The following is a 72,089-nucleotide window of genomic DNA, read 5'->3' as shown; positions in this document are numbered from 1 at the left end:
TTTAAAAAAGTATATAATCAAGACTAAATTATAATTTGCATGACAAGTTAATAATGGCTCAAAAGGACAGCAGTAAATGCACCCCAAGTATGCACTCCAAGGAAATCATTAGACACTAAATAGTTATGACTTGCCACATATTACGCAACTTAGGCTACTGTGAACATCACATTCAGAGATATATGTACATATATTTAAATACATATTTATAATATATAAATGCACATATATATTTGAAATTACAGGGCAAAGATGAAAGAAGACACTGAAATATTCACAAAAATTTTTATACTCTGAAGCTACTTGTACTCAAGATTTCAAAACCTGTACTTCCAGAAAAACTAGTGGAGCAAATATAGTACAGTAATTCAATCATAATAGAGGACCACTATACATACTTGTGAAATAGTATATTTTCTGGTTACACTAAGGTTGCAAAGTATTCCTAAAAAGAAACATTTCACAGGGAAAAATTTTGTTATTAGTAATTTTCTTTTAATTTATAGGTAACCAAGAAATTTAGGATGCTTAGCCAGCACTGTTCCATAGATCAGTAATCTGTGGAAATATCGATCACCCTAATCTACATGCAGTACTAATAAGATGTAAAGAAGCTAAGATTGTTTTGTGCTGCTGACCTGTTGTAGGAAGAAAATGGGGAAAAGATGATAAAAACTCTGTACAGGGAAATTTTGTTTATTGGCAGTAAGAAGCACACACTTAAATATTGGTATTCTCATCACTTACTAATATTATACATGTATTTTAAATAATTATAATTACACAAATTATCATTAGTATTTTATATTACTTGTACCTTATAAAAATAAAATTATCACTTGTGTCTTAAGTATTATTTCATAAAATTGGTCTGAAATCTCCTGAAATCTCAAAGTACGTAATAGTTTTTCTTTGTCTCCATAGCATATGCTTCTCCCCACTAGGTGGCTCTATTATGAAAGTTTCCCCCTTAATTTTTAAATTATGAATATTTATAGTTCTTTTCAGTGTATCGCACTAAAAAGCAACTAAACAAATAAATACGCAGTATCTATTTTAGTGTAATGAATATTAGCTAACTGTTCTGTGGCAACTATTTCAAATTAGAGAACCAACCTTTTACCCTGACAGATGCTTTAGGATAATTTGAGCTACATGTTACACAAAAGTCAATTCATAGTGGCCCAAACAAAAAGGATACGTATTGGCCTACATAACAGGCAGTCCAGAGTTGAATAATCTGTCTCTTCTACTGTGTCATTAAGGACCAACTCTTTTGGTGTCTCCATTCTGCCATCAAATCTTTAACCTAAGGCAGCTTCCGACCTTGTGGTTTTAAGATGGTTACCAGCACCAATCAAAGCCACATGTTTCCTTGTCCATGACCAGCTCAAGAGAAAGAAAACACCCCTGGCCCAACAGCACAACGAAGTTCCATTTTATCAGACTAATGAGGCCACTTAGGTTACATGCCCTCTCTAAACCAAGCACTGTCACCAGGGGAAAGCAATGCGCTGGCTGACGTATTCATGCCTGAGTTCCTGAACACTGACAAGAAGAGCAGGATTTTCATGATTCCTTTGGACCTCTCAAGTCTCTACTCTTGGATTTCGACAGTTTGGTAAATTACATGGCAGCTACGCTGTATGTGAGGGATGCACAGATGTCAGGAGCTTGACCACAATCTCAGCTCCTTCACTGAATAAATATACTATCCAGCCTGAATTACCTAATGTTCATACCCGTTATTTACCATCTCAATTCTTTGTCAGTATCTTTTAAGATATGTTTTTGTTTAGAAAAGAACTTTTCTTTGAAGAGTTTTCTTCTCAATAAAAAGCTGCCTTCAACTTCAGACCATAGTCTTTCATAACAAGATATATAAAATATACACCTGAGTTCATCAATGGACGTGAAGAAAATATATAGCTTTCAAAGTAGCAAATATATAACTCTACTCTACACATATATCATGTATTTACCTGTATAAAAGTGCTTTCCCAATAATTTAGGTGTTAAATTAACTACCCTTTCTAGTTAAACTTTCTTTTATTTTATTTTATTTTTTTTTGAGGAAGATTAGCCCTGAGCTAACATCTGCTGCCAATCCTCCTCTTTTCACCGAGTAAGACTGGCCCTGAGCTAACATCCATGCCCATCTTCCTCCACTTTATATATGGGACGCCGACCACAGCATGGTGTGCCAAGCGGTGCCATGTCCTCACCTGGGATCTGAACCGGGGAACCTGTGGCTGCCAAAGCGGAACGTGCAAACTTAACTGCTGTGCCACCGGGCCAGTCCCCTAGTTAAACTTTCTTATACATCACTCTAGACTGTATCAAACAAGGTTAATCTTTAAGAGTATATATGAAGATAATAAAGAGCCTATTTGGGGTAAACACGATTTTGAGAGGCATGATATAGTGTTTGAAGTCCAGTTGGTTCAGATATTTGCACATACTGGGCACTGGTCGTACTTTTTAATTTCCTTTTTATTTCTCCATTCCATCTACAATTTCTTCATGTAATATTTTTCTCAGAAATAGTTAACTAAAAATTTCTAAACCAAATATTTACTTATCACACAGTCATGATTACACTTAGAGCAGATTCATAGACTAATTTTATTTGTCCCAGTTGTTTTAGGTTTATTTTGTTATGTAAATTTAAGAGCAAGATGATGTTAATGTTTAGCACTTCACAATAGAGAAAAAAGCTACACAGATTATTTGAGAGGAGAAGACCTACACTACGAGTAAATGATTTATTCATCCCTGTATTACCAAAGAACTCCCCTACTCTCATTTCCTAATCGTCAGTGAGAATCATCTCCAATTTTTCACCTCTTTTTTCCTTTTTGGTAATTTATTTTGTATCTTTAATTTAAATGCTTTTACATCTGCTTCTTGACTTTTTGTTAATGTTATAGACATTATCTATTTATCTCCCAAAATGATTAAATTGAGAATTTGGCATTTTCCATCTCTTCTGATTCTCTTGACTCTAAGATGCGTGGGAGCTTCAGAAGCAGTAAGGAAATTCTCCATGTCATTCTGCTGAAGTCTAGATCTTTCATTTGTGCTTCACAAAGAGAACATATGGCTTTGTGGCCATTCAGCATGAAGTACTCTATTAGGGATTTATTCTTAAATGTGGCTGAGTAGCCCAATGCTGGCAGTCGGGTGGCTTCTCAGAGGTCCATGGTCTGGTCTGCTAAGACTGTTAGAGAAATTTGTCTAGGGCCATTCAACCATTATGCCTGTAGTACCTGGACTTTTACATTCAGTTGAGCTCCAAAGCTGACAACAAAAGAGGAAAATTCTTCCCAATTTTAAAAGAGAGATCAGAGAAGCTACGCTGAACTTGCTAAGTGATGACCCCACAATAGTCAGACACTTTGGCCCCTGACTACTCACACAAGGCTACTTGAGAGGCAATGAGGAGAGTGATGCAAGGATAACTGGGAGAGAGCAGATTTTTGCAGAGAATTGCCAGAGGGACCAGCAATGTCCCAGTGCTATGAGGTGGGGAAAAATGTGTCCCCCTGGAGGCATATTGATGACATTGGCCCTTCCATACTGGAAAGGCCAGCAGTCCATCAGTCTTAGAGGGATAGATGCTATTCTTACCTGCATAGTTTCAATAAGAAGCACTATCTGGGGGGTTTATGGATTTCGTATGGCATGGCCTTGGACCAGAGGACCTACTTTGCAGTGAAGGAGGTATGAAAGTGGGCTTATGACCGTGGGATCAAAAATTACATCTCATACCAAACCATTTGGAAGCATCTAACCTCACAGAATTCTGGAATAGCTTTAAAGGCTCAGCTTTAGCACCAGTTCAGAGGCAACTGTCTGAAAGGGTGGAATGCCCTCCTTTGGTGTGTATTATACATGTTACATCAGAGGCTTCAATATGGTATTGTGGCCTCAATAGTAAAAATATATGGATTTGAGAACCAAAAGGTAGAAGCAAGAGTGACTCTATATACCATCACTCTCAATGACCCAGTGGGGGATTTTGTGCTACCCATTCCCACAACTCTGGACTGTACAGCAGTGGAGGTCCTGAAGTCCTAAAAGAATATACTGTTACCAAGGGAATTGGCAAAGATTCCATTATATCATTAGCTACAGTTGCCACCAAGGCACCTTGTTGACCCGGACTCCTTGTGTCCAGAAACCAGTAGACAAGAATAGAAATCACCATAACAACAGGGTTAATTGACTTTGAGTGGCAGAAGAAGTAGGGCTGCATTTACTCAATGAGGGCAGGGAGGAACACACAGAAGCCAAGCTATCCACTTGGGCACCAACTGGTGCTCCCTTGCCCTGTTGAACAGATACATGCAGCAACTCAGGCCTGAGAAAGGTATGATCATCAAGCATTCAGACCCTCACGAATGAAAGTCTGGGTCACACCACCAGGTATGTAATCAAGATATGCTGAGGTGATAGCTGAGGGCAAAGGGAGATTTAGAATGACTGTGTCGTAGGAAAAGGATGAGTACCAGTTGCAGCCCGAGATCAACTGCAGTGAGTAGGGCTGTAGTTTAGCCCACAAATTTCTTTCTTCTATGTTTCCCCTCAGGGAGATAGACCCATGGAAACCATGGAGGAGCTTTTCCCCAAATACATGTGGAGAAGTAAATCTGTATAGAACAAGTGGTGGGCTGTGGCAGCCAGGAAAACGTACGACTCATATCTCTTGCTGAAGGGAGTGTAACTGACTGCTGGTCTGAGGCTGTTGCGTATGGAATCCACCAACATGGGTATGCTGAGGCCACACTTCCCACACGCTGCTTCCAGCCAATGACTGAACACAGAAGGGACTCCCCTGATGGGTGACATTGGCTCAAGTACTCCCCATGGGCTTAGCTGAAACTTTCTTCAAACTGCAATGCAAGACCCTCCTTCCTTTCTTCTGTCCTTCACAGGGGTCAGAACTGCCTTAGAGTCTGAAGGCTCTCTCCACCTCCTCCAGCTCCTTCCCATTCGTCCTTCTCAGATGTTTCCTCCAATACATTTCTTATACATCTAATCCTATCTTGGTGTTTGCCTCTGAAAGGACCCAAGCTAACTCAGTGACTTTGTTAATAAGTGCATCAAGAATAAAAGGCTTTACGGCCAGCCTGGTGGCTCAGTGGTTAAGTTTGCACATTCCACTTCGGTAGCCTTGGGTTCGCTGGTTCAGATCCCCAGTGCAAACATGGCACCGCTTGGCATGCCATGCTCTGGCAGGCGTCCCACATATAAAGTAGAGGAAGATGGGCATGGATGTTAGCTCAGGGCCAGCCTCCCTCAGCAAAAAGAGGAGGATTGGCAGCAGTTAGCTGAGGGCTAATCTTCCTCAAAAAAAAGAGGAAATAATAAAGGACTTTATATTACGTAAGCCACTAGCAATAGTGTCAACAGTGATCTTCATTGTCTCTCGTGGATGTAATCATCATATATTCTGTGAATGTGTGTCAGAAATAGAAGCTGAACCCCCTGACTTGCTCTACCACATAGCAATTCTATAGCTTAGGTGACATTTTATGGCAATTTTCTTGAGATCAGAGCCAAGATTAAAATTTTTGTGATTGGGGCCGGCCCCGTGGCCGAGCGGTTAAGTTTGCGCACTCCGCTGCAGCAGCCCAGGGTTTCGCGGCTTTAGATCCTCGGTGCGGACATGGCACCGCTCATCAGGCCACGCTGAGGCGGCATCCCACATGTCACAACTAGAAGGACCTACAACTAGAGTGTACAACTATGTACTGGGGGGCCTCAAGGAGAAAGAAAAGAAAGAAAGAAAAAAGTAAGATTGACAACAGATGTTAGCTCAGGTGGCAATCTTTAAAAAATAAATAAAGTCCCAAATTAAAAAACAAAATTTGTGATCAAGAAGAACCACCCTGAACCACTATATTTGATTGTGGAATGGACTTGGAAATTACCTTTCACCATAGACTTGATAATGTTTCTTGGCTAATTTGACCTAAAATTACAAGGCAAAAATTATAAGTACTGATATGCAAAACTTATACTGCAGGAAAGTCATTTTGATGACAACTAATATTGTTTGAATCATGGGTAATGTCAAGCTGCTTTATACACTTCCTAGGTTGTCAAAAATTAAGATAAAAAGAAACACCTCCATTAGCATACAAGTTTGCAGGAGATATACTTCTCAAGCTCAAACTCAGTTCCAATAGTTCCCAGTTCAAAAGGAATGTCCATATTTCAAAATTCATTTAACTGTGTAAGTGAGGAGCTAACCTTCAGCTGGAAGTGAATAATCTGAAATGTAACGACGTGCTACAGGGCAACTGTCTAGAGGAGAATCTCGCAGAATTCTGTAAGCGCCTTCCACAAGCTGTGTGTTCAGGTCAGTTGTTGGTAGTCCCTACCCCCGTGGAAAGACATTTTCAAAGATGAAATACACAAAATCTCATTACGGATCAGCACCGACAGATGAACACCTGCAATGAATTTTTGATGATAGGAAACATTAACATTAACCAATTAAGTGAAATATTATTCCTAAAGGAGAATTCCATTCTCTTCATTGGGAGACCTGTATTGCCAAAAATTTTCTTCAACCATTATGCTTTGAATTTCATCAATAAGATTTGTGGAAATCTGTTCTCTCACTTGTTACTTAATGACCTCCATAATTTCTCGATCTTGCCTCTTGGCACACAAAGGCTAAAATGTTTTTTATCTGACCCTTTACAGTGTAGGTTATCAGTATGAAAGATTCAAAAACAGAAACTATATACAAAATCTTGACTTTTTTCTTGTATTTTGATATTGATTGAATATACTGCATTTTCCAGCGTTCTATCTGAGAACAATTCTATGACGCCTTCAAACATGTTTGTAACAAAAAAGATACATAAGTGGAAAAGTTCTATGAGGAGTTTCAGAACAATGCCATTTAGGTTTTCACAATCCAGTTCCCCTAATCTTATACCGCCTGAAGCCATCATTTGTGGCTTGATGTAAGACAAAATTATTTTGAATTGTTCAACATGCTCCATTACAATAGAACTCTTAATATGATATCAGATGCACTATTAATCTAACCTGTTAGTTACACTGTTGCCTAAAATGTTTTAGCTGTATTTAAGATAAGCTTCAAAATACAAGGATATACCAATAATAGCAATCTAGGGCATCTGTGGCCTACTCAGATACTTACATACAGAATTTGGTAAGAAAAACACTGGGAGTGAGACAAATATGCAGTTTATATCCAATAGAAAGTTTAATAACATATTAAATGAACTTGGGCTCACATTAATAACCTTTAAATGATACCATGTTAGAACTATGGTACCACTAATAATAAGGCTTGTAAAAAATATGCACACACAAAATAAAGCTTTAAATTAAAAATAATGAATATTAGTTATATTATTCTTCTGGATGGAATTTCAAGACTATCATTAAAAGTATAAAACAAATTAGATTGAGATTGTTAATGTTTTTCTTATTATTTTAGAAGATAAATGCTTTGTTAGAATTAAATTCGTCTCAAACTTATTCCTTCACATGCTAATTAATAGAACAGGATCATGGTTTTGTTAATTAAAATAAGATACCTCAGGGAATTGAAATTAATTTTGATGTCCTAATAGATACCCTTATATCAATAAATCTCCCAGATGTTTTGTTAGCATTATGTGAAAGTGGATAAAGGCATTTTTAGCTTGACTTTGGCAAAAGTGAGAGAGAAATATCCATTTTAGGCTAATCACAATGCATGAGATAGATTAATATAGTTTTTCATTAAGACTAATCTCCATGGATATGTTAGAAATTTCAGAATAAGCCTTCAAACACTGTATATCTAAGTCATTTGTTCAAATGCGATCCAGTTTAATAGTTACCAAAAGCTATAGCCATCTGGCAGATGTGATCCAGCCTATGTGAAATGAGTTGAGGGGCTCATTTCTGCTTCTATTGAACACATGTCCAGGTCACCAGAAATACCACCACAATTTGCACCCTAATTAGCAATCTCATGCATGTTGTGGGCTGCATTGTAATGGAACATGGGCTACTCTCCAAATTTGAAAATGAATCTATTCAGATACAAATAGAAATGCCCTTGTAGGGTCAGCATCAAGAGAGCTCGCATTTCTGTGTAGTGTAAATTTCAAAAACAGAAAGATTTTTTTTCAGCTTAAGGTATTCATTTGACATTTTCTCTGAAAAATTATTCTTTCTCACTAATAATTTTCAGATATACTACAAAGCAAAGAGTATGTCATTATGGTCTTAACATTTTGGAGAAAACAGATCCCTCTGAAGATCTGATAAAAGCTACAGAGCCTACCCCATAAAATTAACTTTTGTACATATGCCAACATTTGTATACAATGTCAAAGACTTTACAGAATATACTCATCCTAACACAAGTAAAAGATCTTAGAAATTGGGATCAAGATTTTCACTGTAATGTGTAGGCTAATATCAATAAACAAGTTTCTTCATTACAATAATAGGCCTAATAAAAATACATGATAAGAATTTTTAAATAAAAAGATTCAATAAAATTGTCACTTCTTTCATATCCTAGATGCAATGGTACCCCCCCAAAAAGTTCCAGATGCTTTCTTCAGTTGGTAGTTCTTTAACATCTGAGGCTATTTTTCTGTAAATATATTTCTTTGGTCATACATTCACCAAAAGTCACCTGCACTTTACATAAGCCCTTCCACTTTGTTCATAAACATCAAATACATAATTTGAAAGAATAAATGGAATGTTCTTGACCTGCTAGAAGAATAATTACACAAGTATGAAAATGAAACTCAGGAGAGAAAATAAAAATTTTCTTTTTACATCAAATTTATAAAATATTTAGGTGGGTATATGACACAGGCAAATCCATTCATTTAAGTTAATAAATTCGTATTGAGTTAGAAAGAGACATAAGCAGACAAAAGGAGTTCCTGTCTTGTTGACACCATGTGTGAGAGACGTACATGAGGGACAGGCAGTTACAGCACAGCACCGTATAAGCCAGGATGGGAAGGACAAGATGGCACAGTAGCCCTGAGAGGTAAACCTAAGGAGCTCAGGGTCTCTGGATCTAGAGCTCCTGGAGGCCATGTGTGTATTTTATTTGATTCTAAGTCGTACATCCAGCACAATGACTGGCCAATAGAAAAGCACATAATAGAGATTTTGTGTTGAAAATCAAATTTATCATCGAGTTGTAGTTGTTGTTGTTGGTGGTGTGTGTGTAGAATTTACAGAACATCGGACCTTCTGGAGTAATCGGTATGGATAATTATTTATACATTTTTATAAAATTTGTTATACAACCTAAAGACCAGAAGAGAGGCATGGACTAATATTATGGATTTTGGAGTTGATAGAGATTAAAGCCAGCATACAGATAAGATTGCTCAGGGAGAGAGTATGGAACAAGGAAACAAACAAAAAGAAGAGGACCAAGGATGCAGTGCAGGTAACATGAAAATTAAAAGTTATGCAAGAAAGACCTCAGAGTCGTGAAAACAAAACCAGGAGAAAATAATGCCAAATAGGTCAGAGAAGGAAAGTGTTTGCAAACAAGAGAATTGTCAACCCAGTCAAGTGCCAAGGGAGGTCAAATGAATAAGAATTTCAAAGCATATTTAGGTTTGGGAACCAGAGGGCCACATGTTACCTTGGAAACAGCTATTTCAGAGAAGCGAACGGCCTTTGAACCAGGAAGCAGAAGCCAGATTGCACTCATCTGAGGGAGGATGGCGGTAGAGGGTGGGGAAAGGAAGTTGAGAAAGCAAATACTGACATATGTTCCAGGAAGCTCCTATTAAAACACATGAGACAAAGGCAACTGACACAGACACAAAGGACAGAAATACTGCTTCAGATGTGCTTTCATGTGATATTCAAATTCCTGCACAAAGCATTTCACACTTCTTGCCAGTAAAGGGAGGTCAATTAAACATTACAATGAATTACTAGAAATGGTTTGTGGAATCACCTTTCCTCTAGGTTTATCTGTCCAAATGACGTGTAAAATGCGCCCGAGGGTAAGGAGACGAAGCCCCTAAACCCTGGAGACCCCTTACAACTCGGCAGCGGCATCCGTTTTTTTCTAGTTTAATTAGCCTTCCAAGGAGCAAGGTAGAAAGGCCACTGTAACATTTTTCATGTGTTTCCTGGTTATAAAGAATACAAAATACGAAGGGGAAAATTAAACACAGATGACATATAAGCCTTACCTCAATTTCCTTATCTACAAATACTTGCAGCCAAATTCGACTGCAGTTTCCACGTTCTATCCTTGCCAGTGTTTTGTTTGCTTGTTTCTAGTGAACTTAAATAATTGGGTTGTATTCTATGAGTTTTCTTGTAAGCTAATATATGAAAATATAAATTAATTAAATCAGCCAAAGAACAAGTTAGATGAAAATTTACGTGATTCCTCTCCCCCGTTTTTTGCTAAATATAACAATTTTTTAAACTGAAAACACTCAAATACAGTTTTTTTCTCTGTTTGCTTTAAGCTAGTAGACTATCTAACCCTCTCTTCTCCTCTGACACACTCACAAGAGAGGATGGCTATGGGGGGCTTCTGAGAGCTCCCCTAGGATCTCCTACTTTGGTAATCTTATTTCAGCTACAAACAAAAGAAAAAACTCTTGGAAATTCTGCCATTTGTGACAACATGGATGGACCATGAGGGCATAATGCTCAGAGAGTAGGTCAGACAGAGGAGGACATATACTGCATGATCTCCCTTATACGTAGAATCTAAGAAAGCTGAACTCATGAAAACAGAGAGTAGAACGGTGGTTCCTGGGACCCGGGGGTCGGGGAATTGGGGAGATGTTTAAGGGTCCAAACTTGGAACCAATAGCTAAATAAGTCCTGGAGAGCTAATGCACAGCATAGTGAGTCTAGTCGACAATACTGTATTATAATCTTCAAAGTTACTAGGAGACTAGATCTTAATTGTCCCCACCACAAAAAGGAAATGAAAATTATGGGACCTGATAGTGGTGTTGGCTAACACTATGGTGGTAACCCTATTGCAATATAGAAACGTATCCAGTCAACACTTTGTACACCTTAAATTTGAACAAGGTTGTATGTCAATTATATTTCAATAAAAAACACGTAATAAACATGGTTCTATCAGGAAAATAATCTGTTTTGAATTCTTTTTCCCTCACTCTGTCACCAAGACAACTTGGTGGCAGGGTCACTGAGGGCTTTCCATGTAACTGGATAGGCGGGATTTACAACCCCACCTGTCTGGGCAAAATTACAGAGCCCTTCTAGACTCAGCATCAGCACCAAAACGCAATCCTCATACAATACGTGGACAGACTATGGTTGCTTATTAATTCAATAAATTCCTCAAAACTGTTCTCTGCTCAATGTAAGGGACAATCAAACAGAGAGCCCCTGACAAACGCCGGCTCTTGAGAAGGGACGTGAAAAGAATCTTCAGCCTGGGAGGTCACATTCCACGTTTCTCACTTTCGCTTTCTGAAAGAACTGCTTGTGTCTGATCACATGTCTGTTTAATGAAGTGTCTGGCTTTAAATGAGTTAATGAACCTTTGTTTGTGGAGCAAAATAGACAGTACTGGTTTTTATATGAATAGCAAGCTGATTATTGCTTCATTTCTACTTAACTGTAATACCATTTGAAAGCTTTATGCCTCTAATATATTAGAGGTGATTTTGTGCGAATATTATGAAACTGATCACATAATTTTTAGAATTTCTAGAATTTTTAGACCAGTTGTTTTTAAGAAAATTTTGAAAGTAGGTCAAATCAAAGGTTCTCCGATTGAAAGGAGAGAAGGACCCCGGAGTCCTCCTGCCCCGCCTTACTCAGGCCCCCAATCCTGCCCTGCCCCTCACACCTCAGATGCCCAAAAGGCGTGTTCTTGGAACATGAGGATTTTCTGAGAGTTTCTTTAAAATTTGGTGATCTAGTCTATTACCATTTCACATTATTTACGTGACAAGTTGACATAGTGGAGCCATTTTAAAATAGAGCCGGGGCAGCCATTTCAGAGCAACCACCTGCACATCTCACTCCTTGGACCTCTGGACTGAACTGGGCCAGACCTTTGGGCTGGGCCAAGTCAACATTGTCTTCCAAACAACTGTGTGTAAAGCTAAGAGGGAAGCAGACACCCTGACCATGAAGACGATGACTTTACACTCTCTTTCGGAACATAGAATCAGTAACCAGCCCCGTCCAGCTAAAGAATAACCTAGTTGATTAACACCTATACAAGATGTTTGTTTCTATTCCTCTTCTTTTCATGTAATTACCCATCTCCTCTCCCCGTAAAAACCCTTCTCTTTCACCCTGTAATTGGGACACTATTTGGGTTTGTACCTGAATCTGCACTCAACAAACAGCAATTCTTTTATCCCAAATAAACGCTTTGCCTCTTATACTGGTTTCTGTTTTCATAGGTTGACAGATCTGATGTCAGAAATGGTGCCTGAAGTGACCTCACATTCATGGACCAGCATCCCCCAGAAGTGGGTTTGGTACCAACATGAGTGCCTTGTGCTCTCTGCTTCCACAGACCACCGTCCCCTCCAGTCATGAGTCCTCCAAGGTTCTGACCTCCCTCCCTTTTGGTTGAGGTCAGCGCCTTTCTTTGGAATCCTGGAGCAATAACCCAATCTGGAGTCGATTGACCAGGAGACAACTGTCTCCAAGCCAGCTCATAGCTGTTGCCATCTAGAAGGGTTTATTGCCTAACTGGGGAGTACTCAAATTCTGTCTTTTGTGTCGCTTGTCCAAACAGATATAGCCAGCGTGTCAGACGTACAGGTGGCAACCTGGGGCTTGCAACTGGCATCATTTTATCTCTGCTTTAACATGGGAATTTCATCTTCTAAAAGTTCCTGAGAGGTTCCTCCCTTGGGAACTCCAGCTCAGTTCATGTATAAAAGCTATAGTCCTTCCTCTTGTAAATGTTTGTCCTGGTGAACTGATAACACAAAAGATGGTTTAAAATTATAGTGGCCACTTTGGGGCTCCTTTGACCTTCCAAAACTTGTCTTTTTTTGCACCGAACTCGAACACCATGGATTTAAGACCAAACAGGCAGAATGGGATGCATATTGTAGTTGATACTTAGAAGCATCCCAATGACAAGAGGAATCTAAAACTGCCTCTTTATAGGATACTATCTCTAGATTGACTGACAAAATTTCTAAACTAGGAAAGGGTCACGACTCTGCTCCTACCACCTCTCCTCCTCAATCTCCTCTTTCCAACCAACACACAGCCCCTCTTCCCTCTTCCTCCCTCTCTAGCCTCCTCTTGCTGAGCCTCCCTTCTACCCCAAGAACCTGAAGTTCCTCTCACCTCTCCTGCACCTCAAGTTCCTCTCACCTCACCTCAAGCCTTGTCTGCGTTCCCTTTTATGTCCCGACCGATTGCTGACGGCACTCACGTTCTTGCTAGCTATGTCCCGTGGACAAAAGCGGGATTAAGGGCAATAGCAAGATTTTCCTAAGGTCTCGGAAGGCCCCTACTGGTTCACCAAAGAACTCAATATTGCCATCCAAATTTACCACCCTGGTTTCTCCGACCTTTATCAATTAATTCACCTCTTAGTCTGTGAAGGCAAAGCACAACCCTGGATGACTAAGGCAGGATGGAATAACCCTATGAAGGGTTTTAACCAGGGGATAGGGACCCTGCCTATCAATTTACAAAGAGATTACATGACACTATTCTACAAGCCTTCCCTAAATCAATTGATTAGAACAAGATCCAGGCTTGCACTCAAAAACCTGGTGAACCTATTCATGATTACTATAATAGGCTACAGGTTGTTTTTAAAGAAAACTCCTTTATATGTAGACCCCACTAAAGTTGCCTTCAATCGTATGTTTGTAAATGCCCTAAACTGTGACCTTTTCCTTCTTGTTAAAAGAACTAGGTTGCAAGGGGAAATGTCTTCCACCCCTGGTCTAGTCGACCGAACAAACCAGCTAGCCCAGACACTCAGTGATGCATCTAAAAAGCAGGCAACTAAAGCTATGAATTTACAACTTCCACAGTTGTCTGCCTCTTCCAGGAAGCCCCGGCATTTTAAACCCAGGTCAACCAAGGCCCCTAAAGATGTTTGCAATTATTGTAAAAAGGCTGGAGACTGGAAAAAAGAGTTCTAAAAAAAGAAACCTGGGGCAACCCTTGATCACCAATGCCCTCCGCCCCTCAAAGGGACTGAGGCTGCTTTGAAGATAAACAAGGTTTTTTTCTGATCCTGCCTCTTAACTATTTAGGACAAACCTCCAGAACAATCAGAAATGAGGTTCTTACTATTTTAACTGACACTGGAGCAACTCTTTCTGTGCTCAACCCCACCGACCTCAAACAACCCCTTCCCCGGAGGACTGAAAAGATCCAAATGGTGGGTGTCTCTAATAAACCCCTGACAGCTTCTAAGTCTCTTTCCCTACATTTCCAGCTGGGCCCCCTCCAGGATAACCATTCTTTCTTCTTAGTCCTTTCAGCTCCTGTTCATTTGCGGGGGAGAGATTTCTTAGAAAAATACCGTGCTGCCATCTCCTTTTCTCAAAAGGAGGAAATAATTCTCAAAATTGATTCAGCCCCAGTTCAGCCAGTAGCACTGGAGAGTCCTTAACACCCCTGTTTTTTCCCTTAAGTCAACCAACAGGGAATTGGAGAGCTCAGCTCTCTTAGGGCAAATTCTACAATGAATTCATTCAGTTCCCCCAATAAAAGTTCAGGTTGATCCCAGCAAACCTCTCCCTAACATTACACAACACCATTTATACCCCAAAGCCCTTACAGGCATTAGGCCAATAAGAAAGGACTATAAGGCTCAAGGAATCTTAATTCCCTGCACTAGTCCTTGCAAGTCCCTTGTCCTCCCTGTAAAGAAACCTCATGGATGAGGATTGAGACGTGTACAGGACCTCACGGCCATAAACCATATCATCATTCCAAACACCCTGTTGTCGCTAACTCCTACATTCTCCTACCTCTGTTCCTACGGGAAACAAACCGTTTACTGTCCGTGATCTTTGCAGTGCCTTCTTCAGCAGACCAGTATATCCGAAAGTCAGTTTTACTTGGGAAGGCCAACAACTGACTTGGATTGCCATACCCTAAGGCTATGCTGAGAGCCTTTCCTATTTTCCACAGCTCTTAAAGGCAGACTTAAGAGATGTGACATTTCCGAATGGATCGACTTTCCTACAGTATATGGAGGACCTTCTCCATTGCTCTCCTTCCAAGGAAGCAAGTGAACAAGATACTGTTCATCTTCTCAAACTATTAGCGACCAAAGGCTAATAACCAACGTATCAAAAGGAAAACTTCAATTTGTTCAGACTGAAGTCAAATACTTAGGACACTTGATTTCAAATCAGGGTCTCCTACTGGGCCCTCAAAGGCTTCTGAACATTTTAAACTTTCCAGAACTACAAACTAAAAGATAATTTGGCGGATTCCTGGGCCTTGCAGGATATTGCAGGAAATGATACCAAACTTCTCCCTGATAGCCCAGCCCCTATGTACGCTATGAAAATCTCATAAAACTGACCCTATAGACTGGGGAAAAAAGCCATATAGCTTTTTGCCAACTAAAAGAAAGTCTTCTTAGCCTACGCACCCTAACTATCAATTCCTTTCTTCCTCTTCATGAAAGGGAAGGAAACGCCTTGGGAGGATGTTTACACACAAACATGGAGGACAACAAAGATCCCTCTGCCATCACAGCCAGCAATTAGACCCTGTGGCTAAAGGAACGCCCCCACGCTTAAAGCAATCTTAGCTACGGCTACAGCAGCGCTCACTTGATCCACCGAGGAAATGGTTGTGGGCTCTCCTCTCACCATCTACATTCATTCCCCATTCCGTAGAAGCGCTGCTGAATCCCCATCACACTCCGGGGCTTTCTGCGAGTGGCTCACTTAGGAAATCCTGCTGCTCACTTCTCGTCAGATCAGGCTCTCTTGCTGTAACAATCCTAACCCTGCTACTCTTCTTCTTTCTTCTGACAAAATACCTCACTGCTGTTTAACCCTGACTGGCCAGCTGCTAAAACCTAGAACTGATTTACAAGAAACTCCTATTAGGAACCCTGAACTCTTGTGGTTCACTGATGGATGCTATCACAGGCATGAGGAAGGAAGATGCTGCACTGGGCACTCTCTCACTACTCCTTTGATGTGGTTGAAGTCGCTCCGCAGCAGCTGACAGCCACTTCAGCTCAACACGCTGGACTGTATGCTCTATCAGAGCCTGCCTTTTAGCTAAACACAAAACCGCAAATATTTGTACAATCAGTATGCCTTTGGGCTTTTTCATGATTTTAATATGTTATGGAAACAGGATTTCCAACCTCTGGAGAATCCCATATTAAAACTGGGACTTTTGTCAATGAATTACTAAATTCACTACAATTCCCATCTGTGCTGGCAATTATCGAAGTCCCTGGGCCTTTCAAATTGAATTCAGATGAAAGGAAATAATTTAGCTGACCAAGCAGCAAAAATGGCTGTTCCGAACTCTGCTGAAATTAATATCCTCCCAAGGAAGATCTCAAGCAGATTGCCAAGGACGGTCAATCCACAGCACTTTACAAAGAAAAACTCTTTTGGACTGATAACGGTTGCATTTTCAGCCCACTAACGAGTATTTGGTATGGTTCAGACAATAAACCAGTAGTGCCATAATCCACGAAGAAACCCTTACTTGAACTGACCCATCAGATGACCCACTGGTCAACTGATAAGCTAATAAGTTTGTTAAACAATAATGGTGGGGAAATGTATTTAAGGCTGCTGAGAAAGCACAATTGACTTGTACTGTATGCTGTCAATTCAACCCAAGGACACCTATTCAGACAGCCCCTAGCCACTGTAACCTACCTAAGAGACCCTTTGAGGTACAGCAAATGGATTCTATTCAGTTGCCTCTCTCTCATGGTTATAAGTATGTCCTGGTAATGATTTTTATCTTTTCCCACTGGTTGGAGACACTTGCCTGCCGGTGTACCACCACCATAGCTGTTGCTAAGTTACTGTTAGAAAAGATTACATTCACTCGGGGTATCCCTTCTGAATTGCGTGGTGACTGAGGAAGACATTTTACTGGCCATGTTATAAATGAGTATGCAAAGTGTGGCCTATATTGCCACACTTCCACTGTGCTTATTATCTCCAACCCTCCGGATGGGTAGAAAGAAGAAATGGTATAATTAAGACACAATTGGCAAAATTTATGGAAACCTTAAAATTACCCTGGCCAAAAGTACTTCCTCTGGTCCTCTTAAATTTAACATGTGCCTCCTTTGGTAAATATAAGCTTTCATCCTTGAAATAATTACAGGTCGACCTATTAGCTCTGTCCACCTTTGATATCCAATTAATTAAAGGAGACATGCTCTCCTGTTGTAAAAGAATAATTAAAGTCATTGATAAGGATCATAGCCTGGTAGAACAATCTTTTCACAGTGTGCTCCTGGGAGACGAAGAAACTAAACACCAATACCTACAACCAGGTGATTATATATATTGGAAAAGACACTTCCAAAAGGACTCTACAACCAAGGTAGAAAGGACCACATGTCGAACACTACTAACAAATTCCTGTGCTGCCAAGCTCAAAGGTGTTGACCTTCGGGTTCATGTTTCTCATTTAAAGAAAGCTCCTGCACCTCACTGGACAGCCCAACCCACAGAGGATTTAAAAGGAAAAATTACTGGGAAATGAAGCAGATGACATCTGATGTGGACAACTAACCAAAGACTCTGGACCAGGCCTGCATGACCAACACCTCTACTCCATCCTTTTAATTTGATCACTGTGAACTTCATATTTGACCCTAAATTCACTCCCTTTGTAACATACATTGTAATTACAGTGTTAGTTACTGGACTCAGATAATTTAATCAGTCCCTTCCTATCTCACAAATAATATGGAAAGCCAAACATTTATGTTAATAATTATTGTTTTCTTTTTCTTCTTAACTGCCTGGAAGAACAATTCCATTGTTTGCATATCCAGATCCCTTGCATATGAAGGAAATTTGACAAACTGTTGGACTTGTCATCAGAGGCCTCATTCTGCACATGTCTGGAGATGCCTTAGTACATCTAATTACCAATCTTTCCACCATTCCTCCATTGACTTCTTGTGCTAATTGTCCTACTGAACCCTCATATCGTGTAAGGCTTACTTGGACTCCTCTGAGAACTCCTTGCCTAACCAATCAAACCTCCAAGGAGTTGACAGATAATATTTGTAAAAGGGAAAAATCAAAATTACCTAATTTCTGTCAACCTACTCATACTCTACCTACAGATGACCTTCTTGATTGCTCACACCCTTCACATCCTTGCTTTAGCCAATTTCATTATAATAACTCCATGATTTGTGCCCCTTTGGAGTGTATTTTCACTTGTACTTGGCAGAAAGACATATGAGGAACACACCAGTTAAACCCCTATCAAATAAAGGGTCAGGGGCTGGACCCATGGCCGAGTGGTTAAGTTTGTGTGCTCCACTTTGGCAGCCCAGGGTTTTACCGGTTCAGATCCTGAGCACAGACATGGCACAACTCATCAAGCCGTGCTGAGGTGGTGTCCCACACAGCACAACCAGGGGCACTCACAACTAGAATATACAGCTATGTACTGGGGGGCTTTGGGGAGAAGAAGAAAAAAAGAAGATTGGCAACAGACATTAGTTCAGGTGCCCATTTGTTTAAAAAATGGGGGTATTGTACAATTAGACTCTTGGTTACACCCATCTCATTATATGATCAATCACAAGCTCAGCATTGGGCACCTCCTTTGAACCTACTTCACAGATCAAAACATGAAGCTGGTTGTAGACATAGTCAAGGTGTCCGGTGCCTGGTGGTGTCAATCCCAGTGAAGGTGCCAGATTTGGAAGAACAGCTTTCCCTTGGGTAGGTGTTGCATAGAATGAATACACGATCAGATATTTATCTAAAACCTTAGGGAAAATTGCTGAATCTATTGCTAAGGCAATAGCCGCCCAAGAAAAATCTTTACATTCCCTCGCATGGAATTGTATCAGATAATAGAATTGCTCTTGATTACATCCTAGCTGAACATGGTGGGGCCTGCTCTGTTATAAATACCTCTTGTTGTACTTGCATAAGCACCTCTGGTGAAATAGAGACAGAACTACACAAAATCTGAGCACAGACCAAATGGTTAAATACAGTACCCACTGGCACCCCATGGTTCTTCAATCTTTTTAGCTGGCTACCCTCAGGAATTTGCCTCCTGGTTCAGATCTATTCTCCAATTTGGACTTAGCAATTTGTTTCTTACTAAAGGAATTCTTGCTATTATCAAACTTTGTCTCTTCTGTGCAGCTTGGTGTTATAAAAACGCTGCTCAGATAATGGTTGCTCAGTGCTTTGAACTGATCACCAAGGCCTAGGAGACTTCACATGAGGAATCTCAAGAAACTACAGAAGACGATTGCCCTTGAAGGAACATGATGGTAAAGGCTTTCTCTCTTCTGGTGTTCTTGTTGCACACATGCAGCCTCGGGCTCCTAAGGAAACCACTTTCCCTCCTACATGGGATATGCTGTACCAGGAATGAGCCTTCCCAGTGACAAGGGACCAACAAGGACACAATGTACCGGGAATGAGCCTTCCCAGGGACAAAAGATGGACGTTTTTAATAATTGACCAGTGTTGCTTTCTGATGGTTGATCAGCAATGCTTTCAAGGAAATATCATGATCAAAAGGGAAAAATGTGAAAAGTTGACATAAGTGGGGCCATTTTAAAAATAGAGCTGGGGCAGTCATTTCAGAGCAACTGCCTGCATGACTCACTCCTTGAACCTCTGGACTGAACTGGGCTAGACCTTCGGGCTGGGCCAAGCCAACATTGTCTTCTAAATGACTGTGTGTAGAGCTAACAGGGAAGCAGACATCCTGACCACAAAGACGATGATTATGGACTCTCTTGCTGAAGAGAGAATCAGTAACCAGCCACGTACAGCTAAAGAATAACCTAGTTTATTAACACCTGTAGACGATTTTTTTTCTCTTCCTCTTCTTTTCATGTAATTGCTCCTTTCCTTTCCTTACAAAAAACTTTCTCTTTCACCCTGTAATTGGGACACCATTTGGGTTTCTACCTGAATCTGTGCTCACTGAATGTCAGTTTGTTGAACCCAAATACGCTTTGCCTCTTCAACTGGTTTCTGTTTTTGTAGGTTGACACTTCCCTAACTTTGGTCATTTTATGAATCATAATCACCTTCAACTAAATAGCAACCAAAGGACACAATTGGAACCAAATTTTGTAGAAAACATACACAGCAGTTGTAAAACAGAGAGAAAATTACCTTATCAATTTGCTGTAATTAACTACCTTAAATTACATATATATTTATTAAATTATAAATTTATGTAAATTAAATATATATTTAATTTCCTCTCATAGCACCTGATGAAAAAGATGTTAAGGGCATGTGAATTTTCTTCCTTCCCTTATTCTTCTTCAAGCACTCCCTTTCCCAAGTGAAACAAGGACTCTAGTGATGCCCCAGATTTTTTTAAAGAAGAAATCTGTATTTAAGGTCACTATTCCTATAGTAAGAATCATTTTGTTGTGTTTTCCCAACCAGGGGTATAAGTGTGTGAAATAAGGACTATAGAAAATGGAATTCAAAGGAATTCTCTGATGATGGAGTTTGAGGACCTGAAACATCTTGATGGGATTTGCTTCCACCTCCTGAATTCCATCACTGTGACCCGGGTGAGGCAATAGAATTGAAATTCATAGTAGCTCCTTTTCACTTGTTAGTGTGCTGTTATAAATAAAAGGCACCATGCATGGAGTCAGGCCAAGGTCCTCACGCTGAATTTTTACTCAAACATAAGGCAGCAACCCAAGGCTTTACAGGTGGTGCAGTGTACAATGTTCCATATTTAAGAAGATGCCATTCATACTGTAGACGTGGCAAGTTTGTTACTTGACGACAATTTTTCTGACAGATGAGAGTAAAATCCCAATTCTAACAAAATCACAAAAGGGTCTCAAGGTAGGGATTTCAGGACAGTTATCTTCCTTTTGACCCAAAAAATCCATTCTCTGCCCATCTCCACCTATGCCTACCCTGCTGTCTGCCCAAAGAAGCTGACCTCTTTGTTGTACAAAACAGAACCTTCATGCCCTCTGGCTTCTTGTTGGAGTTTAGCCAGTGAAGAGCAGGGAGACACAACGGTCGAGGGAGAGTGAGGTCGGAATAGCTATTTACCTGTCTCATACTCTCACGGCGGCCAGCCCCAGGTGACTCTCACTCCTTCTGGGTGTCTGTTGTAAGTCACACACTGGTCCTTTTGGGGCTCACTAGCAGACTGAGGGGTATTCTTCCAGGGTCCCCACACCCACAAATTTAGAAATAGTGATTTTGTAAGTACACATTCCTAATCTTGTTCTATTGAAGGTGCCACCCGTTTGCCATTGGTACCCTGACGCGGGGAGTCCCTTCCTCATCCACACAGCAGTGCACATGTTAGCCCTTCTTTGTGCTCATGGTCCAAATCAGGGCCTCCGTTCCACTGACAGAGGCCTCTGTACTTTCTCCCTAATGGAAAAAGGAAGCCAAAGGACAATCTGAAGAGCAGGGAAGGATTTATGGGGAACAGGACCCTCCTAGAACATTGAGCACATATGCTTATACTCGTAAACAATTTGGAGAGAAATAAAAATTCTTAGACACTCCTTTTTATCGTGAAAAACACTCCAAACTACAGAACAATGAAAAATCTTGATTTGATGTTTATTTAAAATGCTCAGTTTTTTTTTTAAAGATTTTATTTTATTTTATTTTTTCTCCCCAAAGCCCCCAGTACATAGTTGTATATTCTTTGTTGTGGGTCCTTCTAGTTGTGGCATGTGGGACGCTGCCTCAGCGTGGTTTTGATGAGCAGTGCCATGTCCACGCCCAGGATTCGAACCAATGAAACACTGGGTCGCCTGCAGCGGAATGCGCGAACTTAACCACTCGGCCACGGGGCCAGCCCCTAAAATGCTCAGTTTTTAAAACATAAATGTCAAACCACACAAAAGTTTTAAAATATACCTTAACCTCCAATCCCTGGTTCCATTTTCTTTTTAACAATTTATTTTTTTCTCCTTTGGATGGATATCAGAAGATATGCTGAAAATATTCTAGAAACATTTAAATGTCTAAATATAATAAATATCTGAAAATATTTATAAGATTATTCTAAAATACACTTATGCTTCAGATTCCTGATTTATCAATTTAAACAGTGCCCATGGACTCTCAACAGTATTAGATTAGCTATTTAATAAAATTATACTTTCTTTCACCACATGTTACATGTATAAAGATATGCAATTGCATGTATCTTTTCAAGGTTTCTGTATATTACCTTCTGTTACTTCTCTATAACCATGTCCTCTGTTTTTTATCCACAGATTGGTTACACAAATTGAAGACAAATAATAGCATTTATAATATTATGGCACACAATATGGCAGAACCAAGTTATGCGTGGGGAAAAAAATAACTTTAAACTACTAAATATGAGCCACTAAAGTGAAAATGGTCTCAGCACCAAGGTCAAATTAATTCTCTTTTCAGACACTGAATCAGTTGCTCAAAATATTGCCACATGGATATGCTCGTTCCTCCATCCTGAACCATAAATTCAATCATACACAATTTTAAATAAGGGAGAATTAAAATAATCATATACTAACACATAAATTATACACAAATACAGCATTATATATGTTGAACTTCTGATGAATCTATTAATCCCAGGAATAACTGGTAATGAGATGAAATCATGGCTTCAGGAAGGTTACCTTGGTAACAGTTTGGCTTGGTTTCCATGGTTACAAAGAGTACAGCTGAGAAGCTCAAAGAATCACAATTTCCTTTGATTGGTAGATTCTCAGAAATGATGATTTGGAAAGTGACAGGGGATTAAAAAAAGAAAAAGATTCCCCTCATGAGGAACGAGACATTAAGTGTAATGATAGCGCATTGATGGTCAGACCCACGACAGGCCTTTGAAATTTAATGAAACCTCCCTTTGCTCTTTTATAAAAAATTGGACAGAATATCTCAATTTATAACAGCATGAATCTGCAAACCAAAATCCCTGCCCTTGATTAACCAGGCAAAATATGTCAGACTTTTTAAAAAGAATTTAAAAAAAAATTAGCTTTGAAAATTCACTAGTCACTTAAATTGTGAATCATCCAAAAGACTAAAATAAATATTTTTGATGTCTCTGTATCATTTTATGGGGTTTAGTAGACCAAAAAAGAAAATGGTGATAAAACATACAGTGACATACTTCTATCTATATCTATATGACAATATACAAAAATCTAGTGATAAGGGTAGTAAGAAATCTAGAGTTGGGGACATCTCTGTAGCTAGTTGCATGTACTTACGCATGTCATTTTATTTGCAACTGGCTTTTCTTTTCACTAGGTAGCTATCAATACTTACTATCAAAAATACAGAAATTGGATAACTGTGTAAGCTACTGGTTAGGAAACGCTATAATACATGATTTTAATATTTCTTTCTGTGCCTTGAATCCTAAGATTTTAAAATATTTCGTCCCAATTGGAAGAGCAAACTGAAGAGATGTTTAGGCAGGCTAGGAAAAATGTGGACAAACCAGTAGATACTTAGCTCCTCCCAATTGTGTCAGAGCTTCCTAAGAAGCAGGAAAAACGTCTAAGGCTCTTCATTTAGATTCCCCCCAGCAGGAAGGATGTTTAAAGGAAAGATAGAATGAACGATCTTTCCCAGAGTTAACTGTCTCCAGCTGGAAGACAAAGTAGTTAGAGACAAAGAACTAACAAAGGCAAGAAAAATCCCCAGAGAGGGAGGGAGGGAGGGAGGCCTCGGTGAAACGGGTGCAGGAGAAGCCATGGGCCCAGACATCTTGAGGCAGTTTCTTGGTCTCCTTGAACATATAGTGCCCCAACCCTTCAAACTCTAACCCCCAGTGTCAGTAGACTAGTCATTCTAGAAATTCTGTGGCCAAACCACAATTTCCATTTGTGTTTCTGTTCCAGTACTTGGGGATAACATGGAGACGGCTTCTGGAGCAAGTGACAAGAGAACTACCCAGGCTAATCATCTCTGAAGCTCAGGGGGCTCTGGGATCCCCCTTTACTCTGGATACAAAGGTATCCACCACAGAACAGAAGCAGGATACAGAGCCAGCTTAGGACACTGACACTGACACAAAATAATTCACAAAAATGGAAAAAGGTCCAAGGAGACCAAATCCTCCAAATAAGGTACCAGAGTCCGAGTTGAGTTCTCGTCTTGACCTTCATGATCTTAGGCTACATAAAGGTAATAGATTTGCGAAAAACCAGGATGTTAAACTGGAGTTCTGTGAATTTTACATCAGGTTAGAAAAGAAAATAATGGAGAACTTATTCACACTGCATCAAAGGAATTAGACAGTCTTGATAAAGATGGGTGGAAGAAAGAAGCATACTCACACTACAAAAATGTTATTGAAAGAAAAAAGGAAGGAACAAAGGAGAGAGAAAGAGAGAGTGCAAAGAAAAGGAGGAAGGAAAGAAGAAACTGGCTGAAAGGAAGATGGGAAGAAACGATGGCACACAGAAGTGAAAGAAAAAATCAACTCAAAGAAAAAATTACCCAAGAAAATAAAGAAAAATTTCTTACTGTTTCTTGCCAAAGAAGAATTTAAAGAAAACACAGATCCAAGGTAACAATGTACTAAGTTTACAATGATAAAATAGCTGAAGAAAATGAAAATACAGAGCAGAGGACCAAATTGAGGAGGTGTAAACAACATTACAGAACTAAGAAGTCATTTGAAAATAACAGCTAATTCACGTAACTAGGTTCTAAGAAGTAACATAGGTAAAACGAATAACAGAAAAGATAACAGAGAGTCTTGAGATAATAATGTGAATGCAGAGCAATAGGACAAAGTGACTAAAGCAGTTAGAAAGAGCATAATAGATACAGAGCAGGTAACAATGAGGCAGCCTTGGACAATCCTTGCATCTGAAGAAGACAGCACAACTAATGGAATGGAAAAAAAATCTTTTTAGAGAAAAGTTTCCTATAAAAGAATAAATGAATGTATAGATCAAAAGATTATGCGCTTCTAAAAGAAATGTTACAAAACAAACAAACAACCATCTGACATGATAGTCAACTTCCCAAACTTCGAGAATAAAGAAAGAATTCTTTGGTCGTCTAGGCAAGGAACATGAGATGAGGTGGGAAATGCCTATTGTCCTCTGACAACCACATAAATATTAAAAAAACAATAGAAGCAGAATCTTCAAAGATCTAAGGGGAAATTAAATATAATCCAGGAATGTTATACTCGGGCAATCTGTCAAGCAAGTGTAAAGACAACAGAAAGAAATTTTCAGATATGCGTGAATGCAGGAAACACAAAGCCAGGAGCCCTTTTTGAAAACACAACATTGTGACAAATGTAGCCACCCAAGATATGATGAAGCTGTGGTACAGGGCTAATGGTAAGCATTGGAAATTTAATATAAAGAACTAAGACCAAATGTTGTTAAGATATATGGTTATAGAAAATAACTTTTTTTTATTGCGGTAACATTGGTTTATAATATTATATACATTTCAAGTGTACATCATTATATTTCAATTTCTGTGTAAATTTCATCATGTTCACCACTCAAAGAATAATTACCATCCATCACCATACAGGTGTGCCTAATCACCCATTTCACCCTCCTCCCTGCCCCCATCCCCTCTGGTGACCACAAATCCTTTAGACTTTATTATATACACATGCTCAATATATAAGGTTAGGCTTTAAAGAACAGAAATAGAATCTATAACTTTCAAGCCAAGAGAGGAAAGGAAACTGCTAATGAGTGGTTGTGTAGGAATATTAAATAGGGGGGTTAGGATAGACTGCGTTTGAAAGGTCATATTTAGGCAAAGACACAAACGAGGGAGTTAACCTATAAATATCTTGCAGAAGAGTATACTAGATAGAGGGAACAGTTAGAGCAAAGAATTACTAAGTGGAAGAATCCTGGGCGCATTCTAGGAAGAGCAAGGAGGCCAGTGTGACCGAAATAGGGTGAAGAAAGGGAAGAATGTCAGAAGATGTGACAACGGACACCAGATAGTGCAGGGTCCATCTAGCTCATTTCAAGGTTAGAGGAAGGAGTGATATGATCTAACTGACATCTTCAAAGGGTCATTTGTGTTGTTGCATTGAGAATTCACTGCAGGGGGCAAGGGGAGAAACAGGGAGTCTATTTGTGAGTGTAATTAATATGATTACTGCATTAATCCAGGCACGAGGTTATCATAGACGAAGACAGAAGCAGTACAGGTGATAAGAACTGGTTCGATTCTTGATATATTTTGAAGAAAGAGTCAAAGTATTTCCTGTGTGAAATATAAGGCATGAGATAAAGAAAGGAACCAAGAATGACCCACAAGATTTGGCCTAATCAACTGGAAAGAGAGGGTCACCATGGACCAGATGAATAAAGCACATTAGGAGTTCAGTTTGAACCTGTTGAGTCTGTGATATTATACAAGTAGAGAGTTCAGAAGAGTCGCCTGAACTAGAGATATATATTTGGAGCGATCACCATATATATTGTATTTAAAGCCATGAGACTAGACAAGATCACCTACATAGTGAATGTATAGGAAAAAATGACTAAAGATTGAGATTTGGGGTACTCCACAATAGACACTTGAAAGAAGAGGTGTCACCAGCAAAACAGCCTGAGAAGGAGTGATGGGTAAAAACCAATAAATGTGAGATGCTAAAAGCCTATTGAGAAAAGTATGTCAAGGGGGAGGGCATGATCAACCGTGTCAAGTGTTGCCAGTAGGTTAAGCAAAAGGAGAACCAAAAATTGACCATTGGGTTTAAGATCATGGAAATTATCTTTTACCTTAACCCATGTAGTTTTTTGTGGAATGGTTAAGGCAGAAGCCTTAGTGGAGAAAGTTGAGAGAACATGAAGGCTAGAAATCAAGGGCTGCAAATACTGAAATCTCCGTTAAGGAGTTTTGCTACTAAGAGGAGCAAATAAATAGTCAGTAGCTGGTAGAGGACTGGGGCAAGAAAAAAAAAAACGTGTAGAAGTTACACACTGTACAGTTTGTACACTGATGGACATGATCCCGCGAAGAATGAAAACTTGATGCTATGAGAGAGAGAGAGAGAGAAAGGAGAGAATTACTGGTACAACATCCTTGAGTATGCAAGAGAGGCTGAGATGTATTGTACACCACGTGAAGGGAGCAGCATGGGTATATCATCTATGCATCCATGGGAGAAGGTAGGCAGACTGTGTAACATGTAGTTGTTGACAGGTGGGTAGCTATGGTGGTGGGAGTTTTTCAAAGTCATCTGCTGATTGCTACTCTTTTCTCCATGAAGGAGGAGGCAAAATTATAAGGTGAGAATAAGGATGGCATAGGAGGCATAGATGCTCATTTAGAGAGAATGCATAAAATACTCGTCTAGGAGAGTAGATGAAATGGTAATCTGGCAGCATCAAGCAGCCACTTGATTTTGAGGCTATGAATATTAAAGTGAGACTAATCAGCAATGTTTTCTGTGCTTTCTACGTGTTTAGGTATGGGCCTGGAGTGGGAGAAGAGCTGGAATTAACCAGGATTTTTTTTTTTTTTTTGGCTAAGGACTATGAAATAGGAAGTGTGTGTATTGAGGGGTGTGATTATGACAATTCTCCATGGAATGTAGGATGGAAGAAAAGAGAATGAGGCCATCGAGAGGGGCAAATGACAGATAGGATTGGAGGCCTTGGTGCATCAAGATTGTTTCAGTGGAAGTACTAGGCAGAGTGAGCCAGAAATAGAGGAAGCAAATAAAGGATAGGAAACAAGAATTTGATATTATGGAAGGATTGCGTCTACTAGTCACAAAAATGTCTAAGATATATCTAATAAAAGGTACATCTTTTTTTAAGTAAGCTGAGGTTGAATAGCAAACAAGATCCCTAAAGGAAAGTAAAGGGGATGGCATTGTTGGGATCGTTTATGTGTATATTATATTTTCCAAGATAAAAGTAGCATTGGAAAAGGTGACAGACAGCCAGAGTCTAAAATCACTAAGAAGTGAAAAGCAATGTCAGTAGATATCAACAACTAAATAAGCTTTGTTCTGTTCTTCTTTTTCTAATGAATACTTTTGCCACTATCTATTCAGGTTAATGTGTGTACATCAAGTAAATTATTTCTAATAGCTGTATGCTCTTCCACAGCAGTATCCACCACATTTGGCTTCTCCATTGCCCCAGCTATTGACACCTAAGTTGCCTGCAAGTCTTCCCTACCACTAACTATCACCAGTGTCCCTTATGGATCGATGGAAGAACTTCACTGAGGTATGTAGCTGCAGTACATACTCAATCCTGCCAGATTACTCTCTAGAGTGGCAGCACCAATCTACACACCACATCAGTTACAAATTAGAACATTGCGGGGACCTAAGGATTCACTGGTAGGTCCCTACCCATTCACATTATCTTCCTCTCCTCCCTAAGGGTAACTACCAATCTGCTATTTGCTTTATTTAAAAAAAAAAAAAAAAAGTATAGTTTTAGTATCTATGTATGCCTTTGGTTTAGTCTATTTCAGACTTTATGGAAATGGAATCACTCTACATAATCATTATTCTGTGACTTGCTTCCTTCATTCAATATCATGATTGTAAGCAATATCCATACTGCATGAATGTAGCTGTAGTTTATTCATGTTCATTTATGAAAAGTGGGTCATTATATAAGTATGCAACTATTTATCACATTTTTTGTGAATGAATATGTTGGTTGTGTTGGAGGAGGCAATCAAAAAGATGTGTCCTCCAGCTAACACTGGGCAATCAGAGGCTCCTCAGCCCCTCCCCTGTCCTTGGAATGTACATTCTGCTTGCCTTCCTGGAGCTGGAAACTACCCCAAGGACACAGCCTTGAGACAGTAAGGTGTTGTTGAGATCATCTGGATGGTAATACTTCACTGAACCCAGCTGAGGCCTCTACACAAACTTTTAAGATTCTAGTGGGCAGGTGAGGCACCCAAGACAAGCTTCCTGAGTAAGTTCCCTTGCTTATTACAACTGTCACCCACCAATTTGGAGTATCTGCCTCTTTCTTCAGTCTCTTCTTGCCCTCCGTGTACAGGGGACAGTCTGCAAACCAAGAGGTTGTTTCCTATCTGGGGTTATAATGACCAATGCCTCTATGAATATTCTAACATATTTCTCAAGGTAGACATGTGCAAATGTTTCTTTAGGGAATACACCCAGAAGTGGTATTGCTAGGGCACTGACTATGTGTCTCTTCAAATATACTAAATAATGCCAAACTGTTTTCAACATTATTGTAGCAATACGCACACTCACCAGCAGTGTATAGGAGCTAACATTGCTCCATGCCCTGTCAACACTTGGTATTGTCAGACCTTTCAATTTGTGCCATTCTAGTGAGTGTGTAATGGCATCTCATTTAATTTTTCTCTGTTTACTCTTAAAACTGAGTACAGTACAGGTATGTTTGCATAAGATTTCAAATGGGTAGAAATTTTAAATATATATTCCCATATTATAAGTATAAGCATATTTTTGACCCGAAAATATACAAATGAGAGTTAACAGTAATTATTTTGGGGAAAAGAAACTGATTTGGGGGAGAAAATAATCCTTTACTTTTCATTTATCATTTTCAGTATAATTTCAATTCATTTTCTATACCAATGTGTTAATTTTATTTAAAAAATATAAATTAAATATTGAAGTCCAAAATCATTTTAAAACACGTATATATTTAAACAAACACATAAGATTAACAAACAACTTTTAATCTGTCACCAGCCAAATCTTTTGCTGGATAAATACACTAGGATTTCCAAGTTCACTACAGTAGCCACCAGCCACATGTGGATACTGAGCACTTGAAAATTGGCTAGTACCATATGTTGAAATTATAATATGTTTGATATAGTTGGATAAATAAAATATATTATTTAAATTAATTTCACCTGTTTCTTTTTATAGTTTAATGTGGCTCTTAGAAAATTTTAAATTTCATATGTGGCTCAAAATATATTTCTATTGACAACATTGAGAAGAATCTATTTAGTAACTTGAGAAAATAAGACTAAGGAGATTTCAAAAGAAAAAAATAAAACTATCGAAAACATAAATATACCTCACTTTAAGCACAGAATTATTTCTAGTTATGCCAAAAATATAATAGCATACTTGTATACATCTTATTCAAATCACAATTAACTATAATTTGAAGTCAGGAGCAAGATCATAATTCTCATACATTTTCACAGTTCACTCATTTGCTTGTAGACAAAAAAATGAAAAGAAGAATACCCAAACAAGAAACAATGCTTTTGGTGACATCCATTCCATCATTCTTTCAGTCAGCATCTCGCGGATGGCTACAATGGGTCAGGACCTGCATTAGGCAACAACAAGAAAAAGAATTTACAGAAATAACAACCAGAGGCCTTCCTCTTCCATTCTCATTCAGTGAAGCAACATTCTCCATGGCATACGGGACACATTCCACTCTCAAAGGCACCACTTAGCAAAGCATGTATTCAAATGTAGTAACATTTTCTGGATGATCTAGTCTATAAATAGCACCAAAAGAAAACACTAAATATGCACAATTAAGCATAAATTAACTCTAATGTACTTTGTCTATATGTTTAATCTATGTTTGCTCTAATAATTATCTCGATTTCTCAGGAATTTGCTCTTGGGGGCATCCAAGCTTGGGGAAGCTTATTTTCAATGCTGGAAATGTGAAGAAAATGTGCTGCAGAAAACAATTGGTGTGCTCTGGCCGCATTGAGTTGCAGCTGCGCTAGCTGTGCCTGCAATGGCTGCTGTCAACGAGAGCAGGTGTACGCAGAGCACTGCCGGGCTGTCGGCTGCGGCTACCGAAGGGCTGGCGCAGGATTTTGGTGATGTCTGAAGATGCAGACAGATGTTGGGAGGACCACACTGAGCAAGCCACAGGGTAAGTATATTTAAAATGATGGTAGAAATAAAGAGATTTTCAAAACTGTAAAGTAGTTCTTGATGCGGAGAATTGGGGTCTCTGAAGATTTTTAATGTCTTCTTAATTCCCCCCCTCCATCTAGTTAGCAGCTCCAATTTCCTCTCTCTCTCTCTCTCTCTTTCCCTGTCTCTCAGATACACACATAAACATACACCCTGAAGGACATCTAAATAAATAGTTGTCGATATGTCGTACGTCTGGAGAGTACAGTTTTCTGCTTCTAATTTCCGTCTCTTTTTCTAGTAATATAGCCTGGAATGCATCCAAGCCTCTCAGAATATTCCCTCTACTTTTAGAATCTTTAAAGGAAAAGACTGTTACAAACTATTAGAAGGTTGCATGATGCATAACAGATCAGGCAAATTCCAGAAGACAAAGCACAATAAAGACAGATTACTTCAAAGAATTCCATTCAACTTAACTTAGTTTCACCTAAAAAAATGCATAAGGCTGAAAATTACAAAAGAACTATCCACAAACTAAACTTTTGCTTCTGCCTTGGGCTTTACAATCTGCTGATTATGGGATCCCATTTGTCCCTGGAGTCTGAGCACAGGACTGTAAGCTAGGAATGTTTTCCATGTCATCTTGGTGAAGGGGGGCCCCTCTAGATATGTTTGCTACAGAATCAGCTTTTTCTTAGTGTCAGATTCTTTTCTGTATCTAGGATTCTTTTCCTTTTTTTCTAATCATTTGGATCAATCTCTTTTTGAGTAGGCAGAAAGAGAGTGGGTAAGAAATCCATCCTTTATTAGCAGCTAAGAAACGTGATCCAGTTTACTATCCTTTCTTTATGCAAGGAAGACTATCTTAACAGTTATTATTTTTCTGTTTTGAAAGAACAGAGGAAAGGAAAATTAGACATGTATGTGTGAAACAAAGAACTGCTCATTTGAACGATGCTTTACCGATTCTAATTAGTTTTGCTTTTCAGAGAAGAGATGAGTTACATCATCTTATTTTCAGGAGGGGTAACTTACTCTTAATTTTAAAAAATAAGAATAGTATCGCAGCCCTGTATTGCAATAGTCCACTGGAGGACGCCATCTCCCAGAGCGGAGGCCATATCATTACTCAGTTTGCTGCATAATGCTGTGCACAGAGTAAAAAGCTAATAAATGTTGACTGACTGAATGAATGAGTGAATGAAGCGCTTTCAAAAGGGCAGGTTTGAATAAGATAGTAAAGAGATGTACTTGGTAGGTTTGCAAAGTGTGGGTAAGTGGCTGCTGAAATCGGAGTCACACATCAGCAGGGAAGAAACACCCAAGTTTATATTCAGGGATTAGGCATTTCATATTTAATAGTGTAGTTATAAATCAAATGACTCTGGAAAAACATTTATAATAATGATATTTCTCCCCAGGTTTGTATTATTTCCTTTATAAATGTATTTATACACACTCTGCCTTGTTCAACAACAAATTTTAGTACGTGAAATGATAAATCCCGGGCTCGGATTCGGGCATAGAAATTCATGCCTTAAATGCTGTACGGTTGCTGGGAGTGGATCCACAGTTCATCAGATCATGCCATGAGACTCACTGAATGAAAGGAGCTATTTCATCACTGAATTATAGTCCAGTTACAAACCATTCCCCACCTGTCACAGTTGCTTTGATAACCAGCTATTCATAAGATTTGCTATTAGTTGTTCTTACGTGATCCAGTATGATAGGAACAGCTGAAAACGTAAATACACACGAAGGTGTTTACAGTACTCAGATTATAATGTAATGAAGACCTCTGGAGGCCGCCTTCTCATAAACTAGTATTTGGGAGTCCCCTAGTTAATTCCCCACTCTACTCGCCAAGCCAGTGTTGGAAGGGATATGTGAAAATGGGAACTCTTACCCATTATTGTTGGGACTGTAATTGATGCAAGCACGTTGGAGATCAATTCAGCGAAAGCTAGTAAAGATGAAGATCTTCACATCCCATAGCCAGCATTTTCATTTCTGGGTGTACACTTTCAAGGGACTGCTACACCTGTGCATAAGAACCGCATTGCCTTACATAATGGAAACAATCAAAATGCCCATTAAAAGGGCAATGGCCCAAAATTGTATTCATTATATTCATAAAACATAATGACACACATTGGCTGAAAACAAATGTAATTTTATGCATTGTCATGAATTTTAAAAAAATATAATTGTAAGTGAATAATATGTTTTATTATACCTAAAATAATATTTGTATAAATCAAGAAAAATAAATAATTCTCTCTCATTCCACATATATATTTGATTATATATGTACATATGTATATGTTGATATATGTATGTATATAATTTTTAGGGACACATACTTTTATAGTAAAACCAGAGGCAGGCTAACCATAAAGCTAATGAAATAGTCCCAAAGCCAGATCATCCCAGTCTTGGTCCTTGGTCCTGCCCCAGATCTGTAGGCTGCATCTTAATCTACTCCCATCCTTTCCCCAGAGGATGATGTCCGGAGCATATTGCTGTTTTTCTCTTTTGCTTTGTTTTATAACAGGTAGCATTTCTTTTCTGTCACTATATAGATTCAAATAAATTGGCAGTCTCTCCTTTTGTACTGAGAACCTTGTCAGTAATGAGAATTTAAGTCAAATATCTAACCATTACATAAGGAAATACTGGAGAAAGTTCTGAACAATGATGTAAAATTGAATGAGCGACCTTCTAAATTAACAGCCGTGATATGTCCTGCCTAAAGGCCATGGGCAGAGGGTGACTTGCCAAGATGATGATGCAATTTTATTCCCTTTCCTTTTGGCTGAAACTGAAGACAGGGCATATGGAGGTTCCTCCTGCAGGGCGGCAAGGACAGGCGAGGCAGAACATCCTGGGCAGATGAGCACGCCCGGGCAGCAGAGCGGCAGAGCAGAGGCTCAGGAGCCAGAGCAGCAGGAGGGTGTTTCCCGGGAAGGGGCCGGGTCATCAACTCTAGGTTTTCTGATATTCCTTTTTAAGGCTCCTTTTTTTGTACTGCAATCCCACTATGTAATCATCAAGCCTTGGGTAATGTCTGCTAGGCATGCCCACTTTCTATCATCTGTGTTTCATGGAGTCAAGGGAGTGGCCCAGAAAACTGCAGCCTGACGGCAAAGTGCAACTGACACTGCTTAAAAAAGTCAAGGGCTTCAAAGCATAGAGCTGAGAAGACGGTGTGACCATTTTGAGTAATAAGTGGTGGACCTAGTTCTTCCACAGAGGCAGCAGGTGTTAAGAGAGGCAACTGAGAGTACTAGGAAGGCGGAGTTGACTGGCAGCAGCAACAGCAGCTGCAGAGGAGGTGAGGCCAGCTTGTGGAGCAACATCACCTGGCTGCATGAGCGCTCACTAGTAGGACGCTTGAACCATGGGAGAGGTCAGTTAACAAGGATCTGTGAGCCTCTCCTTGAGAAGGGTTAGGAAACAAGAGGGAATGGAGAGAAGGGGAGACTTCAGGTTGGGATCTGCTGGGCCTTTAAAAAGAAAAAACAATGTTGGTGCTGTCTTCAGCAGGACAGAGGAAGAAAATGTGAAGGAAGAAATGGGCAGTACCTACACTTCACCAAGTCTGACGGCCTGGGAAGTCTCCATTTAACCATACTGGAAGATTCCATCAGTCATACGGCACTGTGCAGATACATAGATGGTTGGCCTTGTATAGGCCAAAATATATGTTTAACTCACTTAGATTTTTAGATTTTATTTCAAAATTGGTACTCTGTTGAAAGTCAAAATTAACTGGTCCATTATGACCATAATTTAAAATACCACGCTTGATAGTGTTAATAACAACTTAGTTTCTTTGGATTAAAGTTTTTCTGCATGCCAATGACAAACATTAAGAAATTTATGGTACATACAATTTAATTTAATTTAATTTAATTTTTTTAAAGATTGGCACCTGGGCTAACAACTGTTGCCAATCTTTTTTTTTTTTTTTAAGGATTGGCACCTGGGTTAACAACTGTTGCCAATCTTTTTCTTTTTTTTTTCTGCTTTATCTCCCCAAACCCCTCCTGTACACAGTTGTATATCTTAGTTGCAGGTCCTTCTAGTTGTGGGATGTGGGACGCTGCCTCAACGTGGCCTGACGAGTGGTGCCGTGTCTGTGCCCAGGATCCGAACCCCGGGCCGCAGCAGCAGAGCGCTCGAACTTAACCACTCGGCCACGGAGCCAGCCCCACAATTTAATTTTAAAACACTAATCTTGTTTACACCTTTTCTGCCAAATGACAACTCAAATAATTGCAGCTTTTTCAACCTCAAACATTTCAAAACAACAAGAAAAAGAAAGCTCTCTTTGCCATATAAGAACTCAAATTTTTGGCTACCTTCAACTTGTGAGCTGACTTTATAATTTTTCATCAGTATCTATGCCTTCTCAGGCTACTGAACTATTTTTAGAGGTAGACAGTGTTGCTGATAATGCAGTACATCCTGTAAATTCAACCTCTGCAAATCACGCCATCCAGGGCAACTGACTTGGTGAGCAAAATCTCCATGCTCACCTGGTCAGCTTCATCTAGAAAAATGAGTCTTCTAGCCAAGGTTACAGTGCTTGTTTCTGCCGTGAGTATGCAAGGAATTTAAATATAACCTCGACATTTCGATGAACTTTGTGAGGTTATTGAAGGTTTGTATTTTCAAATGCCTCTGATTAATCAAATTTAATTAACAGAGAAAATATTTATTTATGTACATAGATAGTGGGGACTATATCCTCTTCTTGTTTGTTATGAGAGGAGAGCATGGAGAAAAATCTTGAGAAAAAATAAGAATATCCATCTTCAAATATTTTCAGAATATAAAAAAAATTCTATTTAGAACTCTCAGAAACTTACACATGATAGGATGTTTTATCACGGACTCTGGCACAGGAGATTCCTAGAAATTAGAAAAATAGAATGTTTCTAGTGTAATAGTGAATGCAAAAGTATATACTCCAAGAAATAGTTTTTTACAAAAATGAAGTGGAAACAAGACTCTTAAAATGAGTGTTGAATATTTTCCTTTCTGGTTTTTGTTATTTGTAAATTGTTCCTTCAGCCACCAAGTGATACGATGGTTTCTGAGCAGTGTTTACCTTTGTGATAACTTCATCTCCCCCTGTTGTTCAAACTGATAAAACACAGCCCTCCGGACTCGGGCAAGGTGCTCCCTTCCTCTTATTTGTAAGCAGACATGAAGCAGACAGGCCCCTTCTGAAGTTTTCTGCATGCTGTGTTTTCTTTCCTCGCTGCAACAAGAAAAGCCTTTTTTTTTAATCTGGCTTCCTTTGAAGAAGTGACTCAGACATCTTCATGGCCTCTAAAGGTAAGAGTAAATATAGGCAGCTGATAAATTTTTCCTTATATTATGACTAAAAAGATCCGGTTGTAGGGGTGTTATAATCAATGAGACTGATACTTTAAAACCTGTCATTTATTGCTTTTGAACATTGGAATTTTAAAATTTGAACTCCAAGGAGCACGTTGCATTAATTTTTTTTCAAACAACCTTATCTGATAGAACGTAAAAGTTAAGATGTAAACGATGTTTTAGTTATCATGAGTAAACACAGTGATTTACTAAAAGCTGCACAGCAAAATTTAGAGTGGGAATATTTAATGCCAAACACAAGGGCAGGTGGATATTCCAAGTTTAAAGGGATTTGAAGAAAGCTTTTCACACATAAGTTAAAAAGTGTTAAAGTATATAGTTCAATATTTTTCAGTTTCCCACTTGTTGTTCAAAGTATGTGACATAGCCATTTCCTATAAAGAATTCCACATGTTGTTGGTAAATTCTAGCAAATTTAATGGACTAGAAGTAAATATTTCTGAACTGTGAAGTTAAAAATCTTTCAAAATTTCTTTGATAGTAAACTATATATAAACAACTAAACAGAAAATAACTAATTTAAGCAAGCAGATTAATTAGGGACTTGGCGGGGGAGCTGGTAAGTTTTTCCTCAACTCCCTAAAGCTGTATAAATATCATCAGTACTGTCTTACTTTAAGAACTTCTCAAAAAACAGGGCATGTGGTTGTTTTTTAAGGTAATGAGTTGCAATCTCACTAAAAAAACCCGTGAAATTATATTAAAAAATAAAGTTATGATGTGTTTTCCTTCCGTTATTAGAACAAACCATTAAACTCTAGGCTATAATGGAAAGTTTTAGCATGAGGAATTATGATTAATATAATTGGTGGAAACCTTTTAACCTAATTACAAATAGGATAATAGAGTCCACCAATTTAAAATATCCTAAATTAAATTAATGATCCATTCAAAGAAATGTGTATGCTTATTTGCTTTCTTTATCAAAATACATTTTGGATGCCATTTAATATGGATCAAACGAGGTAATCTTTTCATTTTTCATCAGCATTTTATGTACACCAGTCCCTGAGTGTCACGGGGGGAGCTGAAACGAATTGTAAAATCCAGATGTGAAACATAAAAATGATGAATTTGAATATATGTGTGCTTCATTTTCATATTGGAAGACAAACACAAAGACATCTTGACAAGTCTTTTCTTTCGTTTAAGACTGAGCTAATGGCCAGTCCAGAACATTCGTCACTCTCTAAAGTAGGAGTTACAGCAGCAACTCTAGCCTGTAAGGTAAAGAGTTGCAGACTGTGTGAAATATTTATAAGCTACTTATACATTTTTAAAAGAGTAGATAGAAATTCAAAGCCAGATAGAAATTCAAAGGAGTTCCTTCTTCATCTGGTGGTCTGAGTCTTTGAAGAAACTTGTGACTAGAAAGCAATATTATGATCAAAATAGATTAATGTACCAAAAGAGCAGTGATGTTCAGTAATGATAAGGATTCAGGACTAAACTTAGAGGTAAAACTTCAAGTGGAAAACGAACACTCCTTCTGCAGCCTACTCAAAATAGTTAATAGATGAAGTGGGTCAAACGTCTCCGAGAGAATCTATGCCATTCAAAAGAAGTGAAAATAAAGTTTCCTTTTCAATTAGAAATCTCGTTTGAGGGGGCAGGTCAGTTACCTCAAACATTTTTTGGACAGTTTTCTTCAAATATATTTAAAGACAATATTTATAACATCATGATGTTCTCTGGCCCTGAAACTGTATTGGCAATTAGAATTTTCCCGGGGAATACAGGCGAATTGGACATTTCATACATTTCGTAGGCAGTTCAACTAGCAGCACTGAACCAGAGGACAGTCTGAATACTGGCTGCCATTAGAACTGAAGAAATATTTGTGGGGGCTGGAGTCCCCTGGTTTCGTATAAAGAAACACAATTTAACAACAGGTTGGTCTCAAACTCTCTTTTAAGTTTGAGAAAAATGGGAGTTTCCAGGATGATCTAAACTGAACAGGAGTGATTTCCAGAGGCTGCTCCAATGTGAACTGGAATCCCAGAAAAGGAAGCAAGTGCTTTCAGAATGCTGAGCCTATAGTCTCCGACTGCGACTCTGCTCCCAAATAAGACATTGGACGTGATTTGCTCTGGGCCCCAAGAGCATCAATGCCTCTGGATCTGCTGTGAGGTCTAAGGACCTAAAGATCTGAGTCAGGAATGTACAGCCCTTCGCCAGACACTCAACAACCTATTGCATTTTGTAACAGCAAGTATGGCTTACAAGATAAAACTGGAGTAATTTGCTAATCTTTTTAACAATAAAAGTGACAATGAGAGAGAATCTAATGATCTTTTACCAGGTATTATTAGAAATTTCTCTCTACATGAGTTCTTTTTTAATTGAAGGACAACATGTGCAGTAAACAGAAGGACAACAGTAAAGTGCATACAGAGCACCAAACTTACGCTCCATGATTTTTTAAATCAGGATGTACCGGTGTAACCACCACCAAGATCAAGATATAGAATCTTTCTAGCCCCTCATACAGTTCCCTTTCTGGTCAAGAGCCATGCACCTCTACTCCCAGGGTGAGCCAGTATTCTGAATTTTATCCTTATGAGCTAGTTTTCCCTAGATGGCAATTTTGCCTCTATGTTTCTCTGAAAGTCAATGACAACAGTGCCTTTGGCACTAATACCGAAGAAAGGATGTTTGTTGCCTTTTATTATTTTCCAGTTGTTATTGCTATATTGGCCGCTAGTTCTTCTCCCAAATCTGAAATAGTGTTACATAGTCTTCCTCAGTTTACTGCTTGGGGTCCCCCATTCTGGCTGCCTCTCAAGAGTGAGAGGAGTCCTAAAGCCTCTTTGTCTTCCCAGATCTGAGAGAAGTTCAGGATGGGGTTCTTGTGGGAAGCAAACTGCTATAATATTATCAATATGGAGCTCTATTTTAGCAGGGCCAAATGACAAGCTTGTTTCCATGTGGTCTTAACCCTAAAGCATGTCCAAACTCTAAATGTCATCGACCACTATAAACGTAGGGATCCATCTTGGTCTATTCCTACAAACTTAAGGTGAAATAAATAAATGAATCATCTGGCAATTAACACACATGTACACACAACCTTAACTAGCCTATCATTACTAGATCTGATGTCACTAGATCAAAACATCAGTTGACGTCAATGTCCAAAGGACCCCTCCTTCCATGTCTATTTTCTGAAACCAGTTGTTTTTTTAATCCCTCTCCAGGTGCTCATCAGGCTATGCTTGAGTTCTCTTAATGATGGGGAACTTACCATCTCCAAAGGAAACTCAGTTCTTTTCTCAAATTTATTTTTTAGAGATTTAAAAGGTTCAGAATAACCACTCCCCCCCACCCCCCACCCCTCCACACACATCTTACATGAATTTGGTTGTCAGCACTGAAGAGAGATTATTATAATCTATTGTGAATTACACAGATGTATCTGTTCAATGAGTACTTACCAAATCTTTGTGCAGCGGTTGTAAATGTCTTCTTTATATTAATCCAGAACCAGTTTCCTTGTCCTGCCCATTCATATGTCTTTAGAATGGTCTGAATTATTTGTCTTCACAACGGCCCCTTTATTATTTCAGAATACCTGTCACAAACCTTGCTCCACACCTACTCTCCATCTAAAACAGCATAGTGGTAGTAAACTAAATGAATGCACATATGAGAACTCTGATATCTTATGGATTAACAAAAATGACAAGTAAAAACACTGATAGTCTTTGAAAAAAATACTGGCATGTAATGTGGGAGATATCCAAATGGCAGTCATGTGAGAAGAAAAAGGAAAAATAATAATAGAAAGGCTATGAATTTACATTTTTCACAAAGAAGGCTTTTGCATGCACCACTTATTAGGCCTTGTGCATAATATTACACAGGCTCCAGACTAATGCAGGGTAAATAGCAAATCTCCAAATTTCAATCTGAGAGATCTCTGAAATAGTAACATTTTTACCTGGCAAGAGTAGAGAAAATAAGTGAATCTCTAAAAAAAAATCAAAGCCAAACATTATAGAATTCTGTAATTATTTTATCTTTTGTGATATTGGATGAGCTACAAAGAGATTCACACTTGCAAAAATTTTTGGATGCTTTTATACAAAATACTGAGAAATCAAACCTAAATTAGTTATTATACTGCCCTTAAAAAGCTCATAAATTAGTTATGAATATTCTTACAGCATACAGAGTTAAACCATTAGTTCTCAAAGTATATCTTCAGACCAGCAGTGTTGGCTTACCCGGGCACTTATCAGAAATGCAAATTATCAAGGCCCACCCCCACCCCAACTACTGAAGCAGAAACTCTGGCGTGGGGCCCAGCAATCTGTGTTTTAACAAGCCCTCCAGGTGGCTCTGGTGCAGGGTAAAGTCTAAGAACCACCGAATTAAACCTAGCCATAGCAGTACGATTGACAAAAAGAGACAAATATTCATGGAGATTATGAGGCACCCTCATAACATTTGGGGAAGGGAGAACATGCCTTGAAAGTCCTAACTGTGACTCAGAACGTACGTCTAAGGTTATGTCATTTTGAGTAGAGAATATCTAGTTCCTTTTACCATTTATTTTCCTTTTGTAGCTTATAATTTTTCTGCCCTTTAAACACTAGTTTTACTTGCCTTCAAAAAACACATTTTCTAAAATCATTCATCTTGCCCAAATTATCCAATTTTTTCTGACAACTACTGCTAGCAGTCTTCCACATTCCTCTTTCTCTGGCTGAGGGGTCAGGTGGTGATGACACTAAGTAGGAAAATGAAAGGCAGGGCACTAACGTGGGAGGCAGCAGGAGATACGCCACCCTCTGAATAAGAAGTGACAAATCTTATAAGACAAACTAAATGCGACACCCTAAATTTAAATATGGGCTGGGATTTTCATTCTCTTGCAGATGCACAGAACCACAGAACTAGAGGTCTCCCTGGTTTTCTTCCTGGAGCTCCAGGCCCAGATCGCAGCCTTCAGCTCTCACCTCCCAACCCAGCGAACCAAGTGTGGCAGCCGGGTCTCCCTCCACCAGGCAGTCTCCCTCCTGGTCTAGAATATTTAAGCCAGGTGTTCGTTTTTATCTCTGTTTCTACAAAGGTTTTCCACTTAAGATGAATACAGACTTGGTTTCTTGCTTTTCAACTAAGGTTGAAGGACTTTAATGAATAACTTGCCGAAAGGAGAAAAGAATTATAAATCATGAAATTATAAAATTTATATTTTATTTATTTCTTTATTATTTGGGAAGAAATTTATGTTTTCTTTTAGAGCCACTTCTATTTTCCTTATTTATTTGCCAGAGTGACGAGACGAAACATTTTTGATTGAGCTGTTTAGCATGTTTATCCTCCTTCTGCTCATTGCTCAAGGTCTCAGCAAATTCATCCTGGAGGAATTGAATAATACCTACAGCTATTGAATTAAAGAATATTTATTGAGGATAAATTGCTATAATCAAGGCATATAAAAAGCCATAAAACTTAGTCCCTCTCACCCAAACCGTCTGCAACCTAATTGGCAAAGAAAAAAAGTGCTGACAAAAAGTTCAAGGCTGTATATTTAGGCTAGATCAGGAGACAACTTAAATTTGTGCAGGTGTGCAGAGGAGAGAGAGGGTGTTAAAGATCAAAGTTCTCAGGAGAGACTTCCGCAATGAGCATAAAGTCCAATGTCTTCAACTGAATCTCAAAGAGTGGATGGAACTCCAAGGGAAGGCAAGTTATCAAGTTAGCACTTTTGTCTTCTGATACTGTTGCATCTCCAGGCCAGTTTGCTTGAAAGATGATATTATTATTAGATATAATCACTGTTCTAGTCGTGGGAGGGTCAGCAGTGATTGAAGCCTCAAAATAAATCAATCAAGAAATATCATCATCTGAATTATAAGGCACATAAATAGCAGTTGATATTTATGCATATTATTGTTACTTTTGTATTTTATCCTACAAAAGATTAGAAATACACTAATATTGAGATGTCAGCACATCTGCTGTGATTTTCAGCTTGTTTGGCATTCTTTCAAACTATAAAGTCTGTCTCCTTTATCAAAATCAAATCTCTGTGTTAATTCCCTTAAGGTACAAGAGATTTCTGTTGTGCCTGATAGGGTTTAAGCTGCATGCAGCATATGTTCCTGGGAAAATGTTTATAATTGCAGATGCCTTCTCCAGAAACCCACTGGCAGACAAATGTACTTCAGAGACTGGAGAGCTCAGGGAGATATGTAAAAGAGCTGGAAAAGCCGACCCACCACCTTCCATCTGCAGAAAGGATCAGCTGTAATAGCTGACTAGAGTTGATTAACTGCTGCAAGCTGTTTGGGAATGTTGTCAGACAAGGTTTTGCCAAGTATAAAAGTGATATACCAGTGCCAGAGGGCTGAGGTTTGATGATCACATATGGTCATCACATATTCCTCTTCCATCCATGAGTGATGACACACCCGGAGCCAGATGCTTGACGTGAAGACATTGTGTTCGCATTCAATAAATAGAGATATGAACCCATTGGCTTCAGTTCCAAAATGAAGTCAATTTCCAAAAATATACCTTCGGTAATCTCTTTCAGAAAACAAAAATATGCCACAAATTGGTGAATATTTTACTTCAAAGGGAAAGATAATTATAATCTCTATAGTAAAGAATACATCTTATTTGCTTTAATGCAGTACACATATAATAGGATGAATGAGCATTTTAAAAGTTTTATAAATGAACCTGTAAGAGACATATATGAAATGAATTTTTATGCGTTAGCTTTTATCTAAAAACCATAAGAATTAAATAAAGTTATGACTATTTAGAAATAGTACATTCTTCAATAAATAAACAGAAAAATAAACAATAAAATTCTTCCAAATTAAAAAAACTAAAGTAAAATTTTTAAAAAATCATTTATTCTCTTTTACTAAAGTCCATCCAATGACTACGAAAGTCTTCTCATTAATAATTTGAAAATAAATTCCCAATTATGTATATATCTATGTATATATGTGTTGTTCATGTAGGTTAAACCTAAGAATAAAACTAATACATTTTCTCTCCAGATTGGAGTAACATGTTCGTAACAGTCAATAACACTTTACCCTATAGGCGTCAAAGGCTGGTTACCGTAATGCAGTCACCTGTACGTGAGGAGTGAGTTAAAGCCTGCAAAGACACATGTTAAGATCCAACTTATTTTGAAGTATGTATATTAAATGGCATCACTGATACCTGTAAACCTGATAAATTATACGTAAAAATTGATTCTTAGGCTACAGATCCAAGGCTGTCATCAGGTTTCCTTAAGGAATGCTTTACTTGCCCTGGCACCGGAACATATGATTCAATCTGTTTAAAGTTTCCAATTCCTGGTCCATCCATTAATAGCAAAGGACGGAAAGGGCTCTTTTGGACCACAGTTCATAAGTGGCCCAGGGCTATTTAAAAGAAGTGACGAGAACAACCGAAAACGAGACCCTCAAATCCAGGAGCTTTGCCCACAGAGATGGATCATATCAAATGTTCCTACAGAGGATGGGGTGAGTAGAAGAGCAGAGAAAACAGGGAGGAAAGGTACTCAGAAGTTCCAGTGTCACTTAAGAATTGTCTCTCCCAGATTAGTTTAGTGAGGCCAGTACAACAGAGTAGAAAGCATGTCAAAATTGGTGGCAGCATGGCCTGGGTTCAAATCCTGGCCTAACCATCGACAAGCTCTGTGATCTGGGCAAACTACTTAATCTCTCCAGGACTGTTTCCCCGCACGTAGAATGTAATGATATTTCTCTCTCTGAGTTTTCATGCAGATTCAGTTAGACACCATGTCGAAATATTGAAGACAGTCACTACCTCAGGGTAGTCATTAAATAAACAACTGCAGTTATTCAACGTTAGAGAGGCAAACTTCCCTTGTCATTGCAGAGTGGATCTCAGCTGATAATTTCAAGACTAGAACTTGATGTAGGACACTGATACTCAAAGTTTCTAAACTCAGACTTTGGGCTTGTCCCCATAGCCCTCCTCCTCCCCTAAGCTCCTCCTGCAAGATCCACTGTTAAATAATCGTGGATATCCTTTTTGAGGCTGACCTCTTCTCTTCCTCCAACCTTCCATTCTTCTCAAAAGAGCAGAACAGAACTAAGAACACTACACTACAAAAACGGATTCTTGTTTTTTTTAAAAAAAGCTTTTGCCATCATTGTTAAAGTAGGTTTTAGAATATCTTAAATCTTAAATTATATATGGAAAAATATTTTTTGTGAATCTTAAAAAAAGAGTCCACAGGCACTCTTTTATCAATAAGATATAAAATGAGAAAATGATATTAGTTTTACCTCCCCCTAGTATATACAAGGAGAATGAAGGAAATAACGCAACTTCGAATTTTCTGGGTTTGAGATGCTAAATCAATACCAAATATTAGTCACGAATACTTCAGTTTAACAGTTAGCAGTGAGTTGACCACTGTGAAGGGAGAACAAAGTGAAGAGAATTTTCAGGTGAAATAGGGAATGAAGCCTTCGAAAAGACAATGATCAGCACTGTATTCATGCTCATGATTTCACCTGAGTAAATCTTCAAGTATGGAATATCAAATTCAAAATATACACAGATAAATCCATTCTAAGAACACATTTTTAATATTTCCTGTTAAAAAATATCCTTTGTATAGGTTTTAATATAGTCATTTCTCAACTAGGTATGGATACTTTACCTCTGTAAATTTTCATTCCTAATTCTATAAAGCAAATTTTATATGTCACGCTTTTAGCAGCATAACTCTTATTCTACTTAAATTGGTTTTTTGTTGGTATTAGCAGGATTTCTGGGTTTCTTCTGGTCCACTGGAAGGTGTGAATAACCTCTTTCAGCGTTAACAACTCACTGTGAGGAATGAGTTCCAGCATGGCAGAGTGAAGGGGGAGCAGGCAGGGCTGAGAGGCCAGCCCAGGCACTCAGACCATTGTTGTTTTGCATCATTTCATTTAAAAAAAGAGAGAGTTTTAAAACCTCTTAGACATTATTATTCAGAGATTGTTTAAAAATCTTCTCAAAGTATTGTTTCCAAGAACTACATTTTTATTCCATTACCACAGAAAGAACACAGAGTTCACCACAAATTCTACTGTTATTCTGGGAATTCTACTTGGAATTTTCAGAGTTCTTATCCTTTTTTATCTTTACTTGAATAAAAAAATGTGTTATCTTCTTTGATAGTTATATCTTCTTTTATTTTACGGTGAATCTTCTCACACTCACTATAAAACGTGAGCTGTTTTCAAGCGTTTCCCTAGCAGAGAACAGGAAAATCACCTAATTGCATGTAGTCTAGTAAACAGGCCCATAGTAATATCTCCAAAAGTTTTCCAAGTGCTGCGATGTAACACTTTTCCCTTCCTTTATGTCATCCTTCAACAGCTAGACCTGATAATTATACACCAGCAGGTGGAGCTTCTTGGAAGTAAGTACATTATATTCTGTACTTATTAAAACTGTTGAAAATATTTTCGGTGTCAGACGTCTCTTTACATCTAAATATTTTATAAGCAATAAAGGTAAATGTTTAGGATAGAATTAGATCAAAAAGAGTATGAGGTCTATTTTTTTAAATGTTGAAAGTAAAATTATTAGTCTGATATAGATCAACCTAAAAGCATAAAACTCTCCAAGTTTTTGGGCATTTTGTCATTAGGAATCTAACATTATTTTTAATCTTAAAAGAATAAAAGACCTGTGATCATTTCCACAGTTGCTAACAATTTAAATTTTCTTAATAATTTCAGAAATGGAAATCAAGGTTGAGACTAAAAACTGAAAACACACCTAAATAAAATTTCACTGTTTTATTATTTCATCAGTGATTTATCAGATAGGTAAATTATTTAACAATACACAAATTTACAATGATGACTAACTGAATTCAAATTACTAGAGTACTTTTTGTCCTTAATATTCTACATTATTCCTGAAATGTCAAAATTGTAATAAACAGCAGGATAGCATGCAGCTATAGACATATTACCAGATAGAGACTTTGGAGAAAATTCATTATTATCACTGTGAGTTGTCCCAGGAAATTCCATAACAATGATAGAATGATTCTTTGAGTACTAGATTTCTCTTTATAGCATTGCTTCCTTAGTAGAAAAATGGTACTACATGTTTCCAAGTAGGTCAAACCTGGAATCAACATTTGTTAACCACACAGCTTTGTTCTCAGAGTTTCCTTTGATTACCATGGCCAAGTCCTCAAATTTTAGAGCACAGGCGTAGATTTGTGTAAAGAAGAGATCATATAATTAATAATTAATCAGTCACTCTGTTTTCTTTTCATAACACTACCCCTTTTAGTTATTTAAAGGTTTTGATACTAAGCAATGGATTATTTTGATGAATTTCTTTTTTGCTCTGTTAGTGATACTCGGCACTGAGACCTCCAACAAATACGAGATTAAAAACAGCTTGGGACAAAGACTTTACTTTGCAGTGGAAGAAAGCATCTGCTTCAATCGTACTTTCTGCTCCACCCTGCGAGCTTGTACTCTGAAGGTCACAGATAACGCGGGTCGGGAGGTGATGACAGTAAACAGACCCCTGAGGTGTAACAGCTGCTGGTGCCCTTGCTCCCTACAAGAGGTTCGTCATTGTTCTGGGCATCCTTTTCTCCCCACGTCTGAAAGGATTAGCGATGATTTCTTTTAATAAATGGCGTTTGTCTGGAGCTATGGGGCAATGAACCTTTCAATTGTTTGAATAAGTACATTTGCTCCTTTAGAATCAGAATACCTTGAGAATTTGGTGACTCACTAAATTTTTTTCCTTTCCAGCCAAAAACTGTAGTGGCTTCCCTGACGTTAATTGGTGAAGACAGTTCCTGCATCATGTAAACGAGAAACATCTCCCTCTGAATCTCTGTGTTAGCCACGTAATTGTAATATCTATGAGTTCCACCATTAAGTAAATCCAGCTTTGTTTTCTCTAACTGGAGCAAAGTTCAGGAAGTGCTGAGTGATACTGAACTCTTCTAAGGGGTTCTTTGGGCTAGTCTGTGGTTTTTATTGCTGAATCTCACATATCACTCACCCATTTATGACAAACTTCAAGGTTTGCCAAAAGCAATGTTATTCTCCCAGAGGGAATCATTCAACTTTATTATTTTAGTATATAATAAATTTTCATCACTATTTAAGGGACCTTAATAATAACTTTCATGGACATGATGCAGTTAAGTTGATACAAAACGTTTACTTACTTTGATGTCTTTGATACCACGTCTCTACGAGCTAGAAAGAATTGGTCTAACTCTCCACATTTTGCAATTGAGGGAACTTGGGCCTAGAGAGAGGAGGCAACTTACCTGTGATCAGGCATCCAGGAAATGTCAAATAAAGGACTTGATCCAGGCGTCCTTATTCCCGCTGTATGGAGGGCCTGTGTAGACGTCCTCTACCCAGCAGGATGGGAAATAAATGTTAATACCAAGGTGGTTAATTTAAATCAATTACTTTAAAAGTGATCCCAGAACAAATCTCTAATTCTAAGCAGTCTTATTGAAACCACCTTTGTCTATCCAAGACCACCGCAGACATGCCCATAAGACTGTGGACTTAATACATAAAATAAATAAGAAAAGGCAAAATAAGATCAGATGAAGGAGAGTTGGCTTGATTTAAAAGCAAACAACTTTCATTATTTGCACCCACCTCCAGCTTATTTTACAAAGGATTTGATTTGGCTACACAAATTCCTTGAAATACAATATGATGGAAAATATAGAAATTAGGAGAATGAAGGGTAATGGGGTAAAATACTAAAGTGAAGCCTGAAAATGTGATTGCTAGTTGTTAACACTTTGGAAGAAGTGAGCCAGAAATCACATTGGTGTGTAATAACCATAACTCTACAAGAAGCATTTGGGCGTTTTTTGTTTTTTGTTTTTTTTTGAGGAAGATTAGCCCTGAGCTAACATCTGCCACCAATCTTCTCCTTTTTTTTTTGCTGAGGAAGATTGGCCCTGAGCTAACATCCACACCTATCTCCTTCTATTTTATATGTGGGACTCCTGCCACAGCATGGCTTGATAAGCAGTGTGTAAGTCTGCACCCAGGATCTGAACTGGCGAACCCTAGAGTGCTGAAATGGAATGTGTGAACTTAACTGCTGTGCCACTGGGCTGGCCCCTAGAAGCATGTGTTTTTGATTGAACACAGAGAAGTTGGAAGTTGGCAATCTGAAGAGAAAAAAATTCAAGAATATGTAATAATTGGTAAATGAGCCTTAAAAATAGATGTGTGTTGTGACAACAACTGAGAGGGAGTACGCAGGAGGTCCCTCATGAGAAACCACTTCAAGACTGGACCAGCTGTCGTACTTGGAACAAAAATGGCAAAGAAGCCAGTGCTCAGAGTGAGAGGAGAGTTCTAGGATGAGTTCTCTTTAGGGAAGTATGATCGAAGGCATGGACTTTCAGTGGGTAGACCCAAACATGTATCTATACAGTGAATTTCTTTGTTTCTATGAAATATGAAAAAAAAATGCTGCTGCTTTGTTTCCTTAGAATCATATATTTAGAATGATTTGTGGAAAATGAAAGTAATTTCATAATAGTATACTATTTAGAAGTAAATTGACATTATAGTAAAATTAAAATACAATAACCTTAGAAAATCTTATGTTATTATTATCTCTTCCTACAGTTAGAAATCCAAGCTCCTCCTGGTACTATAGTTGGTTATGTTGCACAGAAGTGGGACCCCTTTCTGCCTAAATTCACAATCCAAAATGCAAACAAAGAAGATATTTTGAAAATTGTTGGTCCTTGTGCAACATGTGGCTGTTTTGGTGATGTGGATTTCGAGGTATGCTTAACAAAATGAAGGAAGTTTTCACTTAGGTCCTGATTTTTTGCAACATAATTCAATTTTTAAAATGTCCAAATGAAATATCTCTGAAATAAATTTAGAAAGTAATATATTTGTGAAATAATGTAATAAGCCCATACTGTACATGTCAATAATAATTCATAACTCCAGAGAAACTAAGTCCAAGAATTTTTTTTAAAACATACTACAAAAATTTGCTGTACGTGGAATTATAGGACCCATGGTATAAAGCAAACATATACCTTCTAGAATCACCTAAATTATATCTTCTTTCCTACAGCCCTGCTGGTGGCATATCCCAGTTCAGAACTCACCTCAGAGGCACACGCCATTAAAATATCACTAATTCAAAAGCTATGTTCGTAGGACTTGCTAACTTTGTTTTGTAAAACAACCTACTCTCATATAAACATATTTGTGTAAATTGAATGTTATAAAACAATGGGTAGTTGCAAATCCAAGCTGTATCAATATGAACTATCTGAACAGCTTCTAGAAATACATCTTATGCAGAGGAGATGGTCTATTTTAAAGCATATATTTATTTTTCATTCATTTATGTATATCCCACCTAGCACATTCAGTTTGTGAGAGTTCAGGGAACACTAATCACAGAGAAGACAGCGTAAATTTCGCAAAATGAGCTGTCCAGACTCCAGCCCCCTCTGAAAGGACTTGGTATGGCTTTCCTCAGAGTAAAGTATAAACATAGGCCCCATGATCCAGGAGAACTCAGACACAAGAATTTTAGTATTCATGGTATGGGGATGTCCTAAGTAACTTTCTCTGTTTTCTATTTTCTGCTGCCATACAGAAAGTGAAAGTTTACACTGAATCACTTTCAGCCTCTTAACAGGAAACAGGTCAAGCAAATGAAGAGTTGCTAAAGTTTAACTGCAGACTCCTTCTAGCCGAGAAGGACTGTGGACTTTTGATGTCAAATTAGTCTGAATTTGCTGTATGGTACATTAGGGCTTTTTTAATGCAGAAATAGGATCAAGGGTTAGTTTTAAAGAAATGACCTAGTAAATATATGAGTATAATATGAAAATGAGATTAAAGCAAGGGCTGATAATATTTAAATGTGTTTGTAATTATAAAATCTTAGCAATAAAAATTTAAAAGTTAACAAATTATACCTAGAAATGAAGTTAATTCCTTCTATAATCTTTCTCAAACATTTTTTTTTTTCAATGAAGAATTCAGGTTTAGAATCTGGACCTCAGGTAAAGGAAGTACCTTCATGCTTAGACCATGTAACTGAGACCATGTACCTGCTGCCATCTTGTCGTAGCCTGGCCTTAATTATTTATTGCTATTATACTCTCCATCTGCACACAAAAATCAAAGTAAAAAAAAGGAATTATGATGGATTAGAAAAGTGTCAGAAAAGCAAAATCCCTGAAGAGTGAACTGGAAAGTTAAATCTACACACCTATACTTATGTACAGAAATGAATAACATCGAATTGTCATTTAGAGATGATGAATAAAATAATTCCTCTCTCTCACAGGTAAACATAAGAAATGTAAAACCATCTGTTTCATCTTCAAATTCAATATTTTGTTTTCGAAGGTGAAGACCATTAATGAAAAGCTCACAATTGGGAAGATTTCAAAGTACTGGTCAGGATTTGTAAACGACGTTTTCACCAATGCTGACAACTTTGGAATTCACGTTCCTGCGGATCTGGATGTGACGGTCAAAGCCGCCATGATCGGCGCTTGTTTCCTCTTCGTAAGTAGGGTCTGAAAGAGCGTAGGGCCTTTACGTCTCTCCGTTTTTGCTTGTCAGTTACTATGGAGTCGATCCCATTTTACACAGTGTTTACCCCAAAGAGTAAGTTTTATGCACAGAAGGCTGGCTGGGGACCAACACTCTCAGAAGTCGGAATGTAGGCACCTGCGTTTCCATCCCGCGGCCCTCCCCCAGTGGTCCTCAAAGCCCCTCTTCACGAGGATTGATGCCCCATCAAACCCGACGCATCATTTCCTCAAAACTTGAGCCACCCTTCTCTTTCAACTTCTGTTTAGATTTTTGGCTTATTTTCACTTTCACTGAAAAATATGTAAACATAAATATCACCTTATTTCTCCTGGGTAAAGTTCAGGACTGTTTCACTGCTTTACAATGAGGTAGGCGATATTCAGAATGTGAAAAGTATGGTTTTCCTGCCCTTTCAATCAGTACACAGATACGTGCAATGACAGGGATGAGTTAATATGTGCCAGTTTCCATTTTTACAAAGATATTATGCCATTGTCCTTTCTTCCCAACTTCCAGTTGCATTAAAATTTTCTTCTTTGGTGTGGAGATTGGTGACAGAGCAGAAGTCAGGTAACACCTGTGCCAGATGCTGGGCCATCTCCTGCTCCTGATTTTACCCCAGGACCGCCCTCCCGGCTTATCATTTTCAATGCACTCACGAAAGCTCGTGGAATTTTAAAATAAACCTACATTCTACCTCTCATGTCTTGCACTTCTTCAGGGTTTTAGAATCTTAAATTTTATGGTTATATTAATGTGTACTGTTGTGGGGGAAAAAATTGGCCCTATTTGTTCAGTCTCATCTAAAGACACTCGGGAAATATATTAACTAAAAATAATTCCCTGGTAACATCACTGATGGATACTTAGAGTTTAATTTAAAAATATATATATTAGGATTATTTCTCCAGGAGCTTTAGAGGAATTATTTTAACGTATTGGTTCCCTACCATTGGTGGGAGGTAGGATGAATATATGTCGAGTGCTAGGTTTTTATACTTACTAAGTACTCACTTACCCTCAATTCCCATTTTTATCTACAAAGCTAACCAAGTCCCGGCGGTCTTGTGGTCACCCAATATTTCTTCATTTCCCTATTCTCCTCTGTTCACTTGATAGGTTTTTAATTTGCCACTTCCTGCTCTCTTTTCCGTTTTTGATCATTCTGCATTTCAACACTAATCCCTCCAAACATGCAGTCACGCACACACACCCTTTTCCCAAAACCTGAATTTGGCCTTTCTGATTAAGCCCCATACTTAATGTTTATATTAAAAAAGTAGATTATCTTTCACCTGCTCTACTCACCTATTTTTCCTACCCAGCTGATGGCAAAAATGTACCGTCAACAATTCCCTATGCACTATAAATTGAAGAAACACAGCTCTAGATAACACCCCAACCATCTGTTAAAAAGAAAACTTTTTAATTCCAGTGTCTGAGGGAGAAATATACTCACTGAGAATATCTAACAACTCCCATCCATTTCTTTTTTTTTCTTTTTACCATAATTTTATAAAACATCACACTTCTTTTTTGCCAGTATAGCTTATAAAACAATTCCTCACACGTATTACCAAGATCAATTACTTCCTTCTATATACAATTTCATGGGAAGAGTTATGTTTTGAACTTTTAAGTGCCATCCCCATTTCATTACCTCGTGGTGAGAGACCTTTAGAAAGGTGCTAGTGTAAGGTTGTTCCCTGATCCAAATAGCAAAATTCACAGGTACAACCTAATTTTTGCTCTCCTCTGGTTCAAGGCTACCATTCCAAAACCCACAGCTCTAATCCCCTCTCCAAAGTTCTCTCTGGTGTAGTTTCCAGTACTTGCTCAGATGACCACCTAGTTACTGCCCACAGGGTCCGTGATGATGTATCTAATGCTTGTTCAAAGGCCATTGTCCATTACAACCTCCTGCACTGACCCAGAATGCCCTACGGTCTAAATCTGCAAAGTCTTGATCACCCACAATTTTGATTGATGATACTGTGCTGATGCAGATAAGGTTTCCGAGTTATGTGTGCCCTGAAAATTAGACACGTTAAGTGTCATGAAGCTTAAAATCTTTCGATTTTTCTCTAGCAATAAATCGCATGTTGCTGTGAAACATTAACTGCTTTATATAACCAAAGTTTACATGGGACACTCTTGATTTGACTTGCTGCCCTTTTGTGAATTCACTCATATTCACTTTATTTATTTGTAGGATTTTATGTTCTTTGAACATTCACTGGCTGGACTATAACAGGCAAGATGACAAAAGCAATAAAATATGCAGAACATTTTTCAGTAAGTAAAAGGCGAGTTTAAATGATCTCTTTCCCTTTGAAGATGTCTATATTTGACGCTGTCTAATTCTTTTTCATTTTCTTCTAGAAATCCCTTGGGCTGTGGATTTCATTTCTGAATGGTTTGAGTATTTGCTTTTTTTGGTAACAAAATGTTAATTATTATATTTATTAAAGCATAATATAATGAAGCAATTATCTGGTTGTGAACGCATGATAGCGAAAGACAAGATTACCGGCCCCAGCACAAGGGTGCTTTGAGAGATTACTGCTCCTCTTTTTATCTTTTTGAAGTTATTGCATGGGTAAGCATGAAAGATGAGAACTAAGGCTTACAGCATCACTGATGAAAATTCAATGTTTAGAGAGCACTTTGAAGTTTTCCTGGTACTAAGGCTGGTTACTAATCAAAAGGACTGGATTTCTAAAATATTTTTTCATAAGCAGTCCTTTTTAATTTGTTTGTTAATCTTCTTATTGTAGTGAGCCATTTTTACTTTATGTTAGAAAAGCTAAAAGTCGGGTAAATAATAGGTTTAAAGATGAGAAGGAAGATAGATCAATCAATTCATTCTAGTGGCAAAAGGCACACTTACATTTCATAAGGAAGCTAATATTTATAAACCGAAAAACCGAAGTATGCTTTAAATACATACCCAAGCTAGAGATTTAAATAAGCATGAAAACAGACTTCTAAGGTAGTAAAAGCAGTGGTAAAAAGCAGGAACTTTATTCACAGAGAAAGTTCAGTCCAAAAGGAATCGAAGGCTGTCAAAAATGGACAACTCCAGGACTTAAAAACAAGCAAACAAAACAGACAAATAAAGCCTTAATCCAGGAGGCACACACAGAAGTCAGGGAGCACAGTCAATTTATTAATTAATGCCTTCCGCTGTAATGTTTTTGGAGTCCTCCAGATACTGCCTCCAGTTAGCCACGCTTTTCCAAAGCCCACACAAGAGCAACGTTCCTAGTTTATGAATGACGATAGTTCTCTCCTTTTCAAAATGAGGAAACAAATTTGTTTTACGCAAAGCACTATTTGGCCGTTGAGCTGTTGTTTAGAATTACACTGACACTACCCAAATTTCCAGCCACATCAAAAGCTGTCCAGAGAAACTGCAGGCAATCCTTCACTTGGTAAAGGGAACGTGTTCCAACCACCTCTTACTAAGGTAATTCTTGGGAATTAGGAATCTATCATCTAGAAATAACATTATATGTAGTAGTTAAGTTCCCCAAATAGCACACAAATATCCCTTTACTTCTGGGTTCTGGGTAAGGGCCTTAGGTTGTGTAAGATGGGAAGGAAAAGGGTCGCCTTTTCGGGGAGCCCCCACCCTTGGCAGGCAGCACCCACGCTTTGCCTCGATCAGCTGTTAAAGAGCTACTGGTGGGCAGAATAGTTTAAGCGCTAATCACCAAAGAATCACCACTCTTCAAAATCACACACGACCTTGCTCCTAGTCGTCCTGTCCTTTCCTCCAGTGTAACTGGACCAGCCGCATGGCGGGAGCAAGGGAGTCGCGGAAGGGAACAAAAGTCCTGCGTGTGACAGGCATCACCTTGAGTCTGGTCCTGCAGTGTGCCAGCCAGGCAGCTGTACACCTACGTGGAGTCCTCCTGAACCTCCTCAGGTTACCCATCCATCACCTGGCAGAGCTGTGGTGATGGCTAAGGGGAGCACAGTGTTCCCTGCCTTCCCATTTATCTATTTTAACTAAAGTGTCTGCAATTTACGGCCATTTATAACCAGCTAAAGGAAATGGCACTTTTAAACCTGATGGTTATTAACTAATAAAATGGAGAAAAGTAGCTAAGATTTTCTAAGGGCCTATTACATGCCAGGCACTGTGCTTCATATGAATTCCTGGTGGGTAACAAGACGAAAGGAAAACAAAGGGAAACCAGGCTGCCTGGCTGCCTGGGAACCTGTCTTTACCCCCTACCCCCCGCACCCTGCTCCGTGTTCCCAACTTTCTTCCTACAGATGATCCTGCTTTGATATCTTCCTCTCGTCCTTTACTTTTGATTTCTACGATGAGAGATTTTGTAACCAATGTCACAACAGCAGTGACTGAAACCTTCACAGTGGGGCAAAAATGGGAAAAAGCAACACCATTTGTAAATACTGCATTTTAATGTGACAAACTGTTTTAGATTTTTAAAAAATACCTAAATGAACCCAAAAACTAGTCAAAAGAGCCACTTAGCACCTACATCTAATGGAGACTCCCTCAAAATAAAAATCCTTCTTAGGGGCCGGCCCCATGGCATGGTGGTTAAGTTCATGCACTCCACTTAGGCGGCCCGGGGTTCGCAGGTTTGGATCCTGGGTGTGGACCCAGCAATGCTCATGAGCCGGGCTGCAGTGGCATCCCACATAAAATAGAGGAAGATTGGCACAGATGTTAGCTCAGTGGCAATCTTCCTGAAGCAAAAAGAGGAAGATTGGCAACAGATGTTAGCTCAGGGCCAATCTTCCTCCCACATGCACAAAACCCTTCTTAGAAGAGAGCACTCATTTTAAAGTTGGTTGTATTACATAAAAACCTGCTACAGCACTGGGCTCCTGAATTGGCACACAACAACCAGTCAGGACCCATCAGTCTCCCCTTCCTCATTAAAGGCGCAATTGATCTGTCTATGTCTTCCGTGCTCTACTTTTCCCTTTCCCACTGAACCTGAGTCCATGAGACACTAGCGAGACTCACTTTCCAGTGAAATTTTCAGTGAAAAGCATGCAGCTCTCGAACGAGGCGGGTCCTCCATGCATCACTGTTTCCTGGCTTTCTGTCTTTCTTTGGCCCCACTGCACTCTCACAACACAGGCTCCAACTCTGTTTACTCTGAGATGTACTGGAAAAGACTTGACCAGATTCAAATGCCACTCATTCATTCATTCATTCTTTCATTAAGAAATACTTATTGACTCCCTCCTCTATGATAAAAATGGAGGCCCCCTCTTATTGGAGCATACACTTTAGTTAAAGAGATAGCTATGAATCCAATAATGACACAAACAAAAGTTAGATTTCAAACGTGAGAAGTGTTTACAGGGGACAGACAAGGTGCTAAGTCAGTAGGGTTACTTGATTTGGTCAGGGAGTGAGGGAATGATGGTGGATTTACTATATGAAGAATAAGGAGGAGCAGAAGGAAGAATATTTTAAGCTGCGGTACTAACATTTGTGGAAGTTCTGTGATGGAAGAAGGGGAGGACATGACAATCTCAAGTGACTTGAAGAAGGCTAGTGACTAAAATTCAGACGGTGAGATGGAATATGGTACAAGATGAGGATGAATGGGGCCTGTAGGCCATGTTAAAGATTTTAGACTCTGTCCTATAAGCAAAGCATCCAATAAAAGCTTATAAGAAAAGAGTTGGCTGATTAAAGATTAGATTGGTGAGAGGGCTGGAGAGGATGCTTATGGACCAATTAGTAGGTTACTAAAGTAGTTTAGGTGACAGGTAATTGTAGCTTGGATTAATGTGGCACTCATGTAAAGGGAGATTTAGGAGGTAAAATCACCATTACTTGATGCTGGGTTGAAAACGGAATTCAAGGGAGAAAGGGGATTTCTGGCCTATACCATTTACTGACAGAGAGAACCTCAGAAGGGGATCTGATTTGGGGGTAAAGAGCATGGATTTGGTTTTATACATACAGAATTTATTTATTCATTTATTTATTTTTTAAAGATTGGCACCTGAGCTAACATCTCTTGCCAATCTTTTTTTTTCTTTCTTTCTTTCTTTCTTCTTCTTCTCCCCAAAGCCCACCAGTACATAGTTGTATATTCTAGTTGTGAGTGCCTCTGGTTGTGCTATGCGGAACACCACCTCAGCATGGCCTGATGAGCAGTGTCATGCCTGCGCCCAGGATCCAAACCAGTGAAACACTGGTCCACCAAAGCAGAGGGCACAAACTTAACCACTCAACCATGGGGCTGGCGCCCGTATAGAGTTTATAATGCCTTTGAGCCTTCCAAAAGGAGATGTCAAATAGGCAGGTGGGCATCTTCTCGCTAGTGTATTTCTGAAGAAAGAGATGTGTTTATGAGAATTATATGGACCCACAGAGATCTGAATAATCTATTTTACTTCAAGGATGTCCCTAACAAATATAAAACATGCATGGACAGTGAATTCATTCATTCATTTATTTAACTAGTATTTCATGGAATTACTTCTATGCACCAGGCACTATTTTAGGCAGTGAGGATATGATGCTAAATGGCAATTATTCCTACTCTAAAAGACACATTAAAAAAATATTTGTGATGTTCATATGTGCTAGGTGCCTCTGTCAGCATGAAGTCCCGTCAGTGAACAAAGCAGCAAGGGACCTGCCCTCTTGGAGCTTACATTCTAATACAGATGGATAATAAACAGACAACAAAGATATCCTATAATCACAGGTGACCATCAATACTGATGAAGCATCTGTTACTCAATATCTAAAATGATAAGCTGAATTTATTGCTTGCTGAGGCGAGGGAGAGTTGAGCTCGTAAGACACAGTTAATACGCAAAGAAGAGAGCTTATGTAGGGTTTTGGAAAAAGTGTGGAGTTTAGAAGCTGGCATGTTGACTTTAGCTGTGGAAACATGTTGACCTGAGTAAGATTCTTGCTGACTGGCTGGCTCTCAGAGATCTGTTCCCTGGACTGAAGCTGCTGCTGATGATCCAGTTTTCTGAAGTTGATGGCAGGGGACGTTACTGGTTTTCTTTCAGAAGTGCATGCACTTTTGTCATCAATCACTGATTGATTAAACACATTTAGTCCTGGTTTTGATTGTGACTCACTGCTATGATGAACGAACTGTCAGTTTTTCCTAGGAGAGTGAGAACTTTATATTCCCAAAACCATGAAGAAAATAATTCAGGATAAATAAATAGAGAACAAAGGAGCTGCTGTTACATTTGAGCAGAGAACGGAAAAAAGGCAGCAATTCCTAAGAATATTTGGGAAAAGAGAGTTCCAGGCAGATGGAAAAGCAAGATGCAAGGGCTCCGAGTGAAGAGCCTGCTGGGAAAGTTTGAGAAACACAGGATGCCTGTGCAAGTGGAGTACAGTCAACAAGAGGTGTGAGATGCAGCAGGAAGAGCGGCCAGAGCCTAAATCATAGAGTCTTGCAAGGCAAGGTCTGGAGGAGGAATTGACGAAGCGTGGCACTTGGTTGGATGTGGGATGTAAGGGATACTAAGAACTCAAGGACAAAGCTCCAGTTTCTGTTCAGCCCCACTTTCCATTGTGGGAAATGGAAGGTATGGCCATGCCGCTCATCAAAACAGGTGCAATTCAGTGCTACAGGTGCTGTGATAAAAGAATGTACTTGAAGGCACGAAAAAGGGAAGCATTCAATACATTTAGGGCGGGAGGTTAGAACCCTTAGAGATTAGATAACACATGAGAGGACTGTGTGTCCTCCCGGCCAGGTGGGGTCAAAGCCAGGACCTATAGGCCTGGGAGAACATTCCAAGCCAAGAGCGGAGCACAAAGGCATAGAAGAGAGAAACATCCTCGGTACCACCAAGAACAAAGAGGCCCCAGGAGTTTAGGATGCGCCTACTGAGATCAGGCTCCTCTTGGGCAGTGAGGCCGTAGTTTCCCACTCTGCTGCGCTCAGGTGTCCTCTAAGCTGTAGCGCTAGATCAGGATTCAAAGAAGAGCTGCTTCTCTCGGATGTATGGAATTTCTCTCTACTTGACGGAAGCATCCTCTGAGGGCTTTGAAAATTGTTTTGAAACTAAACTGAACTCAGAAACTGAGTCTGAGTGAACCAACAGATGTGGAGGAAAATACCCCCAAAACAGAAAGAAACCTTGAATATCCTTTTCTATCCACAGTATCCTAGAGGAAAGATACTAACACTCGTTAAATAAATTAGAGAAACCCATATTTCCCTGCAAAAGAGAGGATTTGGGAGGTGATCTAAAGAATCAGAGCATAGCCCAGACAGCAGATAGAGCAGCTCACTAGAAACTAAAATTCAGATTTATCTGAACCTTAATTAGAGGTTTATCTACATATACACTTATTTTAGATTTGTTGTTTTTATCAAAATGAGAATAAACCTAGAAAATAACATAAAATTTGAATACTTTACTCATCCTATTTTTATAGTTCTGTCATAGTGTCTTTAATTGTTAAAATTAGAGGAAAAGGAAATTATTGTTTATACTATTTTGAGTTCTCAAGTTGAGCAGTTTTTCCTTTATATAAACTTTGACTTTTTTCCTTTCTTCTAATATTTTGTTTTGGAATCTATGGATTATCTTAAAAAGAAAAATCCTTGTTAATAAAAATTCTCTAAATTTAAATGGATTTTGTCTATTTCTTATATTATAACATTTTTTGCCATAAAAACAAATGAGTATTGTACTTAATGACACACATTGTAGTTCATCCAACTGTCTAGATGTTAAATTTAGCAATCACAGATTTAAATAATTTAAATTAAAAAATTTAAGGAATCTATGATTTATTTTAAAGAGAAAAAATAATTAAAATCTTGTTAAAGAGAAGGAGAAAACCATGTTAGGATTAGCTGACTGAGCTAGTATTTTAGGACTATCTGTCAAATATTATCAAAATAATTAAAAATGCATTTTTCTGAGCATTTTCCATTTAATTATAAATACTTGATTTTTAAAGATCAATTCCAATAAAAATATAAGAAGTTTCAAATATGAAAATTTGGCATTTTGCCTGAAACAAAACTAAACATGATGAAATGATTTATTTCATGAATGTCTAAAATCTAGCATTAATGAGCACGTTTTAGACATTGTGCTAGACTTCTCACATACAATTCTCATCTAGTTCCAATGCAACAAAATGATTATAAGCCCAAAAGCACAGATGAGGAAATCAATGCTCAGAAAAGTTGAGTAACTTGCTAAATATTACAGAGCTGTTAGCGTTTTGTCGACCTTCTCCGATGAACATTTGAGTAGACTAGAAATGGCGAAAGGAGAAAAACTTCGAAAATCTATTGAATGAGACTTTAGAAACCTACGAAAGGGGCCAGCCCCGTGGCCGAGTGGTTAAGTTCGCGTGCTCCGCTTCGGTGGCTGGGGTTTCACCAGTTTGGATCCTGGGCACAGACATGGCACCACTCATCAAGCCACGCTGGGGCAGCGTCCCACAAAGCACAACTGGGGCAATCACAACTAGAATATACAACTGTGTACTGGGGGGCTGTGGGGAGGAAAAAACAAAAAAAAACTAGGAGAGGTGTGTTCTCAGGCCTTTAACACCTGTATAAGTAACATTCTCATCAATACTATGCGCTATCTCTATTTGAAAAAGCAACACATAAACAACTTACAATCTTGTTTAAGATTTTAAGACCACTGACAGTCTATCTCTGGTGTCATTTTTGTGGATACCTTTGTGGTTACTATTCCACATAGCAGATTAAGTAGGTAAAGGGTAAATCTGAAAAAAATTTCTTTGAAAAATGTTTAATTTTATTGGAGTGGTTTTTTTTTGAAACTTTGTCAAACATAAATATTTAGAAAATATTTCCTGGTAGAAATACATCATAAAGGCTATTTTAGTCTACCATTTAACTGCTTTTTCAAAATTAATTTCAGCATAATTAAATAATCAATAAATATAATCTCAGTATTCATTTTGGCACCTATGTCATATTCACAAGTACTTTGGATGTTTTAAAATGTATTACATTTTTAAGTATGTTGAAAGCTAGCGGTAAAAAATATATAGAAAGACAAATAGAGAAATTAGATAGCTCTTGCTTTTTTAAATAAGCAAGTTGCTCAAATCCCAGTCATACATACAGATAACATACTTTTATGCAGTCTTTCATGCTGCAGATGGCAGCAACACTTCACATTATCAGCTCCGCTTACTTACACCAGAAGACTCATGGAAATACACTTTTTTATTAAGTATTCACTTTGTTCTTTCTGTAATCTTGGAAAGAAAACGTGCTGATTTTGTATGTAAGAGGGTGAAATTTGATGTTATTTTTCTTATCTAACAAGCAACATCCATTTTTATGGATGCATTATGCAGAACATACAAGTTTAGTAATTACTATTTTTGACGAACAGACTGAATAGAATTTCAATCAACTTAATGAAAAGCATTTATTCCTATTTTTCCAAGGAAACTGAGTAACTGTCTCTTATCTAATAGTTAAATAAAAGCAACCATAAAGATTAAGCATATAATGGAAAGTAGATTCCCAAATCTGATTTGCTATTCCTCACATAAGAGCTAGACAATTATTACACAAAATCTAAAATTATTTAGAATCCTGCAGGAAACCTCTTCACTTTGGCCATTTGTATGTTGCATCTTGATCATCTTCACAGGAAACACACAGGCAAAGCCCCAGCACATCCATGGAGCCAAATCTCTTGCAGATTTGATGACTCAGGCTCATCAAGCAAGGGTGAGTAGGTCTGATCATGGATGGGAATGCCCCACTATTTTTAAATAGACTTTTAAGATAATAAAGTGATAGGAATACAAAATCCATAATGAATATTCTGTCTAGAATGGTGGGAGGAGGGAGAGCAGAAGCAGGGAAAATGCAATGTAAAATACGGAGAAATCAGCTTTCTCCTGTATGGGTGATTTTCAATCCAGGTTGAATGTTCAAATCATATATTTTTAAATACCAACGGGGAGAGATTTTTTTTTAAAATACCAATGCCCAGGCCTCATTCCAGACCAATTAAGTCAAAATCTCAAGGAGCATCTTCTGAACCACTGAAGTCTTTAGTAAAAACCTGCTCCTTAATACTAACATGCATCCAGTGTTGCAAACACTGAGTTCCTACTCATTGCTGACAAAATGGTATCAGTTTTATTTTTAAGCACAACTCTCAAAGTAGACATTCGAAAGCTTCAGTGATCTGGCTCTGGTTTACCTATATAGACTTTCCAGCAGTACAGTCATGTCCTCTGGGATTCCTGTGCAGATCCCTAGTCTGTTCTCTTTAACTCACATTTCCAATGTACTGAATGATTGCAAAATCACAATAACAGTCGTGCTGTCATCTATATATCGGTAGAATTCTTGAGAGTATTTCCAAGTACTTCCACACATATGAATGACCTGAGCAGGGCCTCACAAGTAAACAGGATTTCAATGGTGCAAACAATGGAGATGGCAAAGTACAACCTCCAGATAATGATGTCATAGAAAATGAGAAGAAAAATTAAATGACTTTCTTCTACTTTATGTCCACAGGTCTTTTTTACTCTACCAGTTTATGTAAAAATACTATTAATAAGTATGTAAAATGTTCAGTCATGGTGAATAGATGAATAAATTATGGTTCACATATAGGATGTAATTCTCTTTCCTTAAACTTAGATTGTAAGTCAGTTAGATGATAGCTATAATACATAAATATATAAGCAGACAGGATGGAAAATATCTATATTATAGTAGGTAAAAGAAAATCAAGTTTCTTTCCAGAAGTATGAAGAATTATGATCACTTTTTATAAAATCAAAAATAATTACATGTGGGGTGTGCATAAAAATAGAGAAGAAACAGAAGTGCAAAAGGCTAAAGTTCTTATTTGTTGTAACGGAAGTACAGGTATACAATCATAAAGGCCAGACAAAACATTTTTAGATGTATGTTAAAAAGTATGACAGCCAGAATGTAGGTCCTTACACAGACTTACTCCTATTCTAAAACGAATTGTTTTCTCAGCTTCTTGTATCTAGGGGTCTCATGTAACTCAGGTCTTGGCAATGAAACATAACAAGAAGTATACTGGTGTAAAGCATTTACTTTCCTCTTCTGTTAAAAAGGGAAGATGTAGCTGGCTGTATTTTTCTACCTACTTCCTCCTTGGAACATGAGGCAATACCTAGAAATACAGCAGCAACCTTGAGACAATGAGTTGACAAGGCAATACTCTAAGGATGGCCACTCAAATAATAGCAGGAGCATGGGTCTTTGCTGACATGATAGAGCTGTTGTGCTTGTCCTAGACTACCTGCCTTCAAAGTTCTTACATGAAATCATAATGTGCTTAAGAGATCATTTAGTTCTTAAGCCACTAGTATTCAGGTAGACTGCAACATGAAGCTGAAGATATTGCTATCTGATATAACTATTTAGAAAAATTAAAATATGATTTTAGGTCACATACAAACAGAAATTTAGGTACAAAAATAAAACCATAAAATTCGAGAAGACTAAGATTTTCTGCTGTGCAAAACACAACATGAACTAAGAACATGGGAAAAAAGTTTGGGACATAAAAGAAGACACTGCTTATTCATAATGAGGAAAGAGCTTTTGCCAATATATGAGACAAATATTTTAAAAGGAAACAGGCATAATAATGAACATAAACTTCATTAAAGAGAAAATATTCATGGCAGGTAAAACTAAAATTATGTTCAAATTGTCTATTAAAGAAATTAGTCAGATTAGAAAAGATTCGAAAGTCTGAATTATCCATTGTTATCAGAAGCTCAAGAAAGCAGCACTTTTTATACAATATTGGTGGAATATCACATTAATATTAATCAGGAGGAAAATTTGGCATCAAGTGCAAAACATTTTAAATGTACATATTAGCTGAGCAAGCAATTTTGTTTTCTTGGAATTTATAGATTTAGGTTGTTTATTTGAGATCTTCCTTGTTTTTTAATAGAGGAATTTATTGCTATGAAATTCCCTCTCAGAACTGCTGTTGCTGCATCCAATAGGTTTTGGTATGTTATATTTCCATTTTCATTTGTCTCAAGATATCTTTTGAGATCTCTTTTGATTTCTTCTTTGGCCCATTGGTTGTTCAGTAGCAGGTTGTTCCTGTGTATTCACAACTACCAATGGCAAACTAATTAGTCATTAAATACTATAAATTCTGTCTTCTTATTACCTATTACTTCTCTCTTCTCATCTCCATTTCTACTGTCACTGTCTTATATCTGAACCTGCTTACTTATGTCCCTGGCATCAGCCTCTCCTTCCTATAGTCCATTCTCCATATAATAGATAGATTAACTTTTTAAAGCAAGTGTTGCAAAGCTAACACCTCAACAAACCAGAAAAAGAAGAACAAACTAAGTGCAAAGTTAGAAGAAGGAAGGAAATAACACAGATCAGAGAAGAAATAAATGAAGTGGAGACTAAATGAAACAAAACAGTCAATGAAACTGATAGCTGGTTTTTTGAAAACAGAGACAAAACTGACAAGCCTTTAGCTAGATTCACCAAGAAAACAATTCTATCTTTTTATTGAAATAAAATCAGAAATGAAAGAGGAGACATTACGACTAACCACAGAAATACAAAAGATCATAAGAGATTACTATGAACAGTTATATGTCAACAAATTGGATAACCTAAAAGAAATGGAAAATACCTGGAAACATACAACCTATCAAGAAAGAATCATGAAGAAATGGAAATCTGAACAGACTAATAATGAGTAAGGAGATAGAAGCAGTCATCAAAAACCTCCCAACAAACAAAAGTCCAGGATGAGATGGCTTCACTGGTGAATTCTACCAAACATTTAAAGAAGAATGAATATTCATGCCTCTCAAACTCTTCTAAAAATTAGAAGAGTAAGGAACACTTCCAAACTCATTTTACAAGGCCAGCATTACCCTGATACCAAGCCAAACAAGGACACTACAAGAAAAGAAAATTACAAGCCAATATCCTTGCTGAACATAGATGCAAAAATCCTAAATAAACTATCAGCCAACTGAATTCAACAATACATTCAAAGGTTCATACAACATGGCCAAATGGGATTTATTCCAGGGATGTAAGAATGGTTCAACATTTGCAAATCAATCAATGTGATACATCATATTAACAAAATGAAGGATAAAAATCATATGATCATTTCAATAGGTGCAGAAAAAGCATTTGAAAAAAATTAACATCCATTCATGATAGAAACTCTCATCAAACGGGATATGGAGGGAAAGCATCTCAACACAATAAAGTCCATGTATGGCAAGCCCACAGCAAACATCATACTCAATGATGAAAAACTGGGACTTTTTCCTCTAAGGTCAGAAACAAGGCAAGGATGCCCACTCTCACCACTTTTATTCAACCTAGTATTGGAAGTTAGAACAATTAAGCAAGAAAAATAAATAAAAGGCAGCCAAATCAGAAAGGAAGAAGTAAAATTATCTTTTTGCAAATGACATGATATATATATAGAAAAACCCTAAAGACTCCACCGAAAAAATGTTAGAAATAATAAATGAATTTAGTAAAGTTGCAGGATACAAAATCAATATCTAAGAATCAGATGTGTTTCTATACACTAATAATGAACTATCAGAAAGAGAAATTAAGAAAACAATCCCATTTACATTGCATCAAAAAGAATAAAATATCTAAGAATAAATTTAACCAAGGAGGTAAAAGACCTATACACTGAAAACTATAAAATATTGATGAAAGAAATTAAAGAAGACACAAATAAATAGAAAAATATTCATGCTCATGGATTGGAAGAGCTAATGTTGTTAAAATGTTCATATTACCCAATACGATCTACACATTCAAAATTCCAATAGCATTTTGCACAAACTTAGAATGCATAATCCTAAAATTTGTTTGGAACCACGTAAGACCCTGAATAGCCAAAGCACTCTTGAGAAAGAACAAAGCTGGGAGCATCAAGCCTCCTGACTTCACACTAAATTACAAAGCTATAGTAATCAAAACAGTATGGTATGGGCCTAAAATTAGACACATAGACCAATGGAACAGAATTGAGAGCCCAGAAACAAATCCACACATAATAGTCAATTATTTTACCACAAAGGAGCAAAGAGTATACAACAGGGAGAGGATAATCTGTTCAATAAATGGTGTTGGGAAACCTGGACAGCCACAATGCAAAGGCGTGAAACTGCACTGCTATCTTACACTACACACAAAACCCACTCAACACAAAGCCATAACCTCCTAGAAGAAAATGCAGATGGTAAGCTCCTTGACTTCAGTCTTGGTGATAATTTTTTGGATTTAACTCCAAAAGCAAATGCAACAAAGGCAAAAATAAACAAGTGGGACTACATCAAACTAAAAGGCTTCTGCACAGCCAAGGAAACCACCAACAAAATGAAAAGGCAACATACCTAAAGGGAGAAAATATTTGCAAATCGTATGTTTCATAAGGGGTTAATATCCAACATATGTAAAGAACTTATCCAATTGAATAGCAAAAAACCAAAAAAATCTGATTAAAAAATGGGCAGAGGATCTGAAGAAGAAATACAAATCACCAACAGGTACATGAAAAGATGCTCAACATCACTAATCATCAGGGAAATGCAAATCAAAACCACAACAAGATATGACCTCACACCTGTTAGAATGGCTATTTTCAAAAAGATACGAGATAACAAGTGTTGGTGAGGATGTGAAGAAAAATGAACGCTTGTGCACTCTTGGTGGGAGTACAAATTGGTGCTGCCACTATGGAAAACAGTACAGAGTTTCCTCAAAAGTCTGAAAACAGAACTACCATATGATTCAGCTATCCCCATCAGGGTATTTATCTGAAGTAAGTGAAATCACTATCTTGAAAAGATATTTATACCTCCACATTCATTGCAGCATTATTTACAATTGCCAAGACATGGAAACAACCTAAGCATCCATCAACAGATGAATGGATAGAGAAAATGTGGTGGATATATATATATACAATTGAATATTGTTCAGCCATTAAAAAAACAAGGAATTCCTGCCATTTGCAACAATATGAATGAAACTCGAGGGCATTATGTTAAGAGAAATAAGTCAGACTCAAAAGACAAATATTGTATGATGTCACTTATACGTGAAATCTAAAAAAAAAACTGGACTAATAGATACAAAGAACAAGATTGGTGGTTTCCAGAGACAGAGGTTGAAGGGGTGGGCTAAATGGGTGAAAGTGGTCAAAAGTTGCAAACTTCCAGTTATAAGATAAATAAGTCCTGAGATGTTATGTACAGCATGGTGACTATAGTGAACAGTATTTGAAAGTTGCTAAGAGTAAATGTTAAAAGTTCTCATCACAAGAAAAAAACATTTATAACTACATGTGGTGATGGACATTAACTAAACTTATTGTGGTGATCATTTTGCAATGCATACATACATCGAATCACTATGTTGTACACCTAAAACTAATACAATGCTGTATGCCAATTATACCTCAATTGGAAAAAAAGATGATTGTGGAAACTATGTTCTGTGAAGAATGACTATTGGTACATAGCCTCGAGAAGGAAAACTGTGGGTGCTGAAATATGGAAGTATAGATAAGCTTATTCTAAATTGCTCTGTAATACCTCAGATTTCTCACCTGTAAACTGATAGAATGATCGGACATTTCTCACAGCATTATTGTGAGGCTTAAGTGAGTCACTGTTTGTTGAACACTTAGAATAGTTCCTGGCATGTAGTAAGCGCTATAAAAATGTTAGCTACTGTTATCATTTTTGTTCCTCCAAAGTGTTTAACAAGGACCAATGATGCACATAAATAGATTTTTCTCTGTATAAGAAAGAGCTTCATCATAATTAGAACTTTCCAACCTCTCTAAATAGTGAAATGCCTCAACTGTCAACTTATATGCCTCCAAGTCAGAAACAGAGTATTCCAGTCCTGAGAAGGTCAGACCGCATAACCTCCCAGACTAAGGAGGGAACACTGATGAGCTGACCACGGCTATAAGCATAAATGGCAAAGTGCCTTCGAAAGTCACCCTTGAGCACACTGCACATATTTGCAGGAGGGTCAGGAGCCTTCTTTGTTCCCCTCCCGTGGCTATGAGCTGGAATTACTCATGCATTCAGTCAGTAATGTCTTCACGTTGGTGAGTATGTGTACACGGTGAGATTTATGACCATATGGACAGAATACTGAAATTAGGATTCCTCAGACATAAAGAACAATGAGGGCACAGGTCCAGGAGAAAGCCACAGGAAAACAGTCAGGCATTGACAAAGTGTTCACTTCACAAGTTTGTCTGAAATACCCTCCTTTGTAGAGGCTAAGCAAATGCACTAGTTGGGGAATATGTCACTGAAAGCAAAACATCCCTAATCTGCCTGGAAAGTTCTGATCATCCATGGGAGGAAGCCAACAAGAGTACCTAACAATATTTCATTCCACCTAGAAAATCTACAGAGGGACATAGAGGACTGCTACGTGTGGCTGTATGTCATTTTGTGTGCCTGTATATATTTGGGTTAGTAAGAAGAACTTCGCAGAGACTATGTCAATTTTCATATTAAAATACTTATATTGAAAGGAATGACATAAGAGACACCAGGATTCTGTACAGCACTAAGAAAGTGAGCCCAAATAATTCTTCACAAAGGAAATAGTCCATGTCATAAATTCAGTAGTTACACTAAATTTGTGAATTCCAACTTAAGTTAGCCTAAATTTTACTGTCTCAAATTAATCAGTTACTTGCACATGGAAAGCTCTCAAAGCCATTCTCTCACATCCTACATTTGGCAAACACCATAACATGGAACCCAATGATAATTTCTACATGTAACACCTGTAAATTTTCATCTAATTAAACAACATCTACTATATATTGAGTAATGTAGCAGAATCCTTGATTGCTAAAAACAAAACCCACTCTGGACAGTTGACGCATTATATAAATATATTGAAGGACATGAGGTAGTTTGCGAGATCTTGGGGAGGGCCAGAAAGTCTGATACGCAGTAAAAAATAGTATCCAAACTCTTTGAGAAACTCTCCCCAAAATGCAGGACATGTGTGGAATTGTGAGAGAAGGAGAAAGGCAGGAAGGAAGAATTAGGGATTCATTTAAAAAAGTAGACATTAAGGCATCAACGTTGTGTAAAATGCAAGCTCTTTTCTTCTGCTGGACATTTCATTCATAAACTCAACTGTTAGAGCTGGTGCCTTTGGGAATAATTAAGTTGAAAGTAAAATGTGAATATACCACAGTGAAAGCAAAATCTAAGGAGACGCCACAGCTCCAAGAACGCAGATGCTGCTACACTGAGACACTATCTGAAAACTTCCAGTTTCAATTCAGTCCAGAGGTACAGATAGCTGTGAACAGAGAGTCCATTTGTTTGGGTTGTAATTATGGCTTTTATTGGAGTTTAAATGAGCTAAGCAATATAGACACTAGAATTGTGGCTGTCATTGTAACTGAGAGGCTGACACAACGGACTGTGAACCCGGACTCAAGTGTTGGGCTTAAGGCCTTTAGGACTAGGCTGAGTCAACGCCCCAGCAACATGGATGATACATAAAGGAGACAACACAGAGCTACTCCTCCTTCCTTTGCCTAACAAAGATGAGGGAAGTCATATCATTGCTACCTTCCATTATTAGTTCCCAATTTTCTACAGGAGCTATTTAAAGCAAAAGATAAATCAACGTTGGGATAAAATTAAAATCCTAGCTTTCTGAATTCTTCCATTAGAAACTATGAGTCTTATTTGCCATGTGATATTTGCTGAAAATAGGGATAAATTCCTTTTTATCAAGAGAAAACTGAACATTCTTTCAAAAATAGCTTTGGTGATAACTGATAACTTGTATGTTTTATGTTTTGGTTAAAATATTTTTCAGATAAAAGTATTTATGCAGATGGAGAAAGTATTTATTAGAAGAGGAAAACAGTCTTTCAGACTAAGTGTCAAACATTCTACAGGAAAAAGCAAAGTCCTATTGTTCACCACCCAATTTCCTTAGTACATAATAGCACTTGATGATGCCAAACTTCAATACATGAGAAAAATTAGGCATAAGTCCTATATTTGGAAATAATTTGAATTCTCCATTATTACTATAAATAATAATCAAGTAATATGTTATCATTTCAGAGAATTATAACTTAGATTCTCTCACCCAAGTAATATTTCCAAGGAAGTAATTGCAGAATATTATAAAAATCTATAGGAAAGTATCATACAAAATTATAAAGAAAAATGATCAGGGTTTGAAGAACATTTTATTTTTAGAAAATACTTGTCAACAAAAATAATCCACAACCAATCTATAAATGAAAATTTGGGTGAGTTTATTCTGAGCTGAAATCTGAGGACCATGGCCCGGGGCCTTTCTTCCTGAAGGAAGAAAGGGCACCAAAGAAGTGAGGTATACAGAGTGGTTATATACCCCCACACAGGACGTTTCACATATGATTGAAATGTTCCTCCCACAATAGTCACAAGATTGCCCTGTCGGCACAGCACTTGATGGACACAGCAGGTAGTGGGTCTGCTCTCTCGGAGGGCGGGCATAGCAGGAGGCAAGTCTGTTGTCTCGAGCTGGGTGGTCACAGGTGAGGGCAGCAATCAGTTCCTAGCCTAAGGAAAGATGCTTAATCCTTAAAGAAATGCCAACGTTGGGAGGGGGAGGGAAGTTGCACCTTTATCTCAAGGGCCTTTGCTCTTGCCATAGGGAATCTCTAAAGCAGACACACAATGCATGCTCAACAGCCACAGTCAGGCCCTTTTGGAAAGACAAGGTCAGGCCGAATTAGGTTTACACAAAATGCCTTCCTCATATACCCCAATATATCCTATTATTTGCCATTTTTATTTGTCATACTAAACAATCAACTGAAAAACTATCAGGTATTCAATACATTATCAAATATTTTCCTATAAACCAGCAAGAACAAATTTGAAAGGTCAATGGCAAAAGATCCCATTTAAAATCAACCACAAATACTGTAAAATGCCAAAGAATGAATATGAAAATAAATGTGCAAGAGCTAACATTCAAAGAAGTTACAAAACTTTGCTGAGGGTCATAAAAGAAGACGTGGATAAATGGAGAGATGTTTTGGTGTATTGTCCACTTGATAAGCTGATTCTAAAGTTTACCAGTAGGAATATACATGAAAAAATATGTATCATTAAGAAAAAGCAGTAAGAGAGGATTATTCTAGATATCAAAATATATGATAAGGGCCGGCCCAGTGGCATAGTGGTTAAGTTAACACACTCTGCTTTGGGGGCCCAGGCTTCGCTGGTTCACTTCCCAGGTACAGACCTACACACCACTTACCAAGCCATGCTGTGGGAGGCATCCCACATACAATAGAGGAAAATGGGCATGGATGTTAGCTCAGGGCCAATCTTCCTCAGCAAAAAGAGGAGGATTGGCGGCAGATGTTAGCTCAGGGCTAATCTTCCTCAAAATAAAAAAAGTTTGTAAGAGTTTAAAAAATCAGCATAGATATACAACTTGTGTATCCCCGCCACGCCACTAGACTGCACTACTTGCACACAAGCGCCGTCTTTTTCAATTTTTATTCCCCAGTGCATAGCATAGTTCTTGATATCATAGAAGAAGCTTGATAAGTATTTGCTGAATGAAAATCAATCTTAACCTATTTCCCAGAAAACATATGCCAATTTTTTCTTTATATTTACCCCCACGAATATAAATGGAATAAATCCCACATGTAGATTTATTTGAATTATTTAACAGTGAATATATACATTTCGTAATCTTCATATGATTCTGAATACTTGTGAGTAAATTCTCATATGATTTAACACAGCTGTACCTATTAGGAGATATGGATCTATCATTTCAAGTTAATTCTTTGGAACTTCATTTAATACACAGAGGAAATTTGGAAAATTTCTAGGCTGTTAGACTAGTTTGATTAAAGTTGGTACATCTCCTAGCAATTGATTTC

The 72,089-nt window shown here is 38.1% G+C and overlaps 1 protein-coding gene across 3 annotated transcripts; it reads left to right on the top strand.

The window, feature by feature from the left end:
- The first annotated feature begins 35,601 nt into the window (after positions 1 to 35,601).
- On the top strand, positions 35,602 to 59,632 carry LOC124248602 (phospholipid scramblase family member 5). 3 transcript variants are annotated; one of them, XM_046678875.1, is made up of 10 exons: positions 35,602 to 35,746; positions 36,293 to 36,426; positions 41,373 to 41,536; positions 45,868 to 45,910; positions 46,865 to 47,085; positions 49,146 to 49,307; positions 50,907 to 51,068; positions 53,311 to 53,393; positions 53,481 to 53,697; positions 57,694 to 59,632. In XM_046678875.1, exons 2-8 carry the CDS (start codon positions 36,414 to 36,416, stop codon positions 53,347 to 53,349), a joined length of 804 nt encoding a protein of 267 aa, XP_046534831.1. In that variant the 5' UTR covers positions 35,602 to 35,746; positions 36,293 to 36,413; the 3' UTR covers positions 53,350 to 53,393; positions 53,481 to 53,697; positions 57,694 to 59,632. The 3 variants fall into 3 exon arrangements, with proteins under 3 accessions (XP_046534831.1, XP_046534821.1, XP_046534812.1); XM_046678865.1 differs by having other exon boundaries at positions 36,246 to 36,426; XM_046678856.1 differs by having other exon boundaries at positions 36,160 to 36,426.
- The last annotated feature ends 12,457 nt before the right edge of the window (positions 59,633 to 72,089 follow it).

The sequence above is a fragment of the Equus quagga genome, chromosome 1, assembly GCF_021613505.1.
Source record: "Equus quagga isolate Etosha38 chromosome 1, UCLA_HA_Equagga_1.0, whole genome shotgun sequence".
Classification (NCBI taxonomy): domain Eukaryota; kingdom Metazoa; phylum Chordata; class Mammalia; order Perissodactyla; family Equidae; genus Equus; species Equus quagga.
This window is presented reverse-complemented; position numbering and strand designations above follow the sequence as displayed.

What these genes read in the sequence shown, in the direction of transcription:
- LOC124248602 (XM_046678875.1), top strand. An exon ending in GTCTAGAATATTTAAGCCAG is followed by an intron (nt 41,537 to 45,867) that starts GTGTTCGTTTTT and finishes ATCCTTCAACAG; the next exon opens with CTAGACCTGATAATTATACA. An exon ending in TCGGCGCTTGTTTCCTCTTC is followed by an intron (nt 51,069 to 53,310) that starts GTAAGTAGGGTC and finishes ATTTATTTGTAG; the next exon opens with GATTTTATGTTCTTTGAACA.